The sequence below is a fragment of the Conger conger genome, chromosome 1, assembly GCF_963514075.1.
Source record: "Conger conger chromosome 1, fConCon1.1, whole genome shotgun sequence".
In the NCBI taxonomy this organism is placed as follows: domain Eukaryota; kingdom Metazoa; phylum Chordata; class Actinopteri; order Anguilliformes; family Congridae; genus Conger; species Conger conger.
Genome location: NC_083760.1, coordinates 56356329 through 56428417, shown reverse-complemented (window position 1 = coordinate 56428417; position 72089 = coordinate 56356329). Strand labels below are relative to the sequence as shown.

The following is a 72089-nucleotide window of genomic DNA, read 5'->3' as shown; positions in this document are numbered from 1 at the left end:
TTTTACCAGTGTACCCTTCTGCAAATGGACAAATCCAGCTGGATGATGCACCATCATCCCAAGCTGGTCTCCAGATCTCACTTCAGTAGAGAACCTCAGAATGGGATATTTGCAGCAATGTATCAATTTATGACCAAAAAAAGAACCTTGTTGAATCCATGCCACAAAGAATTCTGACTCTTCTGGAGGCCAAAGTGCCGTGCAGTGCAGTTACACTCCCACGCACAGTGAGGAAAATGGTGAGGGAGACGAAGAAGAGCCAAAGTATTACTGATTTAAGAACTGCACAGCTTAGTGGAATGTTGGGGTTATGAAGTTTCAAAATCAACTTGGAATCTTGGAATCATATGGTTCCATCTGTATTGAGTAGTCTGGAGATATCAAAGCCTTCAAATCCAAACACAGAAAAACTGAAATGCAGGGCAGTTCTTCATTGATCAAAATGACAGACTCTGAATGTACAATATCAAAATCCAAAAATTGCCCTATAAACAACATATGTATGACACCATCTTGTGTTTGTCAAAAATGTCAGAACTTTATCAATCTTAGGTCTCAAATTGTTAGATGCCATCTCCATGTCAACAAGCTCGTTGGAAGGATTGCAAGAAAGAATGTTACTGAGAACGATTGTATTTGGAATCGTGTGGCTCTTGTTAAGATTGATGGCATAATGAATTCCACAAAGTAGGCTGCCTGGCTATTGTAGCCCACTGGATGCCTTTACCAGGAGGCTGAAACTTTGCCATAGATGGACCTTTCAGCAAGACAATGACCTCAAACATATCAAATCATCACAGAAATGGCCGTGGGAACACAAAATCAATGTTTTATAATAGATGTCTCAATCTCTGGTCTTGAACCTAATAGAAAACCAGTGGTCTGGATTGAAGAGGGCAGTCCATAAACACAAAAAAGAATCCTGTGCTGTTTTCCTTTCCACAAAATATAGTATGGGTGCCAATAATTCTCAAACCTACGTTTAGCAAAAAATAATTGTCCTACTCAATAAAACCTTTTGTGTTTGAAAAATAATGATGTTAAAATAAAAGTATACGGCTACAAAATATTACTCATTGTATGTGTAATTTTTGCTCATTTCAATGAAGGTCCCAATTCTGGAGTTGACTGTATTAAAAAAAAACATTTAAATACTGCCAGTAATTATGCGCATGTGAATGAGTATATTTCTCATCTAACATTATTGGAAAACCAACAGAGTCAAATGTCAAGCTGTCATGTAATATTTAATTCCTCCCATCCATGGCTATGCTGACCTCTCCTCTTCAGACCTCCCTCTGTGTTAGGGGTCATTAGTTCAGGCCTGCTGGGCAACAGATGAATCACTGTGCTGTAAAAATGTCAGCCATAAGCAAGGAGGAGTCAATTCCCATCATCTCTTTACCTCTTCTAAACTATGATTGACACAGGCTCAGGTGATAGACAATTCATGTTTTACTGTGGAATTTACGTTTCGGCTGTCAGTGATACAAAAAGGGTTTTAGACTGGTCACATATTGGTATGTTGCCTGAATTCCAAACTTGATTGTGTTCTTGTCAGGAGCCGGATGTCTTGCTGCTTGCTAATTACCGCTACCTCTGGCCCCCGTTGGGAAATGAATGTATAAAAGTCAATACAACAGAGACAATTAAATTGCATCAGGCATTGGGAAGTGTTTAATTAAACACCTGTCTGGGTAAATTGTCATGAATAACTGTCATGTATACTTTGAAATCAAACATGAGAGAGCAAAAGAAAAGATCCTGCTTTGGCAATTATAGTTGTTGCAAGTTTCAAAAGAACCCCATAAGGCCTCATTATGCAGCATGATTTAAACATTCAGAAATGGCAAGCTGTGCTGTAAAAGACAGTACAAGTAGCTTAGCAGCACCAGCACTCCTAAAGAGTGACACATTAAAGAGCTACAGTGATCTGTTTTTCCTTCACCTCTCTGTTTCTAGTTGAGATATGATATGAGATATATCTTCCAATGAAAAACCACACTGAAGTCACAAAGTTCCAGCACCAAGCACAAACTACAGACATTTCGCCCATTAATGTAGTGCACATTTGTTCTTGATATACTGATGGTGTCTGTCTGTCTTCTCTTACCTGACATGCACAGCGTGCCTTATGTGAACATAAAGTATAGGAACATATACTCTTAAAGTGCCAAATCCATTTTAAACACAGAACAGTCATATTAGGGTACTTTTAACCTTGGTGATATGGGTATGAAGCAATATATTTTAAAATGTGTTTTGTGTTTACTCAGATTGAGGTAGCATTGTATATCAATGATGTGGATGTGCTCACAAATATGGTATTAAATGGGGTGAATTTTCTATCTTAATGAATGTCAGCTTTGCCTGAAGAATCAGCTTAATGACACGGCACCTGTGTCGCAGGGTAAGGAACAAAAACAGAGGCAAAGCAACGCCCTTCATACCATGGAGAGCAGTGTGCTCATATTTCTGCTTCCATATTTCTGCATCCAAGTGTTATGAAGTTCCAGGATTTACCTGCAACCAGGTCCCATTGTGTTATAGTTCTCCATATGACACTTCTTACCATATTCATTTGTATTCAAAAGATAGGCATCATCGAAATCAATCCACAGACATCACACAGTCATTCCCTCTTTTGCAGACACGTCAAATTGTAATGCAAGCTCTGAGCCCCATGTATTAGATGGAATGTGGGGGGATAATGTGCTGTTATGGGGTTACAAAAACTCATTAAAGCACTGTGTGGGATCATCTCTAAGCTTAAAATTTATTTGGCGAAAGGCAGAGACAGCTTTGGCAGGAATTAACAAATACTCTGACCTGGAATAGACTGGTCAGAGCCGTGGGACACAGAAGTCATTATAGGTCGCATTTCCTTGTAAGATGGTAGTTACATTCTGGAAATAGAATTTTAAAACTTGCAAACTAGATACCTGAGAGGTGTAGGGATTCCTCTGAAAGGTGAGGTATCAAACCGATGCCAGAATAATGAATCCAGCATAGGTTCGTAGGTTTTTTGCCAATTTGACTGATCCAAGAAAAACAATCAGTAGATTGTCTGCAAAAATGATGAAAAGTCAATAGTATTTGGAAAGGAACCTCAGGAGAGGGTTGGTTCATAGGCCACAAAATTCAGTTTTATGAATTTCCAAACACTTTCATGGGAATTTAGTTTTCTTTGAGGACATCTCTTAGTTCCTAATAGCACTACATTTTCCGTGTACAATATGTACTGTCTGATTCATCAAGAATACCCCATATTCTCTGCTTTATTGTAAAATGAAATGGGCTATAATACAAAGGAAAACAATGGCACACTTATGATAAATGCAGAGACTACATATTCAGACTGCAAAGTACAAGAGTCACAACATTGAAATACACTTTATAACACATCAAAATTGTTCATCACGAATAGCAATTTCAGAATATTGATGTCCGATTGTTTGTACGTGCAAGATGTGGCAGAAGTCTCTTCGTGAATTACAATTGTACACTTAGATATACCCTATTATACAGCTGGGCTTCACAGGAATAATTTGGGAGATAGAAACAATTATAAAGCATCAATATAGACCAAGAATTGTTGATTATTCTTATTTCCGCTTTCTGCAATGTTCCTAGCTGTGTATGTAAGTTACGTGGCATGTGGTATTCATGTCGGCACTGAAATAACCATTGGCTGCACACTGCTGTCATCTAGTGGCAAACAAAAATTCAAGGTTACAATACTCACAATGCATATAATATTGCAGGCGTTACCAAAATCTGTAACCATCCACATTTGTGGCTCTAGGGGACAATAGTTAAGCAAAACTCTGTTGATAATTTGCATTATTGTACATGCTTGTGCACTTTCCACAAAACAGACATTACCCAGCGAAGTTACTAAATACCGAAAGAAAACAGGCTATGATATTAGCTGTCACCTTCATTATTATAATCCCTCTGAAGGAACCATTTGACTTCTATATTATATATATCCTATTTTGTGAATGATGTAAGATTACAACACTAAGCAGTTTTCTCAAATATGCACTAACAAATGCTGCAGAATGACATTTTATTTGGATTACTACAGCAGCAGGCAATGTGATCTCTGTGTGTTTAACAGTGTGTAGAAAGGCATTCATAAGAACATAACTGGAGAACAAAACTGTAAGTATTAGTCAATATATTCCATATTGATGGCATTATATGTACAGTGGGATCCAGAATTATTGGCACCCTTCACAAATATGCACAAAAACCGCTGTAAAAAAATACAGCTATTGACATAAGTTGTATTTTCCAACATGTGTAAAGCAGTGTGCTTTATTAATGATTCAATAGAAGTCGTACATTTGAAGGTAGACATTATTTTATTGTTTGCAGTAGGCCTACATTTCAAGGAAATATCAGGAAAAACCAGAGGAGTACTTCACTTATGTTAAATGTAAGTCTATTTTTTTATATATTCATATATTGTAATAATCTATTTTAATTGGACAAAAGGCTGAAATATGAATCGTAATATAAATGACGAGTGAAAATAACACAATTAGCGTTTTACTGAAGTTCATTGTACCCAGTTAACCCCACCCATTGAAAACCTGAGTTTCGCCAAGGCAAAGAGCAAGCAAACGCAAGCAAAAGCAAACTAACCATTTGTTCCATCCACCCATCCATTATCTGAACCCGCTTATCCTGATCAGGGTCGCAGGGGGGCTGGAGCCTATCCCAGCATACATTGGGCGAAAGGCAGGAATACACCCTGGACAGGTCGCCAGTCTACCTAACCATTTGTTTATTTATGTATTTATTTATTTATCATTTTTTAATATTTCTGGGGAATTTGTGAATGCAAAATAAATTATATTATAGCAGATTTCAGTTTCCTGATTCTTTAACAGTTAATTAATTAAAGTAAATAGTCTAAATGTCCAATATCCTAGCTAAATTTAGCCAAGTAACTAATATTTACATTGAATGTGACTATATTATTTAAAAATAGGTTACATGACTGAAATCTACATGAGAATGTTAGTATTTACAGCATCTTGCAGCTTGTGTATGAAAATATATTTGCCGTATCTGCCATCTGTATGTATCTCATACATAGCCGACTCCATTATTATATTTCGTCGTCCGACTAGAACTGGCACGTGTCACTGAATTAGGTAATAATTAATATTTTATGAGATATCGTGTAACCTAATACTGGTATAATTCAATCCTGATCATGTAAACCGTCACAGTGATTGTCTCATATTAACTATTACGGTTCAACATCACGCAAAGAAGGAACGGATTTTCTTCTCGACCGCATGTTTAAGGACGGTACGTTTACGTCGTGGGAACGGCATGTTGTGCAGTTGTTTCCAAGGGAGCGGACAAGAGACAAGCGCAAAAACTCGTACCTGTACAACATTATGCAAATTTATGCAACAGTAATTCGTGAGTGTGGTGTTTCATAAATATTTTCAGATAATAGTGAGCCTTGTATGGTTTCATGGAATGCACAAATCAGAACCAGAACGTAGCTGGCTAACGTTAGCGGTTGAATCTGGTGATTAGTCTAGCAAACTACTGTAAGCTAGCGTTTACTTAGCAAGCTTTAGTGATTTGTGTAGATGCAAGACAATATTAATATTGTTTTGTAACGTTAGAGTTATTCGGTAATATAGAACTGACAGGACTCAATAACTGATTACTTTCATTAGTTATTTAGATAACCAACTACTGCTGAGTAACTACATGAACAATTTTCTTCATGGCTGGCTAGCTAGGTCCATACCAGTTTAGCTAGCTAACTATAGCAGTTATAGATAGATAGCTAGCTAGCTAGTTAGAACCACTGTGCTAACGTTACTTTCATAACTTCTTCAGGGCCACGATGACGGTAGCAGCGTTATAAAACTAAGCTAATAATATCTGTAATTGATGCTTGTCCAACAAGCGAACATAAAATAACGTTATTTTGTGAGTTTACCGGAGATTGTTCTTAGCTGGAAGTGTGATTTATATAGCTAGGTAGGCCAGCCGGGTAGCTAATCTGGGCAAGTAAACTATATGTAGAACCTAATAACAGACGGGTAACGTTAGCTACTTTTGTGTCTAAGATTGCCTTCGTTAGTGTTTCTGACGATAAACTTATACGTTAGCTAGACGTCTATTCGCTAGAATCCATTTGTATGTCGTGCTTATGATAGTGGGATTGATCTTCCTGCGTTGTAATCTTCCTACACAGTTGCAACGAGGTGGCTATCCTGGTTAGCATATGGCAACAACACTGGTTCTCCAGTCTATCGTGAATAACAAGGAACAAACGATCTAGCTAACGTTTAGTTTAAGAAACGTTTGCTTAGGTCACTGTTTTCCATTCAATGTCTTGTGCCTTTTCATTGAATGCAAGCTGAGCGAAATAACGTTATACATACTCAGCCTCACATGAAGTAATCTCCATTGCAGATTCAGAGAGAAGAACATGAGTAAAGACTCGCAAATGAGAGCTGCAATAAACCAGAAGCTGATTGAAATGGGCGAACGGGAACGGTAAGACGGGCATTCCTCTCTTACAGCGGTTCTCAGGCTAACTAGTTGCTTTCCTGTGTGTACTGGTCTTTGCAAGTAACATTTGCAATCCCCCGTATTGTAAAACGATGTTAATTTAATGTCTTCATTTTTGGCCTGTGCATTGAATACATAGTCCCATATTCACGTTACATTCGAATCACTTCGCAGATGCTCTTATTCAGAGCGATTTACTGAAATGGCGAACCCCATTTTTAATCTCATGAAAACAAAAGCCAAATTTATAATACATAAATGTAAAGTCAAACAAACAAACCAAAAGTTAGTATTAAAACAAATGGCACTATATATTACCGGCATATTACCCTAAAGGGAACTGCAAAATGAAAGCAAAGAGGACAGCAAAAGAGGGTTCGAGGATCCATGGTGCAGTCTGAATTGGTGGGTCTTCGATCATCGAAGACCCAATTCAGACTGCACCATAATTAATTGGACAATGACATTTTTTGTTACTTAGATTTTCTACTCTAGCACTTTGAGTTTGAAAGGATACAATTACAGTGAGGTTGAGGTGCCAGCTTTAATTTGAGGGTATTTCCATCCATATTAGATGAAGCGTTTAGAAATGATAGGGCCTTTTGTGCATGGCGCCCCCCATTTCCGGGCATCAAAAAATATTGGACAGTTTAACATACCTTTCCATGGAATGACTGCTTGAAGTTAGTGCTGCATAGACATCACCAGATGCTGGGTATCTTCCCTGGTGATGCTCTGCCAGGCCTGTACGGCAGCCATCTTCAGTTCCTGCTTGTTTCAGAGACTTTTTACTTTCAGTCTCCTCTTCAGCATGCAAAATGCATGTTCAATTGGATTTAGATTTTTTTTTTATTGACTCAGCAAGTCGAGGCTTTTCTACTTTTTGGCCGTCAGAAACCCCTTTGTTGCTTTAGTTTCGGGTCATTGTCTTGTTGCATGAAATGCCATCCAATAAGTTTGGAGGCGTTTGGTTTTATCTGAGCTGATAAAATATTTCAGATAAAATATATTTATATGTAGAATTCATTGTTCTACTTCTGTCTGAAGTCAGCCCGTTCCACTAGCAGCCATACAGGCCCAAGCCGTAACATCCCCTCCACCATGTTTCACGGTTTATCAGTGGTTTGTATCTTGCGGCACCAAAAAAGTTTGCAAGTGGAAATTGGGGTTTGTGTCAATTTGGGGCATCATATCTTTACTATGGCGGCACTAGGGAGGGGGGAAAATGGCAGCAATCAAATGTTGTGCTGCCTCCATGGAATTCTGATAGCTTTTACATTACATTATTGGCATTTGGCAGACGCATTTGGCAGCTCTTATCCAGAGCTGTACAAAAACATTGTTTTACAAGTGTTTTATAATAATAAATACATTTCTTCCCCATTCTGATGTTTGGTCTGAAAAACAGCTGAACCACTTGACCACATCTGCATGCCTTATGCATTTAGTTTCTGCCACATGATTGGCTGATTAAATATTTGCATTGACAAGCTGGTGTTCAGGTCTATCTAATAAAGTGACCACTGAGTGTGTTATCAATACAATTTTGAAATCAATGCAAAATGTAATGGAGCCAGTGTAACCGCTAAAAAAGGATAATTTCCTCTCAAATTTTGGTTCTACTTAAAACTCTTTCTGCTGCATTTAGTGCTAATTGGAGGCATGCAAGGGCCTTTTGGCTTAGTGAGGAATATAGCAAATTAAAATGGTCTAATCTAGAGGTGTTAAAGGTAGGAATCACCTTTTCTGAATCTAGGAATGTGAGAAAATATCTAATCTTACAAATGACCCAGAGCTGAAAGAAACGTGCACTTGTTCCTAATGTGTTGGTTTCTGGAAAATGGTTTAATCATGGCAGCCAAGTAACTGAGGTGCTCATGAAATTCATCACCAATGTCATTTAGGGATATGACACATCATCAGTTCTTGTAACCGTTTACCATCCTATTTTGTAAACGGTTAACCGTTTAACCAACTGCTTATAGGGTAGTATCTTATTCATGAAAAATAAATGATAAAATTGGAGTACCCTGCTGACAAAAATGTAATTGCATTTTCAAACTTTATTTTTTTAAATATTGCCATTAAATGTCTACATTGTAAGTCAGATAATAGCCTAATTGTCAAATTAAAGATTTACATTGACATTGTGCTCACAGATGTCCAGCAGTCTATAGTTCAGGCATGCTGGTCGATCGTGTGTCCTTTTTAAAAATTCATTGGTTAAAATTGAGAAATTTGTTGTTGAGAAATTTGTTACAGACAGGGTTGTGAACTCACAATTCCATGGTCACATTAATGTTCGCGTTTTTGCACGTAACAACATTGTGTCATGGTGGCGACACGTTAAATGCTCTATTTTAGGCAGGAAATCCGACAGAAAATGGTACACAAATCCAATTCTTTTTCACTTTCTCATTGGCACAGGTTGAAGGAGTTGCTCAGAACCAAACTAATTGAATGTGGTTGGAAGGATCAGTTGAAAGCACATTGTAAAGGTAAGTGTTGTATAAATGCATGTATCAGGTCAGGATGAATTCACATGCATACCTTTTTTTAAAAAATATAAGAGTTAGGCCAATACTTTGAGTTAGGTTTGGGTGGTGTGTACAACTTGTTTGATTTGGGGTAGAGGCTGAAAACGATGGTATCTCTTTTCCTCTGACGGTGCACGGTGTTCAGTCCTGCCAGCAACCATGCATGGTACATACTGAACTGTTTTCTTCAGAATTTGCATAAATAAAGCTTTTGTGTTGCAGTCATACAAATCACGAATTAATGGCAGATCTTGGAGAATCACCATGACTTGAATTGCATCTTTGTAGCTTGACTAGCTTGCCACTGGCCTCACTATTCAAGAAAAAGAAAATTTTTACCTGTGGCACCAGTGTTTGCTAGAAGTTTTTCAATGGCTGCGGTATTGGCTTTGCCTAACGTGAGACCTAACACTGATACCTGCTGCAGGTATGATTACTTTTTATAGTGGGGAGGATTTTACTGAAATGGGGCAAATTAGTAATTTCAGTGCCAATTTTATTAACTGCGTGTGAAACAAACTAAAGTCAAATAGTTTCCCAACCCAATAATTTCCAGCTATGCAGCATTAAGCAGACTAGCTAGATTGACTTCAGTAGCATTTAGCAAGTTGTCTTGGGTGAGCTCAGTCATGTTTGTCAATGTTCAGACCTTTAACATAGAGAAATAGCAAACTTTACAGCAAGACATTTTCAGCTCTCTTCTACTTCTACTTTCACCTCATTGTCTTTATTTTTTGACTATCGTTAACTCAAGAGATTGACAGACTGTCAATCACCTCACAAACCGAATGCTCCCGCCTCAGGAAAGGATGCGTTTGTGTTTGACACGCAGAATGGGGCGCGATGTTAGTCCTGTCCAAGTGCAAAGACGATGGGCAATAAGAAGGGATACCCAAAAAGTTTGTGTTTGGTAGGTGGTGCAGTAGAGCGAAGATAAATGTGCTGCTCGATATGCTACAAGATGAATGTAGTGGATACACTGCATTTTACTGCATGATTTAGTGCATTGCACTAATTAACATGAAAAGAAACTTGCATCGCCCACCACACACACCCACGTATAGTCACGCTGCATAAATTTAAAACTCAAAATAAGTCCATAAGACTCATGCAGAGACACGCCTACATCAAGTGATGTATAGTTAAAATAAAATTTCCCATTAAGTAGTTTTTATTTGCAGCAACACAACTGTCGATTAGTCTAATTCCAGATGAGCATCTGTCCCAGGTAGTTTCATTTAGACCTCTGGGCATCCTATTTGCTTCTGATAATACTGCCTTTGCAGATGTCATCAAGGAAAAGGGTTTGGAGCATGTGACCGTGGAAGACCTGGTTGCAGAAATCACACCAAAAGGAAGAGGTATGACTTATTTTGGTATTACAAGTCATTCATGTGGTTTTAGGGAAGCTGAATGTTTATACTGTGCCTTGAAAAAGTATTCAGACCCTAAACATATTTTCATTCTATTGTCTCAGATTCTACATTTAAAGGATATTCAATGGTTTGGAGATCATGGAGGAAAAAATAAATACATAAGTAAATAAATAAAAATGTCTTTCAGCCATTTACTAAAAATGAAAATCCAAAATTAATTTAAAAAATATATAATTAATTCCCTTTGTAATCTTGAGACTAACCTTGCTCGGTTGCATTGTATTGCCTTACCAACTCACCCAATTTGTTGATGGTTTCCCCCTGTTTAGGAAATGGGTGGAACGCCTGTTTTTAATTAAGTCATTTGGACCCATACTCACTCTCTCTGTGAGGTCCAACAGAATGGTAGAGATTTTCACCAAACAAAACTAAAGGTGAAACAAAAGTCAGGGACGTGATTATAGAGAAGCACAGGTCTCGGGAAGGGTACAAAACACTCAAAGGCACTGAAAATACCATGGAGTGCAGTCCATTATACAGAAGTGGAAAAAAAAATGAAACTACAGCCACTCTGCCTAGGTCGTGAACTCAGTCACCGAACAAGAATGGCACTTGTCAGTGAGGTTTCTGCGAGTGGCTGCAAATTCTGGGGATATTCACAGCTCAACAATCTCTGCGGCATTGCACAAAAAGAGCCTTTATGGAAGAGTGGAAAAGACGAAGCCCTGGCTGGGGGAAAAAAACATTCTTCACGTACAATGAGTCTGCAAAACATGGAGGGGATACTGCAAAGATGTTGTAGAAAGTTCCGTGGTCTGAAGAAACTAAAGTTTAACTTTTTTTGCTTGAACACAAAGTATGGTGGTGGTGGCATCATGTCTTGGGGATACAGGGAATGACAAATCTGGTCAGGATTGATAGGGAACATGAATGGTGCACAATACAGAGAGATCCTGGATAAAAACCTTCTCCCCTCTGCCAGAAAACTAGGAAGTTTGTCTTTCAGCAGGACAGCAACCCAAAGCACACAGCCAGAGCAAAATCTTACAATGAAGAAAATGTATGTCTGAGTGGTCCAGACAGTCATTACCTTAACCCTTTTGAATATTTGTGGCATGTCCTCATAATTGCTGTCCATTGCCGCTCCCCAACAAATCTGGCACAGCTTGAGAAATTTTGCAGGGAGGAATGGGCCAATATCACCTTGTGCAAAGTGAATAGAGACTTATCCAAAAAGCCTCCTGGCTGTAATGGCTGCAAGAGGTGGTACAACCAAGTAGTGAAAAGGGGGGATACTTCAGTTTAAAAGATTTTTTTTAAGGGAATTATCATTTTATATTGTGGGATGTACTGTGAAAGCCAGTGCATGATTCACAAATGTAAATCCCCGGTCCAATTTATGTATGTTAAAAAGAGTTGTGGGCTGAATACTTCTTCAAGACACTTTTTTTATTTTGACAATTCAACACAACATCCTGTCAATTTGGGAGTACAGACTAGCGCTTGCATCCCGCAGAGCACATGCTGCCACATGCTGGCTCTCTGAAGTTTAATGATAGTCGAGTCATCCTTTTACGCACTTTGTACTGTCCAATCAAAAAAAGTTTCTCTTTTTGATTGGACAGGAGGCACCCTGCCTGCTGAAAACTTCTGTAGACGACGTTGAGGCTATTTTAGCAGCACAGTACAAGACGTTATACCCTATAGGCAGGATAGGTACCATCTTGACCAGGCAAGATGTATGATGACTTCACACTTGTATTCAGTACTGTTCAACACTGCTAAAAAAGTGCCTTTGTAATATTTGTCATAACCTTTTCTTTTTGAACTTTTAGCTCTTGTACCTGACAGTGTGAAGAAAGAACTTCTACAGAGAATAAGAGCTTTTCTCGCTCAGCATTCCACCCTATGAATGGAGGTGTTCTTCGTTTCTTTATTTTCTGATCCAAATAGTAATCAAGTACATTTGTTTTTGCCTCATTTCTCAAATTAAAGTTGTGACATTTTATCATGATTTAGACCATTTTTTTAATATTGTCTTTCTGAGATAAAATAGTAAGTAGTTGTGAATTGTTTTAATGCATTTTTAACAATAAAGATTTGGTTACAATTGTGGTTGACTGTTGCTGTATTAAAACGATTCAACATTGCTGTTAAGCCAGAAGCTAGAAATGGCAATTTTGATTTGGCAGTCAGAGATCCTAAATGAGTATATAAACCGGTTTTCTTTGTGTGCTGTTTTTATTTTACTTTATTTATTTATTTATTTCCCCCTCCCCTCCCCCCAATCAATATGGTCACACGATATACCATTTTAAAGTGTTAAACTCATGGTTCTGTCTGTATGAACTATTTTGCGATGTCCTGGCTTTCACGGCAACGGTTCCTTATTTTGTAATGTGGAGTGGCAAAACAAGCGTGGAGGGACCTCAACCCCTAAGCATTTTGTAGATGAACGGACGACACAAATCAGGGTTTTCTTTTGACGGCAAGGATCCTGCCAACCAAATAGTTTCTCATTACAAAAACATGCTAACTAGGGGAAACAACAATAGAATGTTTACTTGGGATCTCTCTGGAGGAATGATCATTTTATATCAGTGATCATCTCATTACATTCTCAAAATATGATCGGGGTTGAGTATTTGATTGGGGTTGATCTTCTATCAATGGACCTCAATTAATATATTTGTATACTAGATGTTGTAATTCTTGTAGTTATTTTTTACAGCTTTCTGGACCTGCTGTTACCAAAGAGGAGAGTAAGGTTAGGGAGGGAGACAGGTGGAGGGGGGGTGAGAATGCTTCTTTTTTTTCTCTCTCTCTCTCTCTCCAGGAAACTTCCAGGATAATTTATCATGTTCATCATATCATTTGGTTACCATGCATCCTTTTTTTGGAAACCCACCCAAACATATCTTATTTTTTGGTGATATTGTCATCAAATCTGAAAGGAGATCCAGCTTTGTGGCTGTGTGCTGCCAGCCCACCAGGCTCAGCCACAAGCATCTGTATCCCCTCGGTGAGGAAAAAAAACAATTCTGCCTGTAGTCAAAAGGGTTCACAAATAGTAACCATTTTATTTTGGGTATGTCATTTTCAAGCTTGTGTTAAGAAAAGGAGGCAATACTTGGGTTAAATAATTAATTCTGGTGACTTTTGTAATTTGCTGAATCTAACTACAAGTTTATCTGCATAGGTAAGTGTTAATGAAAAGGATAGCTACTAACTTAAATATTAACATTACAAGCAAGCTAAAAACGCACTTAATTCGATTTTTGGCTTAATTAGATTTAAAAAAGCCTTCTAGTGCAAATGTAATCATTCATCTGAACCCGAGAAACCAAAATGCACCATGGATTCTAACCGCTTATTTTTCTCCAGTTTTCCTTTCCTTGCTCCTGACCCGGAAGTCGATTGAGGTCCCGAACTCACAATCTTTCCTTTGAGTAAGAAAACATCAGTGCATCCTTTGCAGAAGTACAGTTTCCTCAAAGTATTGGCACAGCAAGGTTAATTCCTTTGTTTTTGCTAGATTGAAGACAATTGAGGTCAATTGTCCCCATATTATACTTTGATTTACTTGCATACTCCTTGTTCCAATACTTTTGCTCACCTAAAAATTGGGTGGTCTGATACCAAAGGTGCAAAGTTCTAAGTAGTTTAACACATCTAGGTGTAAATATTCCTACCAGGAAATAAAAGCTGAAATTCTGTCTCGTGTTCATGGTGTTGTTTTAGTCTCAACCCCAAATGTATTGCAAAAACAAAGGAAGTGGCCTTGCTGTTCCAATACTTTTGCAGGTGGCTATTTTTTTCTGAAAGCCTGATGTATAAATGATCCACCAGTGGATCAACCTCTCCCCATTTGCCACGTATATAACTGACATGGCTTCGGACTGACGTTTGAAGGAGAAATGGCGTTTCACATTTTTTTTCGATTTCCCCGTCTTTTACTTTTTATTTTATCTTTTTCTTTTCCTAGCCTCTCCCAATAGCTGAAACTAGGGGGCAAGTAAAGGAGAAAATAAAAATAATGGACTGGAATGAGCCACATGAAGACGGAGGACAGAACTTTCCCCAAAAACATCATCTGTATGTCACAGCATACCTAAGCATTGTCGCAGTCTGACCGTGTGCATCGCTTTTATGGCCACAGCCTACTTATCTTCTGATGGCTACTTCCAGCAGGATACTGCACTGTGTCACAGAGCATGCATCATCCCAAGCTGGTTCCACGAACAGTGGTTTACTCCAGTTTGCTGCACAGTCCCCAGGTATCAACTCAATAGAGTACATTTGCCATTAAGTGGAACGGGAGGTTCACAGCATCAATGTGTTGGCGAAAAATACAAATCCCCAGCGGTGCCTCACACAACCAAGTATCGGGTTCTGCAAATGCGATGCGTAAAATCTGGCAGTGCAGCGGACCACTATAGATGGGTCCTTCTGCAAATGTTCCGCTTCCTTGTCAGTGTAAAGATGGCACTCACAGCCCCGTGCAAAGGGTGATATTCTCTGAAATGAAAATGGACAAGGGAGCAAGGGAGCAGATTTATAAAATACACTGGCTCAGACTGCTGTTGCAGTAGACATGAAATTGACTGAAGACAGTTTATTTACCTCCAAGGACAAGGAGTGCAGATCCGTTTGATTTGTTGCTGGTTGAAGTGTGGGAGCAGTCGGATCTGGTTAGCTAACATAACTGTTAGTGTTAGCAAAATAGATGCGCGCAAATATAGTGATTCTGTATTGATTTATACGGTGAGTATACTCTCAGGACTCATTGATGATGTTTGTTCAACCATTGTGTAATGCAAAGGCGCTTAATTTCGCATGGAGTGCTGTGTTCAAACAATATGCCAGTGGCTAGTTGGTTGCTAACCTAACTGGCAAACTAGCTACAATGTTGGAGGAACTGTACACACATTAGCTAGCTAGCTAATGTTAGCTGACGGAGCAGAATAACAAAATAGCCGATAGCGTTATAAACCGTAACATGCCCATGCTTTTCTGTTTTGGTTCATGTTGCTTTGTTGTCATTCGTTATAGTTCAGCTCAACTGGTTCGATCATAAGAATTATACAACTCAATATTGCTTTGCAGCTAACGTTAGCTAGCTTGCTTGACATCAATAAGCTTTAAACAATATTATTATATTGGCTAGCTAGCGAACAATAGCTAATTGTTTTACATTAGCTAAGTTAAATGTAAACAAGAAACTCCGTATTTGCTTCGGTAAACCTTGGAATTAAATGTATAACGTTACGTCAACAATGTCCTCTTGGTTCATTCAGCAGTGCATATTCGACCATGGCCATCTCCCAGTTTCGCCTTTTTAAGATCTGCACTTGCCTAGCAACCTTGTTCTCCTTCTTCAAAAGATTGATATGCAGGTAAGATTCATGCTTATTAGGCATTGAACCCTGTATAGTTGAACGTTTCTTTCAAAACTTGCATCAGGTTTGTTGGTATTAGAAATACTGCTCTTTGATTATTATTATTATTATTATTATTATTATTATTATTATTATTATGCTCATCTGCAATTCATGTTTCTTTCTGAATTAAGGTTTTGCTTGGTAAACAAAACTGCTATTTAAATGTTAAGAATACCCTTATGTTTACTGCAGTATCATTTATTGTTAAATAATGTTGAACAAGAATAGGTCTCTTGTGGAATCTTGTTTGAGGAAATATTTTATCATTCCACAGATCGGGAAGGTTGCGGAAGCTAAGTGGTGACCAGATAACTTTGCCAACTACAGTGGATTTTTCATCAGTTTCCAAACAGGTCAGTGATGTCCAGTAATCTCACACTAATTATTTTATCAGCAATACTTTACCGGTTTCATGGAGTTGGTGTTTTAAAGTTGGTGGATGGCAGGTCCCTCACTCTGATCACCTGTTCACTGTGGTTGTATGAGTTTACAGTAATGGTGAATGCAGTTTTTTTTATTGCAGACAGTTTGTATCCCTTGGTCAATACAAAGAGTTTGCATCTGCTGTAAATAAGATTGTATTTTCTTTTGTTTAGAAATTCACATTTTGTCTCATAGATGAAGTACAATGCAGCGCAAATATCCATTATACCTAAAGTAGCCTGTATTAGGAGAGCTCCGCGGCCATGTTTTCTTGTATTTCAGTTTTTATTTTTTTCCAGTCATACTTAAGTTATACACTGAAGTTATCTGTCTTTATGCTTTTTTGCCCCAGCCTGAGATTGAGGAGTGGAGCTCCTGGGATGAGGAAGCCCCCACAAGTATCAAAATCGAGGGGGGCAATGGCAACCTTCCTGCCCCTCAGGATGATCAAGAGGAGGAGGAGCCAGATTACTTCAAGGACATGGCTCCCACCATCAGGAAAACCCAAAAAGTATTTTTTTGTTAAGTTCATAATTAAATTCAAAAAATGTGTTAAGAACGTATTACTAACATTTAAAAGCTATAATAACAGAAATTATTCAAAAATAATTGAGTCATGCATTCTGTGTAGTACAAGCCCACCATTTTGGATTATTGAGTATGCCTGAACTAATTTCATTTTCAATTAATTTTTTTATTTTTTTATTTTTGTTATGTAATGTTTACCTACCGTCGTGAGTTAATTCTTAATACATGTGTTCCTGTTATCATCCTCTCTCCTGCCGTGCTACATTTCCCACTATGTCTTTTGAGAAATTTTCTTGACCATCCTTCCTACCTCCCTTAGATTGTTCTGAAGAAGAGGGAACCTCTGAATTTCTCCGTTCCTGACGGGAATTCTGGGTTCTCCAGCCGGCTGGCAGCCACTCAGGGCGTGTCCTTTATCCAGCCATCGGTGAGTATGGGTGACCGCTCCTAATGGTCCACTCACACAACAAATAGGAGTCAATCTCTCCTTCAGCGCAAGACCAGTGCACAGAGGCCTTCATATTTCTCCTACAGCTGTGAATTTGTGTGTGTGGGGTTGAGGCAGGGGGGCTTATTTATTTTCATATTGCAACATTGCAGGTTTATGCACAGATTAAACAAAATCAAATGTTTTCAGAGGGTAAGTAGAAATAAGACAGTTTAATAGATTGAGTGTAAATAGTAGATCGGTCTAATAACTGTTGGGAACATAAATGGACATCTTACATATAAGTTTAAACAAATGTTCTTGCTACAGTGCCATGAAAGTCAGAATTATTGGCACCCTTCACCTAGTAAATGGTAAATGGCAGGCATTTATATAGCGCCTTTATCCAAAGCGCTGTACAATTGATGCTTCTCCATTCACCCATTCATACACACACTCACACACCGACGGCGATTGGCTGCCATGCAAGGCCCCGACCAGCTCGTCAGGAGCATTTTAGGGGTTAGGTGTCTTGCTCAGGGACACCTCGACACAGCCCGGGTGGGGGATCGAACCGACAACCCTCCAACTGCCAGACGACTGCTCTTACTGCCTGAGCCATGTCGCCCCCATAGTACTTAGTGCAACCACCTCTGGCAAGGATAACAGCATGGAGTCTCTTCCTGTAATTTTTGACAAGATTTGGAACACATTTGGAGGGATTTTGGACCATTCCTCTTTGCATATCCTTTCAAGATCCTTCACGTTCTTGGGTTTGTGCTTATCAACTGACCTCTTCAACTCAGCCCACAGGTTTTCGATTGGATTGAGGTCTGGTGACTGAGATGGCCATTGCAGAACGTTGATTTTGTTGTCACGGAACCATTTCTGTGTGGATATTGAGGTGTGTTTTGGGTCATTGTCTTGTTGGAAAGTCCACCTACGACCAAGTCCCAGACTTCTGGCAGAGGGAACCAGATTTTCAGCCAAAATTGCCTGATACTTGCTGGAATTCATTATGCCATCAATCCTAACCAGTGCCTCAGGCCCTCTGGAATTAAGACAGCCCCAAAACATGACTGACTCACCACCATATTTCACTGTGGGTATGAGGTGCTTCTCCTTGTATGCATCTCTGTTCCTACGCCAAACATACCGATGCTGTATCTGACCAAAACGTTCAATTTTGGTCTCATCTGACCAGAGAACCTTGTTCCAGTCATAATGTAAATGACGTTTGGCAAACTCCAAGTGCTCTCTTCTGTGTCTTGTGGTCAGAAAAGGCTTTCTTCTGGCAACCCTTCCAATGAGGCTGTGGTTATGGAGGTGGCGTCTGATGGTGCTTTTTGAAACCTGGTGACCCCAAGATGCCACCAAGGCCTGCAATTCTTTCACTGTGATCCTTGGGGATTTTGTTGCTTCTCTCACCATTCTCCTCAGTATCCTGGGGGGCAAGATGCAGTTGCATCCTCTACCCATGAGATTTTCAACAGTTCCATATCTTTTTAACTTTTTTATAATTGCTCTGACAGTGCTCAGTGGTATATTCAATCGTTTGTGAATTTTCTTGTAGCCATTACCACGTTTATGAAGGTCTATGACCATCTGCCTCTTTTGAACTGCCAATTCTTTTGTTTTCTTCATGGTGTTGGATGACAAAGGGATATTGCATGTGTGTTACCTCATTTTTATACCCTTGTGAAACAGGAAGTGATGTAATCACTCAATACAGTTCCTTAACACATAAATGAACTTAAATAAGTTAATTTAATACCTGGTTTAATTTTTTGAGTTTGTCTATAAATATATTGTTTAGAATTTTTTTGAGTATTGTTTGTTCATTTTCTGTCAGGGGTGCCAATAATTTTGAGCCCCCTGTATAAGGCTCTAGGACTCCACCGAACCCCAGTGAATGCCATTATCTCCGAATGGAGAACACTTGGAACAGTGGAAAATGTTCCCAGGACAGGCTGGACTGCCAAAATTTCGACAGCGGCACAGCAGCAACTAATCCAGGATGTCACAAAAGATCTCTGAAGAACATCCAAATCATCCAAAACAGAAAAACATGTCCTCATCTGAAAGGCAAAAAAAAAAACATAGTTTTGGAGTGGCCTAATCAACGTCCTAGTTTTAAACCCAACAGAGATGCCTTGGCAGGACCTGAATCGAGCATTTCATGGCCGAAAAGCCAACCAATTTGTCTGAATTAAAGCAGTTCTGCAAAGAAGAGTGGGCTAAAATTCCTCTGCAGTGATGTGAAAAACAAATTATAGGAAGTGTTTAATTGCAGCTACTGCTGGTAAAGGTGGTGAAGCCAGTTTGGTTTAAGGGGGCAATTGCTCTTTCACGTGGGTATTACAGGTGAATGATAACTTTTTTAATGAGATGAATGAAATAATTGTATTCATGTGTTTGGTGTACTCAGGTTCCCTTTGTCTAATATTAGTAGTTAAAGCTAAATCTGATTTCAGCAGCAGAGCTGCTAGGACTTTGGGACTCTTAAGATCAAGCTATATTGGGGCGACATGGCTCAGGCAGTGAGAGCAGTCATCTTGCAGTCGGAGGGTTGCCGGTTCGATCCCCCGCCTGGGCTGTGTCGAAGTGTCCCTGAGCAAGACACCTAACCCCCAAATGCTCCTGCCTTGCATGGCAGCCAATCGCCGTTGGTGTGTGTGTGAGTGTGTGTGTATGAATGGGTGAATGAGAAGCATCAATTGTACAGCGCTTTGGATAAAGGCGCTATATAAATGCCAACCATATTATTACCCCCCCCCCCCCATCTCAATCCCCTTTCCCCAACCTTTCCCTTTGTGCTGCAGGGGGAGCTCGGAGAATTGGACACCTGGCAGGAGGACCCGAATGCCTGGGAGGATGAGTCTGACGCTGCATGGGAGGCAGAGGAGGTGCTGAGGTACTGTACTCCTCCATGCTACACTACCACTGTGTCCTCTGATGGCCAGTAAACTCACGTAACATCTTGTTTTCCTGGATGGAAAACTTTAAGGCTTGTTCGTATTGTCTAATTTCGAATCGAATTTACTAAATTGAGGAAAAAGTTCATTTTAATTTCAGTTTATCTATAGTATATTAGTGGATTAGGTATTTACATTTCCCTTTGCCATGTTTATACTTGCATACGCAGATGAAAAATATCCAGTTGTTTTTCTGCGTCTTGCCAGTAGATGGCAGTACATAACCTTGGCTATTTTGTGTCGGTTCTGCCCTGTCATTGACCAATCTTTTTGTCAAAATGTCAAAGCATGTTGTAATTTAATAGAAAGTTGGGCTTGGGGGAATCTGCCATCACCACACGCTTTTCATTCTGCATTTCATTAATTATCCCTTCCAATGAAAATTGCATTCTTTGTTTGAATAACATAATGGCACAAACATTTATAAAGAATGGGGTTTAATGATATGTTTAAAAGAAAGGTTTGGGCTTTCCCAGTTTTCAGCTCACCCGCTGTCACTGCTCAAAGCACTCTTACACCGAGTCCGTTAGTTTAATTAGCTTGGCTTTGTTTGCCAAAAAACATTGATTTAATGGGGGCAAAAATAACACCTGAAGCCTGTCAGCTATTTAAGAAAAGACACCGTCAGTAAACCAAATTCAAACATGTTGTCATCTGTTTATTTCCTTGCTTAAATATCTATCCATATCAAAAAGGTTCCAATACAGCCAAAATGTATTTGTAGTTTCCATTGGACTTACCAACGGAACACTCCACATTAGTTGAATGTTATCACTGCTGGTACAAATTATTTAACCAACGTTTACAGCCAGAGAGTAAGGGTAGAGAGAGGTCCAACCTAGAGGCTAAATCGCTCCGCCCTTAAATCTGCTTAGCTGACCTTAAAAACCTTATAAATGACACTTTGATTTTGTTATGTAATGTGTATATTTTCTTATTTCTTATTACTTACAAACATAACATTTTGATTTAATTTTAACAATAAAAATGAACAAATAAGTGACTGAGCGAGGGCGTTCCATTGGCCTGATATGTTGCCTCGATTCCTCCGTTTATGTATGCCATGGTTGTGTCTCTTCCTCTTGTCCTCAGTAGGATGGAGCTAAGCAATGCAAGGCATGAAAATAAGCGATTGGAATGAACAGTTCAGTGTGGCTAACCTCCATATTGTCACCAACTGATTCATTTGCATTGTAATGTACCAGTAATGCCTCAACATCAACAGATGCTTCTGTTTTTAAGTCAAAGCATCAAAGTTCCACTTGATGGTGGTCTTTAAACTAAACTTCAGGAAGATTACATAACATCTATATGTAAGCAAGAACTTACATGTTGGTACTGCAACACAAATGTGGTGCATATTCGCTTAATTCTGCAGCTACATCATAAAACACTGACTTTTGTTGAATAGCATGAGAATCTCCATACAATTTACTTTCCTTTTTGGACGTTACCACTTGTGTTAGAACAAGGGTGATCATTCTGAAAATTGTCTTAAAAGCAAAAGTCTGTGAGAGATGCAGTTACATAAATGTACTTCCTGCATGCCTATATTATATGCATGCTAGAAGAATCATGGGAAGAGCAGTATCCACCTTATATGACGTAACACTTACTTAAATATTCTGTGTCACCATTGGAGTTGCGTAAGTGCAGTATGCAGTGTATAGTAAGCATGTAGTCAAGCGTAATGACTAGCTCAGTATGTTATGTAACGATGGGGAAAAAAATGATATGGTCATATGTGGTTTCATTAGCATTAAAATTGTAGTAGCCGTCTTCATTTGTCAAGTGTTGTTAAATTACCATATTTCATCTGTAGCTAATTTAATTTGTGACGATTTTCATGCATATTGGGCAATCCATGCAGGAATTGAATCCCCTTTTATACAAAGTCCCTCCATTTTAGGGGACCAAATGTAATTGCGTAAATTAGTTTGCTTCTCAGCTCTTTGAGTAGTTGGGTGTATTCAATTGCTTCCTTTCTTGATTCTAAGCTTTTGGAGTCAGTTTTTTTTTTGTCAACATGAGGCCAAGAGCTGTACCAGTGACAGACCTATCTGTTGCCATCTGCAAGCTCTCAGGCAGCAATGGCTTCTGGGATGTACCGGGTGCAGACCTTAAGTGCATTGCCTGGCACAGAATGATTCTGAAGGAGTCAGGTTCAGTGTGATGCAGTTAGGCGCATGGCATTAGATTTGAGTAATCCAGTGAAAGGCTTTTTGTGTTCATAATGATCTCTAATAGAACTGTGGGCTGCCTTTAATATTAAAAAATAAGGTTGGAGAAATACAGGTTCAGTCAGTCTTCCTGATGGTTGCTTTTGCTCTGCCTAACCCTGTCCCTAGCTATCTTCCATCCTGTAGGTTTTCATTTAAACCATAATTTGGCACACCGGATTCTGTTTAGCAGCTCATCTCTATCTGTTGAATGTGGTTTGGATTGTTTGGGTTGGAGTGAAGACTTCCAGGAGGGTAGATCCCCATGGACAATGTTGGGCAGCCCTGCTTTTGGGCATTCTTTAAAAATGGTAACTGACACTAAGATTTGTGCCTTCAATTCTTCCCAGGGAGGGTGCCTTGAATCTCTGTTTACAAATAGCATTGATTGATACTACTTACATTATAGATTATGTGCTAATGCTGTATGTTGCGGTTCTGGAATTATAAATGCCGATGAGAATATTGGGACAAACTGCATACTGTTTCTGGATAAATGCAAACCTCTGTAAATTATTCTTGTCTCAGCCCCCTGTGGCAAGCATTTCTTGTAGCAGCTTGGTACAAACAACCTCACATTGATATGCACCACAGGTCCACAGAATTCCAGCTTGTGTTGTAGAGCTGAAGTGTTTGCTGTCAGCCGCAGACACTCATAATCCTTTGCCGAAAGGGCGGGGCGGGTGGTGGCGGGGGGGGGATAATAATTACTCCGAAGCTCACTGAAAAAAAAAGGGCTGTTTTTGATAGCTGTTTTCTGCTATTTCTGAAACAGGCAGCAGAAGATGGCGGAGAGGGAGAAACGTTCCATGGAGCAGCAGAGGAAGAAACTGGAGAAGGAGGCACAGAGACTGATGAAAAAAGAACAGAAGATTGCTGTTAAGCTTTCGTAACGTCGAAGGAGCCCTGGGCGACGACACATGCCCAGAAAAGCCTGGACATCCTTCCATTCAATCACCGTTTCCATACCTATAGTTTTCTCCCTCCCTTTCCAAAGCTGAACCGTTCATTATCAGTTTCTTGGTATACATCTACCAGCAGCCATTCAAAATATTCTATCTGGTGTCTGTGAATCATTCTGTAGGTCTGTTTTAAAAAAAGAAAAATAACAAGAAAATATAATTTATAAATTAATTATGAATTATATATTTTTTGCCTTTGTTGAATCAGGTTGCAGGAACTATTGTAAATGGAATTACAATTGAACATTTTGAGAATTGGAAAGTTTTGTCTTATTTATGTGGTTATAATGGTCAGTGGAGGGGTGATGTGAACATCTTATTTTTTTTCCTCAATAGCTTAATTTGGTTTTTTAGGTTTTATTTGAATTATCCTTTTTTTGGGTGGGGGTCTTCATTCAAGATTTTTGTCGCAAGACTTTCACCAGTCGATGTGCAACTCCAAACACTGAATTCACGTAGTGCAAACAAGAATCACTGATGTAAATGAAAGTGTGAATGAAAACGGCATCTTTATAGGACAAGACGTTTTTTTTGGGAGGGCTCCCAAAGAAATTTCTAGATTTGCTAGTCTGTCAAATTGGATGTTCTTTGAAGGGCATGTCTTAACGTCATGGAGATGGTACTCTGTAAGGTTCTTGCTCTTACTCATGTTCCTAATGCTCTAAATAGTAGCTGTTATTTTCACTAAAAAATTTTTTTTTTTCATTGATGAATCAATTAAAACTAAAGTCATTAACACTGACTCTGCATTGCATATTCCACATATGATAAATTAATCTTATATCAATGATTGCACATCTTGCAGCAGGGATTTAATGGCCGGATGTTAAAGTGTCTGCTGTTACGGGAAGAACGGGCCTTTCGTGGTCCAGTAGCATTGACATGTTTCAGTGTGCATCTGTCCTGGTGCAAATCATGTTGTGCAGCACATGGGAAATGGAGGCTAGTACAGAAGATGTACATAACTGTTTTGCATAGAAACACACAGAGGAGGGCTTCTGTGCATCTGTGTAATAGAACCACGGTGCTTTTCGCTTGTTGTTTAAGCATTATAGCATTATCTCTAAGCATTATTTAAGAGGAACGGGAGGATGGTCAGCACACTCTGGTCGTAATGGGTATAATGGTAATGAGTTGTCATGGAAACATGGGGAAATCACAGCTTCAGATAAATGATCCCGGGAGAGCTGTCATTTTTGAACAATTTTCAGTGAGCAGTCTGACGTGGAACGATTAGGCATCTATCATCGGTTTCCCAAAAAATTTAAGACACTCACCAAATGTCATTCACCTTAATTTTGGCAGGGATGTTTGCATTTTTTTAAATTATTTTTTTTAAGAAAATTGACTTACCAAGAGAGCACATAACAAATTAGAAAATGTTTAGTATGGCTTGGCTTAGTCTAATCAGACCCACTCATTTTATTAAATATGTTGCAATATTGAAATGTGAACATTTTATTGACATATTACATTATTACAATTACATTCTCCAGTGTATGCAGTATGTAAACTGGAACTTTGAGCAGGGATATGGTAGTTGCAAGGAATTGACATTTTGCTCATTTTCATGCCTTTTTTTCCTTCTCATATATTTGCATTGATTTATTTTCTTTGCAATGCAGAATGGCTGGTTTCTGTCATATTGAATTAGGTGGTGACAGTTGCATGGTTAAGTGTGTGCTCATCAAGAGTATTTTATTCTTTTGCACATCCCCTATCTGTATGACAAAGGCAATAAATGTCCAGTCTCATTCTGGTGTGTGTGTGGGTGTGTGTGGTGCAGGTCATCCGGTTGAACACCCAATGGGCAGATCAGAACTTTCAATATTTCTACCGATTTGTGACCTTTTCAGGACATTTTTAAACATCAAAACACTGCTCACAAGCTTCAGGGTTTATTTTGACAAAACCTATATCGTGGCAGTACCAATAATATGATATTTTCTAATGTAATTCCTTGCTTCTCAACACGCATGCTATTAGTGTGAAACTTTTCTCCCTTCAGTCCTCCATAAACAGAAAAATAAAATGACTTCTGATACTGGAGCAAAGAAATGTCTGAATTTGTAGAATGCTTGCCCCTGTTGCAGTTTTTCTTTTTTTGTCTGGCATTGTTTAACCAGTTGGTCTGATTTATTTGCTGCAGTGGGTTGGTATATGGTGTCTGCCTCTAAACACCAGTTTGAAAATCATGTGTGTTACAACTGCTGCACCCATGTGCAAGCCACTTTACCTCAGATAGTAGTCTAGACTTTGCATTTGTATGCAGCATCGCATTATGTGTGCATCCGAAAATAAATTATATGCTGTAATAATGTTTTTAGACAGCTGCCTTCAGACTGGCCGCCGCGATAATCGGCAGATTTTGATCCTGAAAGATTGACGTCATAATCGCCGTCTGCAGCCAGAACATCCCTCTTTGAAAGATACAATGGCTGACCCAGTTAAATGGAAGGCTTTTTCCTGCTTGGAGAATGGTGAAGGGAGAACAGCAGACGGGAGTGATATACTGCTCTCAAACGAGCCCTGCTTATCGTTCCTCTGAATGAATGTGCATGGAATGCTTGGCATGCATACATTTTACAAGTTTTATATAATTATTTTTTAAAGGGAAGAGATATTTCATGTTAAAGTCACTTTGTCGTCTGGCAATATCTCATTTTAGTCAGAACTTTGGCCAAGAAACAAAATATTTGTTCTCAGCGTTTTATTGGAATGGACATGAAATCTATTTTGAAGGTGAAAGTGTGAAGCTGGTGCCAAGCATTCACATCATCCCATCCGTGCAAGGGCATTAATCCTCTTTTTGCCAATATGGACTAGACAATGGTAAAAGAGTACACAATGGCAACAAGAAACACGGGTGTTTGAAATGATGGAATTTGTGTTCTGTTATGAGATTTGTCAAAACATGAAAGTAGTGAGAATTACTTTCTCATGCGGCTCTTTTATAAGGATTTAAATGCATTCCTAAAGCTCACTTTAAACTGTAAAATAATAATTTACAGGTTTTAACCATATTTTAGGTGTAATATGTTAGCAGGCAGAAAATGGCTAGGGATAGAGCCTGCCCAGTTGTGTAGCAAGCAACACATAAATGGAAAATGCACCTGCAGATTTCCACCATGGCACTGAGAAAATGCAACATGAAAATAGAAAATAGAAGGAACATGTTGCCCAGGGGAATGTTGGGACAGTATTTGGCTGTACATGGTTGTAGGTGTAAGTTGTTCTTCAGCCAGTATCCACTCTTCTAAGGTGACTTGAAATTCTCATTACAATTTGTTGAACTGGAGCAGCTGGGGTGTAAAGTCCTCATTACATCTTGGAATTCTGTAGCCTGTATCCCAGCTTGTTTTGTGCAGTTGAGGTAAAATACCTGTTTGTTGGCCTGTCTTGTTGCATACACTTCGGTTTGAGAGTACAGACGTGCACATGACTAAAGTATGTGTTAGCAAGCCTGTTGATGTCTTGTCAAGCCAGGAGTCATTTCACAATGTCATATCATGTTGTCTGAGGCCCTTTTCCTATGCAAGGGGTCAGGCAAGGGCTGGCTTATTTAAAAGCTGAGAAATGTACTTATTAAAGTTGCCTTATGTTGTTGGAAGCAGGGCTAAGCACCATATTATCAAGGGTCTTAATCAAGCCTCTTTTTAACAAGACCAAACATGAATGTTAGGAGATAATATTCTTTTGGCCCTGTACCCAAATAAATTGGATTTGACATTAAGAGAATGAGGTTATAATGCAGACCGTCACCTTTAATTTGAGGGCATTTATATCCATATCAGGTGATCGGTGTAGTTCTGGTCCATTTTATGGGCCTAATATTGTACAGTTGGCTTCTCAGCAGTTTAGTCAGGTGATGACAGGCAGATGGGCAGGAAACGGCAGGGAGGTTAAAACTGTCCAATTATAAGGGATGCAATTCCTACATAGATCACTCAATATGATGTAAATACCCTCAAATTAAAGGTGACAGTCTGCACCTGATATTCATAGTTTCATTTCTAATCCAATGAGCTACAGAGCCAACAGAAATACAGATACCACTGTCCAAATACTTATGGACTGCACTGTATATTAACTGCTACCATCAGTTGTAACCCTAATGGATTGGCCTCAGCTCATTGTTGCCTAAACATTTTCTTAAGAAATTATGCAAGTCACTCAGGATAAGGCGTTTCTAGTAAGGTAGGCAATTCTGAACCCAGATGGATAAAGATAACAAATAGGTTTCTGAACATTTGATACCGCTTCAGTGGCAGTTAAAAAAAGAAAAAGAAAGAAAACAGGAGCCAGATTGCAACTATCATGCTTTAATAAATATATTATGACATCTCATGTAAATAGTAAAATGGTATTGCACATAATTCAGGCACATAACAAGTGTCAACTGTACTGTAGCAATAGCTTTTAGCTTTTTTCCATGAACAAGTTAACACAGAACTGTAACAAATAAAAGCTCTAACAGCACAGAGAAAATACATCCACTAAACAAACAGTGAAGGTCATTAAAGCTTTGGCTGAAGGTTTAGGATTTTTTTCCAAAACAAACAAGACAACTCCACATAAATGTTAAATTCTACGGCAACAAACTCATTTTACTCTTGATCATCTGTTCTCCCCTCCCCCACCCCTCAAATATACCATTTTAAAAAGTAGGGGAATAAATAAATTAAAGCAGCAAACTTTTAGTAACATAACAACCAACCCAGATTTTAAACAACTGAATCCTGGGGAGAGAAACTACAACACAAAATAAATCCCTTTCATTCAACATTTTGCCTCAACCGATGGCAACTGTACACAGTGCAAATTAAAAACTTACAGGGTGGCAACAAAAATATATATCTATATACAAGTGTAGAAAACACACTAACCATTCCTAACTTTTGAAGTTCTTGTTATTCTTTGCATGCAGTGGGAACAGGTTACACAACTGAGCCCAAGGAGACCTGGCGGAGGGAGTGTAGGCCGACAATGCAGCAGCCTCTGATCAGCGCTCCGATGTTGTACACGGGCGCCCCCTGACCCCTGTGAGTGGAATACAGCCAGGCCACGGTGGGCAGCATGGGTGCAGCCAGGGCCACCAGATCCACCAGGAAGCTGTTGCTCCAGTACCGCTTCTCCACAAGTGCGGTACACTCCGGTCTACCAGCATCCTCCACAGACGTTTTCATACCAAAATCCTGCTCCTCTATGAAGCCATCGCCCTCTATGGGCGAGGAACACTGGCCTGAATCGCTAAGCCCTTCAGGAGTGAGCAGGGTAGCGGCTAGAGGGTCTGTGGAAGTCAGGTTTGCTGCTTCAGGTATTTCTGGGCTCTTTAACACAAGACTCTCAGGGAAACTGGCAATGGGGGCACTGTTGCCCTTGGTCTGAAGTTTCAGCAGCTGAAGCAGGAGGTCTTGCAGGTCAGGGGTCTCGGAGATGAAGTCAGTCTGGATGGCCTTATCTTGCGTGGTGATCTGTTGTTCGCCGCTGGAGCGGGTGGGGAATGTTTCCGCGGAAGCCTGCAGCAGGCTGGACTGCATGGCACACAGCTTCGGCTTCACCTCCTGGCTGGAGTCCACGGCCGTCGACATCAGAATGTGTTCCAGGATGTCCGTCCGGTTGGCCATCTCGTCATCGGCCAGCAGACTGCTGTCAGCCATCTTCTCGGCTGCCTGGTCCTCCAGCGCCGGCCCGTCCCCGAGCTCGGCCATGGGCTTCCCGGGGGCAGAGTCGCAGAGGAAGTCCAGGGTGGGCTCCTCGTGCAAGGAGCCACTCTGGGCCATCTCCATACTGTGCAGCAGCGACTCCAGCTTCTTGTTCTGAATGTTGATGTCGATGAAGTACTTCTGGATGCCCTTGTCCTTCTCCATCAGGCTGTTCTTCATCGTTTCCACCACCTGCCGCAGCTGCTTGATCTCTTTGCGGGCCTCCTTCAAGGCCAACTGCGCCTCCACGCGGTGGCACTCCTCCTCGATCCAGTCCTCCCGCATTCGTCCCAGTTGTGCCTTCAGCTCGTCCACCTCAGACTCCCTGCAGGAGAAAAGTGTGGACCTTTACAATGCGGCTCAGCCATTTCATACTACAATTCATATTAGATTACATTAAAGCTTGTGCCCAGTCCAACAGTAATCCATCAGGAAGATTAAGCTTACAGCTAGTATTAGAAGACTTTCTTTATTGAAGGGTTGCTACAAGTAGCTTCCAGTCTCTCGGTAGAAACAATGAAACATAGCAAACCTTTGGCAGACTCTGCTCTCAGACTCCTTCAACTTGCTTTTCAGGTGTCTGATGGTCACTTCCTTCTGCTGCAGGGGGGTCAGGTACTGTTCAGGGTTTGGGGCCTTGATGCCATGGTTGTCCCCACAGGAGTGATATCGACTTGTGCTGGATCTCCTGAAAGACCATGTTCAAAGATTTTTCAGCTGAAACTGAACAGATGCTTTAAATTCAACATCTAAAAAATTAAGGCAAGGTAAATTAAACTTTTACCAGTTTTACATTAGTCTGCTTAGTAATTTTTCGAATTAGCAATTTGTCTGCTGCCAATTTCAAGTGGACTACTCTCACATTGAGACTCATAGCACCTTCCAGACACACTTCAAGTTCAAATTTTTGACTTATTACAATGGAATGAATTTTCCCATATCTAGTCATATTTGTTTGTCACTGATTTGTTTATACATTCATTGAAGAGTCAAATGGGGAGATCCTTGGTGGAATCCATCCAGTAATTGCTTTATCGAGAAAACCTGAGATTGCCCAGCCTTTGTACTTCCAGGATATATGGCTATTGGAGGCAAGAATTACTGACTGGCAGACACTTAAAAACCATCAGATGGTGAAAGTCAGGAGTGCAGAGGAAATAGATGGGTGTGTGGAATCTCTGACCTCTGCCAAAAAGGAAGGCAACAGTAATGCACAGCGGACAAAAGCCAGTTTGACTGTGTGCTTAAAGCAAGCAGCAAACACGAGCACATTCTTTCCAGACAAACCGCTGATCCAAGTAGCCCAGATTTCAGGCCCTCTAATCAGAGGAGAAACTGATCTGTTGCGAAAGAGGATACAGGTTTTATTCCCACTAGAGGGGAAGTAATGAATTTGGCTTGAGTCAGACTAGGCTCTTGCAGGCGAGTGACAGAGCTCACACAATATCCCAGCAAACTGGGTTTTTGCTTTGATGTCACTGCGACATCTCTGCCAGAAATAGAACAAGCCAGCAGGCAGCGGGTGCGTGTTGGATCACGAGAGAGGACATTGGGATCCAATCACAGCAAGCAGCTCAGGCAGGCACAGATGCTGCTTCACAACCATTACTGTCCACTTACTTCAAATGGATTTTGAAATAAAGGGCTTTTTCTTGAAAATACATGGTGCATTCAAAATCAAATAAGCAACTCAAGCGGTGGCAAAGCAGAGAAAATTCATTTTCATGGAAGGGATCCGGTAAATGGAGTGGGTGTTTGGTTTCTCATGCATCCCTCATGGAGATTGACATTACTGATATTGCAGGTTCAGTTGATATGAAAACCAAGCAACTATACAGAAACGGGAGAGTGTAACAGAAGAAACAGAGCACATCAGAGGGAAGCAGAGCGACTGAGCGTGTATGAAATATTCATGAGCATTTCCAACCCCACAAAACAAAGCAGAGAAGTGTCTGCCCCCTCTCCGTGAATCCATTTATTAGCATGCAGCAGAAACTCAAATATTATTTAGGTCAAATACAAGAGACAATACCCCTCCATTCTTGGCATAACCCTACCATGACTATTATCCCTCTCTCATTTAGGGGGGGGGGGGGGGGGGGAGAGACAAAAACATGCCAGCTTGGCACACTGCCTAATCCCCCATGAAAGTGTACCCCTCGGCAATGATGTCACTATGGTACCTGGTGATAGGACTTGAACCAGAATTGCTGCTGCTGCTGTTGGAGGAAGGGGAGGTGCGGGGAGGTGGGTGATACAGGCCATATAGCTCCTTGTCCTGGCGGGCAGTTGGGCTCACTGCTGCCTTTTGTGCTGGGATACTGCTCCTGATGTAGGCGCCATGGCTGTACGATAAAAAAAGAATACATTTATAGTAACACAATTTCAAAGAATAATTACACAAATATGTTCTGTTGAATAATGCTACCAGTAGTTAACCAAATATTACAATTAACAGTACAATTCTTCCTGTGGGTTATAGATATACCTTTGTAATACATGCATTTCACCTTCAAAGAAACTAAAATTATTCACCAGCTTGCCAGGCTGTTTGAGGTTGGGTGGACATTATCAGTAACATAAACAAAAATCTGAGAGAAGATTGCTTTGCCCTGGATCAGATGACGTGCTATACCTGCGCGAGAAAGAGGACTTCTTCCCTGAAGAGCTGGTCGACAGGGCCTCCCGGTTCTTGACGCTGCCTGTGCTGCTCGAGGAGCTGAAGTCTGCCTCACTGCCTACAAAACGAGCACAGAGAGGGCTGCTCTTTACCCAGGATCCAGAACCCCTCTTCACCCCCTGCCTCCGCCCTGTAACCAGGCAATGTCCACACAGTCCCACTGTACACACCACTTACATTCTGCATCTGCACCCCTCTGTGCTGCACCCTCCTGAGCAATGTCTCTTCTCCACATTTCCACCCGTGCCTTCACATCATGGAGGCCACATCTCAGTACAAAACCATCCCCTGTGAGGCTAGGTGCAGTGTAAGCACTCCAGCTTCCAGTTTCGTGTGCGTTTGAAGAGCGCGGTGTCAGTGGCTGGGTCATTGCGCTTCGCCCTACCGATATCGGGTTACAGACTTTCCATGACTTAACACACTCTCTTCCTGCATACTGGAAGATGGCCTGAGGAACGGGACAGCTCATTGTCTGTGCAACTGTGGAAACCTTTTCACTCAACACACACCTGATTCGACCAGGGCAAAGGATTATGTAGTCCCCACCCCTCCTTATAGCCCTCCAATCACTCCACAAAATGTTCTCCACCAACACTGAACAAACATGTAATTTTGAAAGAACAGCATTATCAGACCCTTCCAGTAGTAACAGTTCCACAATGAGCGTTTAAAAAGTTGATTATGGCAATCAAGTGAAAATCTTTTTGGCATGGAGATACGAACAGCTAAAGTTGTAGTTCAACAGAAATACAAATCTGCTCACTGAATGATTGAATTGGATATGAGAGTTGTTATCAGACCTGCTCTGGCCAGAAATGTGTCAAAGAGCCAGTTATACTGGCATGCTCTGATTACATTCCATTAGTTCCCAGGGTTGACTCCTTCATTTACAAACTTTGTAATCTGTGGACTGGAAAACAGCCACTAGCTCTCTTCTGCCATGGAGTTCCTAAACATGACTAATGAGTTGGCCAGCTACAGGTCTAAAGATTAAGCATATTACCATGGCTATGTATTGGATTGATAACCTCCAAAGCATGTAGGTTTGTACATAAATTCACAATATTCTCAGTCTAAAAATGTTTTTCATTTATCAAGTAAAATCTAGTTTGCAAATCTGATATTCATGAACTTTCTGCAAGCTACTTAAGATTTGTTAGCAGTAAATCAATGAATTTTCCTAGGCAGCAAGTCATAATTTTAAAAACTACTTACATGAGTGGTACTTGTTTCTGCTAGAAATAACCATATTATAGTATAGTGACTACTTGTGCAATTTGTGTTAAACAACTGCAAAAACACTGCTGAACATACAAATTTCTCCACACTGGTGAGTTTGACTGCTTAATGACACTAACCACCAATGGGGGGGGGGAAGGTAAACCATGCTAGACAATTGCATTGATTGGCAGGCATCTGTATACCCAAGCATCATTATCACACCAATTAAGGTCAATGTTAAATATCTAATGTTTTTTGGACAAATGCAGTCACAATTATTATTTTTTTACATCAAACATCTCGTTTTGTACAAGCTGTTTTCATTGAATGGAAAGCTTTGAAGCAAAATAAGAGTTCTGAAAGTTGAGTGTTGATTAGTATATTGATAAAACACAGGTGCTGCATTCCTTCATCAGGCCAAGGGCATTACGTCCATGCTGAAGCACTTGCTCAATAAGCCAGGTCTGCCCCACGTGTGATATGTTGTCAATTGCTCACATGCACAATCTACGCCTACTTTGGACTTTGATCGATAAGTGAGAGAGATGCGTGCAAACGGCAACATTTTTAATTTTTCAAATGTCGGTGTTTCTAAAGAAACTGCACCGGGAAACATGTTTAAAAACCTTGGTTAATTAATTCAGTTGCAACGGGAGATAAAACAAGCATTACACAGTGTGTATTTCTGTTTCTCCTTCCTCTGTGGAGATGCATTTTTCCTCACCTTTGCGCTGTTTGGAGGACCTTTGCTCCCTCTTGTGCCTGGATGGGGGTGCAGTCCACTCCGCCATGATGACTCGTACCCTCTTTACCTTGCTCTTCCGCTCGCCAGGTGAGGGGGACACTAGCGGGCTGTTCTCTGAGCATGAGGGGGATATGGACTGGCTGCTGGGACACCCAGTGTCATCTGAGCAGATGTGTGCCAGAGAGCAGGAACAGCAGGCATATCAGTCCAAAGTCAAAGTTCATCACTACACTGCTTATCTGTCAGATAACGCATCCAATAGCAAACATGTCCTTGTCTCAAATCAGTTCATGGCAGTACATCATGTTTTGTTTAAAAGATGACATGACATAGATGACATAAATAACATGCCATTAAAACATTTCTCAGAAAACATTTGTTTCTGCAACTAAATTGTAGCAATATTATATTGCACTAAATCATGTTTAAAACAGTGTGAGGTGTTAAAATATACATAGGACATTTGCTTCCCTCAGGGGAAGAAGGAGCAAAAGTGCTTACATAACTGGATGTAGTTTACTGCAGCGATCACCCAAGGCATGCAGAGCCCAGAATCAAATTATGTAATCGGCCTGGTAGTGACGTATGCTATTATTCCGCTCTGGTCACTGACATACTTTTCATTTGTAGGCTACAGACTGAAAAAATGCACGTCTAACATGCAGCTAGTCCTTTAGGTACATTTGAATATGTTCTCTAAAGCACCGTACCTGAGCAAAAACTGTTCGTGCTAATGGTTGTTTTTGAATGGTCAGAGCTGAGGTCGCAGTCTCTACTTTCCTCTTCTGAAAATGGTGAATCTGACAGCGGCAATCCCTTAGATTTTGGTCTGTAAGGGCGGAGGACTGGACGAGGGATGCGACTGCGAGTGCCCTCCTTCTCTGATGCCTTGTGCTCCTGGAAACCACCAAATCGGACACTGTCACATGTAAATAAGAAACTATCCCAAGACGAATGCAAAAATGTTAGCCTACTGTACAAAATGTGGCGTCTTCTCCATGATCATTGCATATCCAGTAGTGCACTTTAGAAACGGATACTTAAAGGCGGTAGCCACTTTGCTACCCAAATAGCTAAGCAGCTGGTTAACAACTGTCATAACTTCGTAGTTAAGAAACTGTGCTACAAAGATAAATTGCCATAATTGTAGCCTAACGATAGTTCGACGAACCCGTTTATGCTAACATACCCAAATATTTAACTTTAAACACACGGAACATAAAGTACATAGGCTACATTTGTATACGGGGACTAGTTTAGCCCACTAAATGTGACACGTAGGCTAGCTATATGTAACCTAAATACTGCACTGTAGGCTGCAAGAAAACGAGGGAGTAGCCTACCGAGAGCATTAGCTGACAACCTACAGAATGCTTTTGCAACAATGTAACATTTGCTCGGTAGCCACAGAGGGTAGTCAAAGCGTAGAAGCCGACCTGATAATCCTGGAAAGGACCCATTCTGCTTGAAACAGGATTTATTTGTTGCAGACCTGTGAAGAGAATAAAAGCAAGTTTAGAAAATTGGCATCTGTGGAGATAAGTGGAGCAAAACACGGATTAGGCTATGAAATTTATGCAATGCGGTTCGTAAGTATTTGGACAGTGGTACAATTTCTGTTTTTTTATTTTATTTAGTATATTAATCCAGCACATGGGATTTGAAATGAAACAATTCATATGAGGTTAAAGGTGGCAGACTGCCACCTTTAATTTTGGGTATTTACATCCATATTGGGTGACCTGTTTAGGAATTACAAACCTTTTTTTTTTACATTGTTCCCCATTTCAGGGAATCATAATATTTGGATTAATGGCATCACAGGTGTTTCTAAATTGTCAGGAGTGTTGAATCCCTTCCTTCTTGCAGGTAGCCTATAAGGTTGCCTACCAGAGAGCTTTCAGTGGGCTTATCTAGTCTTGATTTTGATTGCTTTGTAGTCTATTATTGATGATTGTCAACATGGGGACCAGAGTTGTGCCAATAAAATCAAGGAAGCCTTTATGAGATGGACATAGGCCAAGCAATAAGCTTACCAGAATGAACTGTTTTTAAGAAGAACATCATTAAGAAGAAGGCAAGCACTGGTATATGTTTGGGACCATTGCCTTGCTGTGGGATGAAGCACTGTCCAATGGGTTTGGAGGCATTGAACTTGAGCACATTAGATCTTTCTGTACACTTGAGAATTCATTCTGCTGCTGCTATCAGTAGTTACATTATCAATGAAGGCAGGTGAGCCAGCACCTGTGGCAGCCATACATGCGTAAACTATAACTTTGGGTGCTTTGGAGGGTTTGTCTTCATTATGGCAAGAATTATTCGGCCTACCAGTCCCTTTGCAATTAATGAGCTCACCAGTTCTCTCTTTCTTCTTCGCGATGATCCAAACTTTATTTTGCTAAGTCTATTGTTTGGCACGTCTCTGACTGTTTTTTTCTTATTTCTCAGCCTTATAATGGCTTCATTGATTTTCATTGGTACAACTTTGGTCTTTTTTGTGTGTCAAGGAGTAGAAAGTAATCAAGCATGATGAATATATACAGCCCACTGGATATATTCACATTAAAATGCCCAATAAATACACAATATAATTATTGAGATAAACTCAAAATGGCAACACGTGATAAATACTGTACCTTATTAATGTTTCAATCGGACCAATCAAAATCATACGTTCATTTAATAAAAATAAAAAGAACTGAAATCCAGTTTATGTTCATAATTATTGGCACCCCTAGTCTAGTTCTTGGTGCATCCACCTCTGGTAAGGATAACAGTATGAGGTCTTTTCCTGTAATGCTTGACAAGGTTAAGGAACACATTTGGAGTTATTTTGGACCATTCCTCTATCATGCAGATCCTTGCAAGTTGCTTCACATTCTTGGGTTTGTGCTTATGAAATGCCCTCTTCAGTTCAGCCCACAGGTTTTCGATTGGATTTAGGTCTGGTTGCAGAACATTAATTTTGTTGTTGCTTTGGTCATTGTCTTGCTGGAAAGTCTACCTACAGCCAAGTCTCAGCCTTATGGTAAAGGCAACCAGATTGGCAAAATTGCCAAAATCGGCAAAATTGCCTAATACTTTGTGGAATCCATTATGCCATTGATCTTAACCAGCACCCCTGGTCCTCTGGAATTAAAACTGCCCCACCACCATATGTCACTGTGGGTATGAGGTTCCTCTCCTTTTATGCATCTCCGTTTCAATGCCAAACATGCCAATTCTGTATCTGACCAAAAAATTCAATTTTGGGCTCATTTGGTCTCATTTCAATAATGATTGAATGAATTTAACCAAATTGAACGTTTTGGTCAGATATAGCATCATTTGGCACCGAGACACCTCATCCCCACGATCTGAAATGAAACATTAATACATTTTCAGTTTATCTCAATAATTATATTGTTTATTGTTTATTATATTGAGTATTTTTGTGAATTGCCAGTCCAAGGTGCCAATAATTCTGTAGCCCACTGTATATCTTAATCATGCTTGTTTACTTTCTACTCCTTTACATCAGTTGGGAGGGGGCTGATTATGTAAACTGACATGCTATCTTTACTTGATGCATGTAGTTCTACTACATATATTTAGTCTTACCAAATGACCAAATACAATTTGAGATGATCATCAGGTGTTTTTGCTCAACTTGAAAAATGATTGCACAGTCTTTTCTTTGGATTATGCAGGTGACGTACATGATAACATAAGTCATCAGAAAAATAGGTCATTGAAAGTCCCATTATTTTAGTGCAGTAACTTTGATTTTGTTTTTGCCTGTCTGCCTCAGAGTGGAATCAGTTTTTTAGGCTCTGCAGAGCAGCAGAATCGTGCCTAGCAACAGACTTAGCAACAGAGGAGAGAGCCGTATGAACCACACTGACTGGACGAGCCCATTACACATGCAGGGTTTCTGCAGATTTCATCTGCATTATGGAAATGTATTTAATGATATTCCTCAATTTTAGCATGGACATAGCATTCGTTGGAGCAATGTTAGCATTTGCTCCATGCTAATGGAAACTTGTACTGTGAAGTAGCCTACTGTATGAACAGTGCTTGGTGCTGAAAACTGAACTCCATTAATTAGCTTAGTAGTCATACTCTAGCACATATGTTTGTTCATATTATCTCTTTATACAGCAAGATATTCACTGTAGCTTAAATAAAAATTAATATCGATTAATATGTTTTCTTGAGGCTACAACAACAGAGCCGCTCCTAGGATCTGGGTCTGAATCTTTGTGTTTACAATCTCAAGTTTTACTGTCTAAGCAGTTAGGACCCATTGTTATCATTCTCTGTGAACTATGAAATGATGCAATCCAGTGTTTAATCACCAGTATCATCACTGATATTTAACATTCGATAATATAAACAATACTATATTATATATAAGCAATATTATACAATCCTATTGACAATATAGGGGAAGGGCCTGGTTGTGCGGTACATACATACTGTATGACTGAGCAGCGCATTTTTTAAACAAATATAATACAGTGGTGTTTTCCTTGTCCTTCTCTGGTGACTGAACCCTTTAATGACAGGTACCTATCACATCTATATTGGGTTTGTATGTGGGTATGAGGTGTATGAGCTGCATCACATGAGGTTCCCCAGTGGCTGATTCTATGACAGTAGTGCCTGCCCCTGAATCTTTTGTGATCTGTCTTTCTCTGGTACCTGCAGTATTGCCTTGATTAGGTTCTTGGCCATACTGCATGTTCTTTCTGCATCTGTCTATTGTTGATTTGGCATGACTTGAGGTAGTACACTTGTCAGAAGCACCTTGTGGCTGTATTAGGTCACCAAGCAGGTTTGCCACAGGAGAGGCAATTAGTCTGACTGTCCAGTGAACAAAGTGCTGCGACCCCACACTGAAAATAATTTTCAGTTTGTGACACCTATATGTTTAGGTTTTCATCATTTGTACCATATGCAATGATTCTTTGGCTTTGTTTCATGATGCCACCCACAGAAATGTGTGATTGTTAAAGTTTTTCATGAGGACCGCAAGTACCTCAATCTCAAATTCAGTGAAGTTTATCAGTTATATAACTACAGTTATATAACTCCACTCGAACAGTCTCATAAGCTAGTCTACTCAACACAGGCATTATTTATTGAAGACTGAGGACCCCCATATGGAATGCGGTAATCAGAAAGTGGAGTGTTGTACCTGTGTACCTGCATTGGTACACACAGGTACAAAGTGGAGTGTCGCACCTGTATGTACCAATGCAGTTGAGAAGCAGCATTGAAATGTGAAAATGTGCCCCTGTCTGTACAGTAAAAACAAAACTTATGGAAGCATTTTTCAGTTCTTAAAAAAGGTAGAGTGCTGATTAAGGCCTAATTATTTATTTATGACTAATCTATAATTCATCTCAGCTCTGAGTGCTCAAGGGCCATGCATGCCGGTCCCATTCATTATTAAAAACTTCTGATTTTGTTTCAGTATATTTGTGCACTTTGTTGGGTTTAAAACCTGTTATTGCTGAATCATGACATATCATGACTTATAATTGAACAATAATAATAATAATAATAATAATAATAATAATAATAATAATAATAGAACAAGTTAGGACCTGGCTAAAATGAATTTAAAACAGTGTATACTAAAACTGAATTCTTAATACATAACAACTCTATTGTAATTATCTTTACTGTAAAAGCTTGTGGCCTAAAAATAATAATAATAATAAACCACATTACGAGGTTTTCAATATCCGTACAGTCTTTTTCAATAAATTGTAGCAGTAAATATGCATAGTGTATTACATAAATATACAATATATTATGTTATACAGAATGTTGTTGCTGCTGTTGTACTTTGTGTTGTTTTGTTTACTTGTGTAGTGTTTATTTAACAATCCGTGTTTACAGGGGCTTAAATGAAGAAATTCACATCCACATAATGTCAACCTGAGCATAATAACATATTCCATAGAAATAGCTTCTAATTCTACCCTGCATGTTTTCACGCAAAAACAAAACGGCTCATACGTAATATTACCATGCACATAACATTACCATGGACATTTCATTTACTATAGACGAACCATAAACCGATATTCTGTAAATTAGCCTACGTTAAAAACATATTTAGAAGACTTGTCACAATTCCATCAGGCGTAAACAGGAGAGCCCATGATTGGTTAGCAAGTAGAACATGATACAGGTCAAAATTGCCAATGTAAAAATGTCCCATTTTAGAAACTGTCATGACCTCAAATCCGAGCATTTATGCCATACCAGGATGGTTATTGACATCGATAATGTGCTGCTACTAAGAATAAGACTGATAGGCGCGTCAATTTACCCAGCGTGTCAGCCAGCCCCACCTTAACTTCACAATTTGTAAACAACATACAGTGCACGCCACAACAACAACAACAATGTCATTCGATTTTTAGCCTACTCTTCTGCGCGAATCAGGGTTAACATACGCAGTCTGTTGCCCATGTAGTGATACATTGCTAGGCAGCATTTACAGCCAATTTCGTGCGTAGTGTTCAAGCATGCACACAAAAAATGTACTAAAAGGGTTATTATTCGAATGGCTTGTCTGCATGTTTCCATTACTTGTTATTTTTATCTTATTAAATTTATTTGAGCCATGTCTGAATATTGTTTAAATATACGTACCTGCCGGATTATTGAATGGATGGATAGCTTTGCTTTTCCCCTAGGCAATCGAAAGGCGGCACAGCTGTCGGTCCTATCCACTTTTAAAACAACAATTAATAACCCGAGCAGTGCAGGCGTGATGATTGTCTAAGCCTGGGCAGTCTATACTAGCGTTTCCAGAGATTCTCAAAGGCTCCCCTTCGGATTTCGATGCACTGTAATGAAAATGTCGATGTGCGATTGGACGAGGTGGCAGCTGCTAAAAGCGCTCGAATGACGAGCTATAGGACGTAGATAAATGTGACTATGGTATGTTATGTAACGTCTTTAACTATTTCCCTTTCCTCCATCAACACTGTCGATTCATCAGGTAGCATATGTGCTGCTTTCGTTGACGTATGACGTTACTGATTGCAGTCGTCGTCGTTGTTGTTGTTGTTGTTGTTGTTGCCATAAACCAAGTTTTCCTATTGATCTTTTATATTTCGCAAAATGTAAATTCTCCTGGAGTCGAGACTGTCACTCGCATGCTGTCGACTACATAAGGAGGCGTTGGCTATCCTTGGTCCTGAAGTCAGCGACCTGACGTTAGTCAGGGACTAGGTTAACATGCAACGAGATCCAAATACCATCTTAAACAGCAATTGTTGTTTCTAAAAACATGTTAGATGTGAAATACATACTGTGACCACTTTATTATTTACACCAGCTGGTTAATGCAAATATTTATGAATCCATGGATCCATCCTGCCTTGAGTCAACGGTTGAGGCTGGTGGTGGTGGTGTAATGGTGTGTGTAATGTTATCCTGGCACGCATTAGGCCCTTTAATACACAATTGGCATTGTTTAAGTGCCACCGCCTATCTGAGAATTGTTGTTGACCATGTGCATGCTTTATGGCCACAGTCTACCCATCTTATGATGGGTACTTCCAGCAGGATGTGCCCTCTCACAAAGCACACGCCATCTCAAGCTGGTTCCACAAACATGACAATGAGTTCAGTGTACTCCAGTGGCCAGATCTCAATCTAAAATTCTGTCCTTTAGGCAATATGCTCCATCCATCCATCCATCCATCCATCCATTATCTTAACCCACTTATTCTGAACAGGGTCGCATACATTGAAAGGTAGGAATACCACCTGGACAGGTCACCAGTCCATCGCAGGGCACACACACCATTGACTCACACACTCATACCCACGGGCAATGTTACACTCAGCCTATTTGCTAATTCATTCAGTTATTTATCACAAATACAGATATGCTCTGGTTGACTGTTGTTTATATTCCGCATGTGGAAGAAAATGATGTAAGTTAATGAAGTAATGGCATGCGTTTCTGTTGCCTTGCTGACCGAGAGTTAAGGACAAGGTGATCCATCCGCCCTCTAGTGGTATAAATATAATCAAATGTTCTGTGCATGGCCTTGTTTTAAATTTTAAAAGTGATCGCCTAGGTTTTTGGCCATGTTTAGCAAATAGGAGGTCCAGTGGTAAATAATAGAAAAATTAACCAACCTTTGAGCCCCCTATCTGAATATACACCCAGTGAGAACTTTATTAGGCATTTACTAGACTTATTTTTTAGAATTATGAAGTCTTCTGCTGCTATCCACTTAGAGGTTTGATGTGTGATCTTCTGCATACCATTCTGCATACCATTGTCAAATTCAAAACATTGGTGCTAGCCTTCCAAGCAGTTAAAGGGTCTTCCCCAGCTTATCTGCAAAAAATCATCAGACCCTACACCCCTGCCAGACCTCTTCGTTCAGCCTCCACAGGCCGCTTGGCACCTCCCCCTCTCAGAACCTCCACCTCACGCTCACGACTACTGTCTGTTCTGGCTCCACGGTGGTGGAACGAACTCCCCGTTGAGGTCAGAACTATAGAATCCCTCCCCACCTTCAAGCGCAAGCTGAAGACACACCTCTTCAAACAGCACCTCTCCCCATCCCTCCCTACCTCCCTGTGAACCTTAATTGTTGTCTCTGTGACTTGTGTATCAGTATTTTAGTTGGCTAGGTAAGCAGTGTTCGGATAGTTAACTTTGGTGACTTTTGCTCTTTGTTTGTTTGTTCAAAAAAAAAAAAAAAAAAAAAAAAAAATTGCCCTTGTCCTTATCTTTGTTGTACAGGTAGCAGTTGAAATTGTACTTACCTCTAGGGTCTTTCAGCGAACTTATCCCTGGTTATGGGTATGCACTTTGTTGTACGTCGCTCTGGATAAGAGCGTCTGCCAAATGCCAATAATGTAATGTAATGTAATGTTGTAATGCATGGTTATTTGCATTACTATGACCTTCCTGTCAGCTTCAACCAGTCTGGCCATTCTCCTCTGCCCTCATTAACGATGCATTTCTGCATGCAGAACTGCTACTCACTGGATATTTTTAGTTTTTTTGCATCATTCTCTGCAAACTAGGGACTGTTGTGCGTTAAAATCCCAGGAGATCAGCCGTTTCTGAGACACTCAAACTCAAACCACCCTGTCTGGCACCAACAATCATTCCACAGTCAAAGTCACTTAGATCTAATTTCTTCCCCATTCTGATATTTGGTCTGAAAAACGGCTGAACCTCTTAGCCGTGTGTGCATTCCTTAATGTATTTTGTTGCTACCACATGATTGGCTGAATAAATATTTGAATTAACAAGTAATTTTCCCATTTAAAATATGTATCATTGGTTTATTTATGCACCGTATGCCTTTGAGTAGCCTATGGCACACTATGGCAGCAGCCAGATCAGTAGGCCAACAGTCAGGATATCCAACAATGTATTCTCAATCATTTCTGCTTCTTTTGTCTGTGAATGTGAAAAATAGACATTACACATCAACAGACCATGCGCTAATATTGGAAGAAATGCATTCCTAAGTTTTGCGCATTTGTTATGAAAGTTAAAACATTTGTGTAGCCTACATGTAATTGTCAGGAGATGAATACTCCAAAATATAACGTCAAATAGGACGTAACCTGAACTTGACGATGTTCTATATACTATCCACATTATATGTATTTCTGTGATTATCTCTGGTGGGTGCTTTCCATCTTCCATCAAGAGTGATCTGGTTTTTGCAGTAGTCAGGGAATCATTTATTATTTTCCTTATTTGACTTTGTTTATTTGATTCCCTCTGGATTAGGTTACGTCACTGTTTGTCACTTGGTAGGGTATTTTGATTTATTTGTTTATTGACGAAAGGGATGTTTCACTCTGCAGCAAAAAGTCACCTGGCTAACCTCACCTCACTCCTGTACTTTTAAACCTCAGTTAGTTTGTTTAGTGCCACAACCTTAATTGATTTTAAAAAAATCTATATCATGGAATGACTTAGCCAACAAATATTACATTATAACTCCCTAAGAATAGTGGCTTTCTGTGCATCTCTTGCAAAGTGTTGGTATGTTATGTTACTAAAGCAAACAAAACTTCATCATTATTAGGGGGGAGTGGGGCGTATTGTCATACTTTTCATTTTCTTACATTTCTTGGGTGCAATAAATCACAACGTCATATAAAATGAAATAATCTTTCACATTGGTGCTAATCTCGCAAGTATGCGCTCAAAACTTTAAACACCAGACTTAAAACGGTAAGCACTTGTAACACAGTCATATGTTCAAAACCTTGTATTGTGCATGCATATTTTTGAATAAATCTTGCACTTCAGAATCATTGGTTTCAAATAGCTCATTAATCATGAAATGCTATAGGAACATTAGTTTAGATCACTCACACATAAGATACCAATAGCTTCACCATCAAGTCCTTTTTACAATACTTTACAGTTTTTTACAATCACTTTGACACAAATTTAACAACCTTGAGGTGATTTTTCAAAACTGTAGACACAGAACTAAAAACATAATCAAAATCAATAATTTTTCAAAACTCTAAACACTTTTTTCAATTGCTCGGATACAATATACATAAACCAAAAATCATTTGTTCGCTGAAACAAATCACTTGAAATGAAATACACACATTACTTTTGAAAAGTTACAGTTATTTTGTTCATTACAATGCATCTAACTACCAATGTATCCAACTACTCAAAATTAAAAACTACCGAACCACTGCAAACATGTCTCAAAGGAAAAGCACCAGTACTAGAATTTTTTGTGTCAATCATAGAACAATGATCTGAAAAACACTAACAACCATTCCAAATTACAGTAGATGCATTATTTTCTGTCAGTGATTTTCAGATTGGACTGTAAAAATGTATAGTTTTTGGTGGTTCAGCCTGATTTTTTGGAAAAGCAATGACATTTCCTTTCAGTTTGGTCCACATAAAGTGCTCTTGTGCTAACTGTGAAAAGTTCTAAAAAAGTAAACTGTATCAAAAAATGCTTGTTTGCAATTGTAAAAAAAAACTGTGAAACAAACCCACGGTATGTTGTAATTATATTTTGTATTCAGATTTTGTTCAATGACACCACTCTCTTCTTTTACTGTTTCCACTATTTGCTTTATTTAGAACCACAAAAAGGACCATATTGAAACATGTATCAAGTACTTTTTCCTGCTATAGTAAAGTATTGTAACAACAACTAAACAGTGAAGCTATAGGTATCTTTTGTGCAGGTGATCTAAACAAATGTTCCTATAGTATTTCATGAAAAATTAGGTATCTCCAAAACAGCAACAGCAATCACACTTCTGGCACATATAAATTGCCTGGCCTTGGGTATAATCATCAATTTGATAGTCAGACTTAACTAAAAGCCTGTGGTACATATAGTCCTGAACTATATGTACAGTATATACTGTAATAATAATTTAACATACATAACATAACACAATATAACACTAGTACTGTGGCAAGAAACCTAGTTTCTGATTATACAATATCCCAATGTTTTTTGAAGTTCTGTGTGTCAATTTATAGTGGGGAAAAGCTGTCACAAGTGACAACTTGCCCCAAACTAACATGTGTGCTAATTAGGGCTATATCTCAAGGTCAGCCTGTCATAAGACTGCAGCTAAATTATCAAAAGACACTTTATACTCTCCTCTACTCAGTTCAAAAATATCATTTTTAACATTCGTACCTAAAAAAGTTTTATTCCATGAAATGAGGTGCCATTTTTTTACTTTTTGCGGTGAAAATTATCCTCACCTCAGATTAGTGTGATTGTGACCACATGTTTGAGGTAGTGCCTCTTGTTTTGGAGAAATGATCAGTGTGACAACTTATCCATGTGATGTGAACTTACCCTGCTCTCCCCTACTATTTAGATACTAGCTGTGATGATTGAGACTGAACAGTACCAAGATAGATCACAACATCATAGCACCTGTGAGAGACTGCTGAATGTTTCCCAGTCATTTCCTGTTACAGACAATGTTTGACCTTATCGCCCAGGAAGGCTTAGTCTTTGTTTTATCCTGTAAACACAACAATTGGTTAATAAGTGATCCGTATAGGCCTATCCTGTTTTAACAACGTATCTGTGCCTGAAGGTGTTTAGTCTAGACTTCTGTAGGGCACAAGGGCTATAATTAAACTCAATGTTTTTTCCAATAACCTTCGGAGGAGAATAAACCCTAAACTAAATCAATGCGCGATTATGACCGCAAGCAAATGTCGACGTGTTTTGCATGATATTTATTGTTTATTATCACTTACATTTTTTTCTCAACGGTGATTTCGTTACACACTGCCATACTTAATAATTAATGACATCTTTCATTTGTATGTTATTGTTGTAAAAGAAAGGGGGAAATGTGAAATCCGTTACCTTTTGTGGTGAATCCGCTGGAGGGCAGTAGACGCCATTAAAATAAAATTATTTTTTGCAGCGCAGTAGGCCTTCCACCGCAAACTTAACATAATAGGTTTTTATTTTTTATGTTTATGACAGATCGTTTTTTTTTTGTTTTGTTTTTTTTTTGCCTACAATCTGTTTATTATAAGAATTAGCTTCAGTATATTTTCATAGGTTTTATAAACAATAACAATGTCATTACTGTGGATGTCTTAACGAGATACAGTATATCTGAGGTCTCTTATTAATTGAGGTCTTATATATAGGGAAATAAATATGCTAAATGCAGCTTATTTTATTATTATTTTTGTCATAAAAATGTATATGGCAGGTTTGAGTTTTAATTCATGCAGTAGCCTAAATAGACTAGAAAGAACTGAACAGAACGCAAATTTACAAAGATCAACACTATGGGACATAAAAACGTAGATACATACATACATACATACATACATACATACATACATACATACATACATACATACATACATGCATACATACAGGTGTGGCTGTTTACGCACTGCAGAGGGTAAATATTATGTGGACACTACACAGTAAAGTGTTCAGAGTTAAATCAGCTCTCACATTTGACTCTGGTGATCAAAAAATGTCTGTAAGAGTTGATTTAACTGAACATTTTACTGTGTATTAAACGGAAAGGAAAGGTCACAAAAATAGGACGAGGGACTCCGCAGAATAAAGTTATTTTATCAAGTAAACAAATAATTTGCAGCTCATGTTACATCCAGATACTTGAAGTAAAAGGCATCGAGGCCTCTGGGATGCCATGGGCCTTTGAGCTGACATACCTATACTGTATGGGTTGTTGAGCACACCAGAGACATGATGCATGTGAAGATTTTTAGGGAGCTTTACTCTACGTCATTTTTATTTTTTAGTTGTCTCAAGAAATGAAACTATGTCGCATACAATTACCGGGTTTACTGGCAGCAATTACAATTAGTCACGTCAATACAATAACTGGTCATGCAATTTATCCGTACACTCATTCCTTAATTTAGAATTCGTAGCAGTACCAAACCGGCAGTTATTAACTAGTCTTGGTGAATATTCCTATAGTTTTTTATAATTAGTCATCGCTATTATTCACTTTCTGCGGAAAAATAATCAGTTTATTGCATGCAAGGCATCCTTTGGTGGTCCTTTCGTCGCGGCCAGAGAGACACTGCCCGATGTCCGTTTTCGGAAGTGGACAGAAAGAGTGGAGAAAACTTCTCCAATAAATAGGTCCTACATGAGCGTATGTTGGTGGGCGTGTCTCTCTGTTGATGCAGCAGCCGCTGCTCTCCGCATTAGTGGAGAGCGCACTTTTCTAGTGGACGGAAAGTCTAGCTCTGGCCACTGTCTTTCTTCGAGCGATTATACCGGCTTCACCGTGGAACTTAAAATTATTTTGGGACACTACTACTATGGATGTCTTTCGGGCAGTAGCCTTCTACCTGCTATTTCTCTTTCTGTTGGATTTACCGTGTTTCCAGACAGCTGCTATTTTCCCCCCCTCTGTCTCCAGGAGGAATAAGGGAACCAGGATTCTACATGATGGACAGAAGCCCCCAAAATTCCTTAAAGAAATCTTCGCATCCTCCTCGAGCCAAAGCTATCATCAGGATGAGTTTAAAGACGCCATTGTACCACACGATTATATGCTGTCCATTTACAGGACGTACTCTGCCGCTGAAAAATTGGGACTAAACGCAAGTTTGTTCCTGTCGTCAAAGTCTGCGAACACCATAACAAGTTTTGTAGACAGAGGAGAAGGTTGGTAAAAAACAATGATAATTTGTTGGCTATGAATATTGTGAGCTATGATTTTAAGTTGCACTGAAATCGACCTTGATATAGCCTAATTGTAAGTTGCACTGAAATACCCCAGCAGCAGTGCAGGGGTACCGGAACGTGTATTATTCTTTCATACCGAATGGGGTTTCAAAAGGACGTTGGAAAGTTGGTTGAATCTTGGGCAGTCGGTAGACTTTGTTGAACATTGACACAATTATCATTGTGTTTAATAAGTAGCCTATTCTGTTGTAGTAATGGGAATAAAGTTAATTTAGAATCTTAGAAATCAACTTAGAAATGTTATTAGGCCTAAATCACATGTTCATTAGCCATTTGCCCCCTAATATATGATCCAGTTTTATCCAGTTTCCAGCCTGACATGCTGCACTGGGGCATTTTCTGTCGTGTGAACGACACATTATTATTATTATTATTATTATTATTATTATTATTATTATTAGTAGTAGTAGTAGTAGTAGTAGTAGTAGTAGTATTATTATTATTAGTATTGATAGGATATATCACATAGGCTACTGATTCTTTTGAACTCTAGGGACACATTTGAAGACAGTACGGATTTGCGACGCATACAGAGTTATATTAGCCTGTACTTGCATTGACCTGGAAGTAGCCTGACAATTAAACACTAATTGAAACGCTTTCCAGATGAAGACAGTAAATCATTTTCTCTCTCCCCTCGCGTGCAAGCAATCGAACCTGCTCCCATCAACCTGACCATCTCAGTTTATCAAGGTGCGACAGGCATTGGTCTTCCCAGCTGTGTTCATTGACAGTCGAAATGCGGAGAACAATTAGGCTAAGCCACTTAGGTATATTTCAACTGTTGAAATCCATATGCATGTCTATTTTAGGCGCTACTCTGGTCTTTAAACAGTTTATGAAAAGTGTAGGCAAAATGAATGATGAAAAGCTTACATATAACACGGGGCAGTGACGTAGCCAATTATATACCGTGTGTTATTAAATTTAACGATTGTATTTCTATAAAATAGGAAATATGCCAACTTCATTAAGTCGCTAAAGCATTCCAATGTAGAAAGAGAGAGAAATAATCCGATACAAATATGTCACATTCTACATTCCGAACACTAGATTTCATTAGGCTGCAATATATATATTTTTGGTTGGCGGGGGTGTCATTCTGGATAGTATGGTGGTTGTGGTTACCTAGCAGTTTTACTCAATGGTTTGATGGAATAAAGCAGACTGACAAAGAAAGACAAATACAAGAAGACACAAAGACAAGAAGGAGGACATGTAGGCTGAGTTTATCTTGGGTAGGGGAGTAAACGCTATCAGTTAACTTCACTGGCATTCTTTCATGTCAGTAAATACAGCTTAGACTTTAAGGAATGAATTCTGAACGGGTATGATTAAAAAAGCCTCACTTTCTCTTCTGATTTTGATTTGATGTGTCACTGGCTATGACCTCTTGCTGGACCTTCTGAGGGTTACTTAGCATCGAACCGCTGATTGGAGTATTTGAACTCAGTGATCTAATTGAGTGTTCATGTCATAACATATCAAACACTGTCTATTCTCCCATAATGAACTAGCTCAGCCAATGGCACATCACCAAAATAAAAATTAAAAAGAACTTCCGTTCCTATGAAGTGGTTACTATCCACCTCCCTGCATGACCGCCACATTAATTGTGGAAAATACTTTTTTTCCGTTCCGTTTGCTCAATACCTTTTCTGTCAATTTTCGTCCTGTGTTAAAAGTCCATTTCTGTAGGCGTTTTGAACTCCTGATAACTCCTCATTAAAGTGAAATAAATAAATGGGCGACAGTTTTTCAATAAGCAGCTTTCCAAAAACAGTTGTCGTTGGTGGAGATAGCTTTTATTTATACTTACGCGCTTTTAAAACAGACCCATTCACTATATAGATGTTATCAAGCTGTTTCCATCCAATACATCTTTCGGAAAAATAAACACTTTTCCCCGTAGTGAAAGAGGAAATTCTCGATGCAAAATAGATCAGAAAACTTCATAGATTTAGGTTCGTTACGGTCGCAAGATCAGACAAGAACTGGCTGAATGTATGAAAATTACTTTTGGCACTTGAAGTAACTCATTAAAACGCAGATGGTGCTTGCTGGCCTCGGGAGCCTCAGTACAACTCCCTTTCTCACCCCCCTCCTCCCTCTCTCTCTCTCTCTCTCTCTCTCTCTCTCTCTCTCTCTCTCTCTCTCACCTCTCTCACTCACACCGCCCCCCCCTATCTAACGCACAGGCATACATTTTAGGGACAGACATTTAGTTTTTGACTAAATGCAACTGTGATGATGATAATAGGATAAATGTTTAAACTCTTGATTTATTTAAAAACTGCAGATATATTATTTTAAACACTGCAGCTAAACAAAGGTTTCCTTTATAATAGGCTATACATAACCCAAGATATTATACAATATATGGTATTCATTCGGCATAATGTGTAAGAGCATATTTCATCAGGGAATCTCTGGCCAACGAGAGATGAAATATGAGCAAGAAAGTATTCTAATGGGTAAGGAGGGAATTCCTAACTGTTAATTATTTGGTGACCTTGTATTCGATTTGTTTGAGCTCTTATAAACCTCTAACGCAGACCAGACGCGCAAAGCAACTGAAACAAACACACGGATTCAATTTACTTTTATTATTAAACTCCGTCCGGTTCATGTGTAGAAGAAAAAAAAAAACATGCAAACATTTTTTTACATAATTGGCTAAATTAATTTACTCGCAGTGTAGTCTGAACCATATTAATACACCATGCCATTCGTGTTAAAACGTATTTAATGGCATTCGCATTTAAAATCTATATTCATACAGAAAAAATGCAGCGAAATACGATGCAGTAAACTAATTTAATTGAGAATTATTAACCGAACCAATTTGTTATTTTAGCCTATTTGTCTTAAACTTAATTTCAATCATTTGTTTGAAACACGTGGGAAAACGAAATTAGGCCTACTCGAAACTCCTGAGATGCTGTGTGGATGCTTAAACAGTTTAAATATATGTTTAAAACTATTATGGATGGATTTAGTATGGATATTGTAGCTACCTATGCATACGCAGAATTCTAAATTAATGTTTGTGCATAGCCTATTAGCTGTATTTTGCCGTAGTGTTGCCAGGTCCGTTATACAGTTTATTTGTCTTTTTGGATAATTTCCTTTTTCAAAAACCAGGCTTAACGGGAAGAGTTGTCGGAGTGGTATAATGTCGGACAGTAAAGCGAAACAGTACGTGACTAGTGTTTACTCCAGCACACGGTCACTTAAATGTTTTGCTTAAAATCTAAGTTCAGAGTCATTGAAGGGAAATAACGGCTGTAGGTGAAATGCCGTTCAGAACGATCACTGAGGCCTTGTATTTTGTGGACAGAATGGAAGGAAGAAACATTTTTGTAGTTAAATTATGCATGTGTGAAGGTATTATTATAATTATTACACGAGAAGTGACTGGATTAACAGGCATATCGATAAGCAGAACTTTAATACATTTTTTGGGATTTGCAGTGGATGGGAATTTGGTGAATTGATCATACTGTATGCTGTCGAGAAATTTATCACATGTCATTGAAGTGTATCAGAAAGCTATTTGCCACGTTCATTGCCCTGTGTACCGTTAGCTCTATCAATGGACTGAAAACGCGCAGTAGCTATCTGCTATAACTATAGTTTGCATTCGATTCAGTTGCTTGGCAGGACTTTATGTTGCCAAGTTTTGTGCCTTTCAGAATCTCACCTCAACTCCCTCAATTAAAAAACCAAAGGGAACTGGATATAATTTAATCTCTAAGGTATGGTTTTCACGAGATAAAATTGTAGGCTATGTCTCGAGGTATATTGTTGTAAATAATATGGGAAGTCCCAGCTTACACATTACAGTATACTTTCTATTGGGATGGATAGCAAAACTATTAATTGTCTAAACTTTGTTATATTGGCCTATGTATTATATTTATTTAAGTGTTTTATAACAATCTAAACTTAATTCACAATTATGAGTGTACGTTGTAATTCTTATAGTTTGGAAGCTATTAAGGCCTAATTTCCTCTACGATTATTGGTTTATCCAATATAGCCCAGGGCTACATTGATAACCAACATATCTCACCTGTAGTTCTTAAATAATCTACTAAATTATCAAATTTTCTCATTATGTTGAACGGTTATTTAGAATATTTTATGTCGTTTTTATTTGGCACAGTGACCCTGTGACTTGTTTGCACCTGACATCGGCCTTGGTCCAATTATACAGGAACCATTTAGAAAGATGTGGTCAAATGTACAACACAGAACTAAGTGCCCATTCAGCCAATTACCTAAATATCCAGAATTCAGTGCTATAGCTCTACAAATAATAATAATAATAATAATAATAATAATAATAATAATAATAATAATAATAATTGTAGTAGTAGTAGTAGTAGTAGTAGTAGTAGTAGGAGGAGGAGGAAGAGGAAAAGGAGGAGGAGGAGGCTTAGGATGCCTCTGTGGTTATTGTTATATTTTAGATGACAGCAAAATTACAACGAACGAATCCCATCTATACAAAATCGAGGGATCTGCAGCTGCATATTTCAGGGAGATGTGACCTTTTTCCTATGATGCCGTTTATTTCGTTTAATAGCTTAATTTGCTATTGAACACGTGAGAACAGATATGACTGTTGCAATGTAATATTATTAGTATTATTATACAATCATTATACATAGTAAAATGTTGTGTTAAATCAACTGTTACAGAGCACATTGTGCCAATTGGACTCACGTGTACTCTGTTGGAGTTGAATTAACACTGGACATTTGTACTTAAAATTATAACAATAAAACAATTAAAATCATAATAATTATTATTATTATCATTATCATTATCATTATTATTATTATTATTATTATTATTATTATTATTATTATTATCTGATATGAATACTTGCAAATCTGAGTTTTCCTCATTGTTATCTCTGAGTGGTCACTGAAAACAAGAGTAAGACAAACAAAACGAACTGTGCTGTCAGAGCGTGACCCCCACTCCCACCCCCTTCTGAACACTGTACACCCTAAGTGAATCTGACTGCAATTATTTCTTTTATCTTGCAGACGATCTCTTGCACTCTCCTTTGCGAAGACAAAAGTATCTGTTTGATGTCTCAACCCTTTCAGACAAAGAGGAGCTGGTGGGAGCTGAATTAAGGATATTTAGAAAAGTGCCCGGGGATTTCCAAGCGTCTCAGACAGGTCTCTATGGCATTCAATTACTCTCCTGTCGATCAGAGCGGCTACTGGATTCTAAATCTCTTGATCTCCAGGATTCTAGAAAACCAGGATGGGAGGTTTTGAATGTGTGGGAAATGTTTAAAAATCGCCATCATTCTGCATTGGGGAGCCAGCTTTGTGTTCAGCTCAGGGCTACCCATGGTAAATCAGAAACGGAAATGGACTTAAAACATCTTGGATTTGACAGAAACGACCGTCACCAGCAAGACAAGGCTATTTTGGTGGTGTTTACAAGGTCCAGGAAGAGGGAGAACTTATTTAATGAGATGAAAGAAAAGATAAAGTCTCGTGGCTTGCGAAAAACCGAGGATGAAGGCGGCCTTCTATTCAAAGCCAGACGCAGGCGGAGGACTGCATTAAACAACCGGCACGGGAAGAGACATGGTAAAAAATCTAAATCAAGATGCAGCAAAAAAGCCCTTCACGTTAATTTTAAAGAACTTGGTTGGGACAACTGGATCATTGCACCTTTGGATTATGAGGCCTATCACTGTGAGGGCGTGTGCGACTTTCCTCTGAGATCGCACTTAGAACCAACAAACCACGCTATCATTCAAACGCTCATGAATTCAATGGATCCCAATAGCACGCCTCCAAGCTGTTGCGTTCCTACGAAACTTAGTCCTGTTAGCATTCTTTATATTGACTCGGGCAATAACGTTGTGTATAAACAGTACGAGGACATGGTTGTGGAACAGTGCGGATGCAGGTAGCGTTTTTCTCTGAAATTATTAGGATCTATGTATGATTCCATCATGCAAAACAAAAGCTATGGGCCGGTCCAGTGTGAAGAAGCCGTGTCAGTTCGTGTTTGAAGGCAGGGCTATTGCGTTTTGCCACACCACGTGTGCCTCATTAATATTCAAAAGGGATCTCTACATAGAATGCATTATTTGCAATATATGCAAACATATTTATTCTGTCAATTTAAGCTCGTTTAACTCTCGCATAGCCGCAACATTATCGAATTATGTAGGCCTATGTATAATCACTTGTTTAAAGTAATTCAAGTTCAATCAGTCATCTCATGCCAGCAAGCAATTAATTTATTTTCAACAGAGATGGTCTCAGAAGAATATACGGTCTTGATAGGCTACGGTACGGTCCCATATATCACTAAACTTCTACTGGCAGGACACCACTTCCACTTACAATACCAGAATACAGGATCTGATGCGAAGAACACCATTAGTGCTTTTAATGTCTGGACAGTGGGGGATTTTGCCACTGTGAACAACAAAATCCGCCGTCAGGCACCTGTTGAAACGGAGGCCTTCTGAGTAAAGGAAGAAACAGACGTTCCAGTTCCTTCCGCGGCCATGCTCTAGGAGACCCGAATGAACAGGCGGACTGAAAGTTGCTAGTGTCCAATAAAGCTGATGTTGCCGCATCACTTGGTATTATCGACATACCTTTACTGTCCTTTTAAAAGGTGAATGTAACCGACCAAACATAAGACGAGACATGATTAGAAAGGAAGTTTTACAGCTTCCTATAATCGCCTTTCTGCACGCGCACACTGCTTTCCCCGCCCTATAAGTGCGAAAACCAAACCATAGCTGCGAAAGACTTTAAGTAGCTACAGGACTACTACAAGGAACTTAGATGAGCAGCATGGTTTTGGATGGTTTAAATTTTGTGTTGTGTTTGGACTTCTAAAACTATGCGAAGACACAGCGAAAAGGTCAGTGGGATCTCATTGTTGCATCATGAAAGCACACGGAAAAACCTGAAGCCTCAATGTTTTGTTGACCTTGGTACAACGTCTGCATCTTTACGTACGCACTTCTGTCCATATCCACATTGTAAGGTTGAAAGGTTTTCCGAGAGAACTCCACTGCTAGAGACACTACTGCGAGATATTTTAAATGCACATTAGCTTTGAATGCACTGCTGTTCATAATTTGAGCTGTAAATATGTGTATATTTAAACTTTGCAAGTGCAAAATGGAGAAATGACCAGCCACATTTCTTATTAATGTATATACCTTTATATGCACTCAAATCGTTATAATTTCTATTCTATTATTATTATTATTATTATTATTATTATTATTATTATTATTATTATTATTATTTTATTTGTGCTGTACAGTTAAATGATAATCATGTATTTCCTACGTTGAAAAGATTAATTTAAATGTATTCAATCTTCTGTACTGAGGGTGGAAACAAAATTATTAATGTCTACCTCATAGTTATATAGGCTCTAAGTTCTGAGGTGCATTCAAGTAGAGTGTAAAGTTCTTTTCAATTATATATTTTAACGGATAATATTCCGCACTATTACTGTACTAATAAAACGGAAAATGCGCCAGCATTCGTGTACTCTGATGGCTTGATCTCCACTCTTTCCATGAAGTAAGCTGCCTATCTGACAAGAGGACATGATTTTCCAAAAAATGGAAAAAAGACGTGTCTCAGTCAAACATTGATGCAAATCCACTCAAAGACCAATAAGAAAAACAAGACTCAATCATAATTCATAAAGGTTAATAAACAATAATATTTTGTATATCTGTTCATATTGTATAATTTTGTAGTGTCTTGCTCTGGTGATAAATCATAAAAGACGAGAGTGATTTGTCTTTTATCATTTAAATGTCTCAGTCTCTGCATCACACAAAACGAATCTTATTAATTCAAACGAAATCTGATTCGAATTAACCATACTGCCTTGACCGTTATCTATTCCAAATTATTTGGAAAGATAGCGTTGTTTTTTATTTATTATCTGGCTTTCGTTAGAAAGTGCGTGATAGGACATTGGCTAGTGTTTTATCATAAATGAACGACCGTGGTCTTCACTAAGACCTATACGAAAACGGCTCTTGTTAATGGCATATTGACAGTGTTAATAAAGATGCACTGCATGCATTCAGTTGTCGGACTTTACAATAATATTGTGCGTGCAATATTGATCTTTGCAGCAAATTTCTCACGTGTTTGTCGTGAAAAGCTATTGTTGTTTATGATGATTGTCTGGGAACAGATACAGGCATTTCATTGCAATATTTGAACATACTATGCCTATAAATATTTGTTTTTATCTGTTTGCATGATCATAACATACACAATATCCTCTCAAGACTTTTTTTCCAGACATTGCTTGGTGCTGCATCGTTCATTCTGAAGTCCTGTAAACTGCTCATGTGTGAACAAGCCATAATTTGGCTGTATGTAGAATAGCAGAATGTACACATATGGGGAACAGGCTAATGCAAGGGCAGAAAGGGTCCATTCAGCATGTGCATATAGACACGATCCACAGTACATTCTCAGTGACTTTTCTGGTGGCTGGTGACATTTACATAACACTAATGTTTCTCAATTTGAGATGAAAAGGCTTTAAAATGATTGTTTCCATGTAGGCTATCAGCCCTGGCCTGGTCATCATTATAGTTCTGCTTTGAAAGGTTATAGAATGTCTAGATTTTATTACAGTATCATGCTAATCCCCACATGTTACTTGAACAGTGGACAATATTTTTGTACAGTCCAGCAGCAGTACACATGATTGATACTATTCATTTTAACATGGTTGCATTGTCTCTTCAGTAATAGGGATGTTTTGCTACGGGGACCATCCAATCAAGCCATAGGGGCACTTTGTCTTTTACTGGAAAGAACAAATTTAAGAAACCGTCTTTCAGTATTCCTCTTCAAAAAATTCTCACAAAATATGCTTCATACATTTCAGTAACTGTAACATTTGAGATGATAAAATGTGTTTTTTTAAATCTGTCACTTATGTCAAGCAGTAAGATTCAATTCAATATTTGTTATCATTTTAGGTGGAATATAATTGTAGGCCTCTGTTTAATCTAAATGCAATGCACTGTGATTAAGTGTGAGTGATACATTTACAAAATTTTAATTTGCGCTCTTTTTTTGTTACTTTTCGTGTTTGCTGTATACACATGTAAACCATTTTTGAAATCCTGAATGGCGGCCTGTAGCTGTTTCCTCATTTTAATTTTAAAGTAACCTAAACATGTTATGTGTTCAATGCAACTTTTTGCTACCTGCAAAGCATTGTCAGTCAATCAGTCCAAATCCACTCAAAGAATTGTGTAAACAGCAAATTAATTCCAAATTTTCTTTGCAAGGAAATTTTGCTGTTAGATTACATCTGGCCTTATGAATCTGAAGTGACAAGGGGGGAGAATGGGACTCTTTAATATAAGGGGGATACGCCACAAATGGCAGTGCCTGTATATAATGGCCGTGATACTAATACGATGTGATGTGGATTCAGGAAGGTCTCACATTTATCTGATGAGAGTAATATGTTCATGGAAAGCTATGCACTTATGGTTGGATATCATGCCCGTGTAGGTACCTTGTTTATGCAAGGCCTGTATTGATTCTTCAACCAATAATCCACATTGCATGTCATTCTGGGGTCACCAGTACAGTGTATTCTGAACATGTTCACCAGGTCCTTGTTTTGCTTATGGTCATTCCTTTAAATTGCATTTGTGATAAAAAATTAAAGTTGGTCAGTTTTCCTAAGATTTCTGGCCCTGGCCTCTAACAACAGGTCTTGGGTTTTGTTGCATTATTATTGAGACACATTCATTCCTCTGCCATTTAATCCATCAACCCTGATCAGGTCCTCACCCCCCATATACACACACATGCACACACACACACACCATGTGCTGAGCTTTCATTATGGCACTCAAGCCAAACCAGGTCTTCCTCTTTATAGACCCGCTCTCACATTCTCGAGTGGGACAAACACAAAGGCAGAGAGGATCCTGCTCTTTGACCCCCACCACCCCTAACCCCCCCTCTATATCTATTGGTAAATTTATCAGCACTGATCTTTAACTGCTTTGTCTAGTTTTCACCCTGGTGAGTCTAGTGGTCACCTGGATGATAACCCCCAACATATTCCCTCTGTGTCTTTGTTATAATTTAGATTCTTTTTCCTTTTCACCTCGTGTGGTCATTTTCACCATAATGTTATCTTAGAACTGAGGGACCTCGTGTTGAACTTCACAAGAACATTTTATTTTTTAAATTTTATTCACTTACATTTAGCCACCATTTTGGCTGTGGTGAGAGACAGAGGCCTTCTAAGGAAATTTTGAGAATGTTTTATACAAATACTTCTGACACTTCACATCTGTAGGCCACATTTCCTGCTCAAAATGCCGTTTAGTCTTAAATGCTGATGCATGGAGTTTGTTGTACAGAGGATTTCAAATGTATTTCCAAGTACAGTGTGGGCAAGTATCTGATATCTAATGACAACACAACATGACTCTGGGAGGACTGAAATGGTCCTTTTCTTTTTTATGATTGTCGCCCTTATCAATTGTATGTGAACTTAAATAATTTGTTAGCAACTATCAAAAAGATGTGGGTTTAGCTGTAACAATAAAATAATATTTACCAGCATCAGAGAGCTTCTTTATAATTGTACATTTGACCCTGTACAACTTACATGATCAGTGATTTGTCTGAAGATGTTGAAAACAATTGCCTTGCCAGTTGACACTGACAGGATCTCCAACTTGAGGCTGGAGTGAAGAGCAGCACCAGTGAATAATTCATTCAAAATAATTTTTTTTACACATCACAGCTACACAGCGGGCTAACTGTTGCGTAGTGGTTACGGTACATGACTGGGTCCGCAAGGTCGGTGGTTCGATCCCCGGTGTAGCCGCAATATGATCTGCACAGCCGTTGGGCCCTTAACCCTGCATTGCTCCAGGGGAGGATTGTCTCCTGCTTAGTCTAATCAACTGTACGTCTGCCAAATGCCATTAATGTAATGTAGTATTGTGCATTGCAGTTTTTTCTCCTAATTTTCAGTGATGTTGGGTGCCACGTCTTGGACCCAGGTAGGCTCCTTACCCTTTCCTTGCAACTGACTGCAGCCTGACCCCCATGCAGGCCCATGCAAGGTGTTTTCCATCTTAAGAGTGGAAAGGCCTGCAGCCCCAGAGAGAATTCAGCAGCCTCAAGCACTCTATGTGGGCAAGAAGAAACAGACAACACAACTTCTCCTATTTTATGTAAACATATAGCACATATCCTTAGGTTTCTATTACAAACCAACACTCCAGGGCTGAAATATTTGACATTTTCCCCTTCTCGGGTGTGCACTTCCAGGAACGTGCACACAGCTAGACATTCGCCCTGTTTACTCTGATCATTTCTTTCAATCATGGTGAAGAAAACGAAGTGGGGGGGAAAGTTAGTTGGATGGGGGGTGGGGTCAGTGCGCACTTTATTAGGGACGGGTGGAGGTGGGCGTTTGGAGGGGCCGGGGGTGGCGTGTGGATGGGGGGGCAGCAGAAGGCAGGGGTGGGGACGGGGCAGGACAGAAGGGCAGTGGCACACACAGATGGGTGGACGGGGAGAGGAGAGGAGCAGCAGATGCCTGGACTGACCCTCATTGCCGGGCTGCTGCGAGCCACACACCGGTAGACAAAGGCAGGGGAGGATCCCCACGTTAAGTACACTTGCTGGTGCCATAAAGCCAGGGGTCAGACTGTCAGACTACTCTAACCCATCTTGTTTTTTTGCTGTTGTTTTCGATGACCGGGCGCCATGTCCAATACAGAAGAGAAGCTGTTGGACACTATAGGGTTGAAAGCGGAGATGAACAAGACCAGAGCTTGAACTTTTCTGTGTTGTTGCTGCGTTCCCCCTGGCTCTGCATACACTGTCACCAGGCAACATGAGAGGGTAAGCTATAAAAAGAGGTGGTTGCCCTTGGCAGCTGCTCAGTAAAACAGACAGGATGGAGAGGCAATAGCATAACAAAAGGTAGGGATGTTCTCTCTAATGGGGCATCTGCTGGCCTCTCTTTCTCTGGCCTTGCGGAAGCTTTCAGGCCACCACTGGTTGCTTCCCGGCTGTTCCCGCCCTCCCATTGGCCAGGCCAAGACACCACATTCTCTCTTTTCCTAGATAATTGCATTATAGGGCCCCTTGGGTTGTTCTCAGAAAAAAAGGGCAATACTTCACCTGACAGTTACAGCTTGAAATCTAATGGGAGTTTAAGGTTAATTTTTTAATTCTGAGGATTGGGAAAAAGGATTGAAAAGGCTGAAATTCAGGCATAGTGTTTGGTTCAATGTGCATATTTGGTGAGGCTCGGTTTGGTATCAAACACATTGTTTGTAAATAGCATTTTTTGAAAGAGAAAGATTGTGTCATCGAATTTCTCTTGGATTTTAAGTTATCTGGGCAATGTTCTTGTTCCCTCAAAGCTATAATAATGGTTTTGTGTGTTTATATGCATGTACATCTGTGTATATTTTTGCCTGTCCTTGTATGTGTATGTGTGTTCCTGTATGTGTCTGTACATGTTCAAGTGTGTGCGTGTGTGTGCATTTGTGCATATGTGTGCACATTCTTAATTGCCAAATTTCTTGGTAGCTTTGACAATGCAGATGTTGGAGGGCAAGGCCAGGACCTGACCCCTTTACTAATTTACATCTGTGATGACAAGCGAGGGGGGAAAGCTTTGTGCTGCTTTGTACAACCCCCAAGGAATTAATTAAGCATTTTACATCTCTTTTTGATTAAAAAATAATTGCACAGCATTTCAAAGGTGCAGGCATGTTGTCAACATAACAATAAACAATGCACTGCCACCAAAATGATGCATCGCATCAAAAACTGATTTCCATTGTAAATATGTGAAAGTATACACTCAGTGTCCACTTTATTAGGTAGAGCTGTACACCAGCTTGTTCATGCAAATATTTAATCTGCCAATCATGTGGCAGCATCTAAATGCATAAAGGCATGCAGACATGTTCAGGAGGTTTTCAGACCAAATTTCAGAATGGGGAAGAAATGTAATCTAAGTACCTTTGACTGTGGAATGATTGTTGGTGCCAGACAGGGTGGTTTGAGTATCTCACAATCTGCCGATCTCCTTGGATTTTCATGAACAACAGTCTCTAGAGTTTGCAGAGAATAGTGTAAAAAACTAAAAATATCCAGTTAGCAGCAGTCCAGCAGACAGAAATGCGTTGTTAATGGAAGAGGTCAGAGGAGAAGGGCCCGACTGGTCAAAGCTGATAGGAAAGTGACAGTAACACAAATAACCACACATTACAACTGTGGTGTGCAGAAGAGCAGAAGTAGATACTGCAGCAGAAGACCTAATAAGTCTAATACATACCTAATAAAGTGCTCAATGAGTGTATATAGGGTTGACCAAAAAAAATGGTATAGTATATTATTATATAAGTATATTGTATGCAAATATTTCCCCTCTATAGCACTGGGCTTCAGAAGGACACAATGTAATTGTTCCCCATGGTACATTAATCATAAGATGCTACGGATTATTTGTCTTTTATTTCAGCCATACTATGGGTAACCTCAATTACGCTTATTACAAGGTGTGGGAGATGTAACCAGGGACTTCAGGGCAGTCAGATATTAATAATGTAATATCAGATCGGGTGAGCCATCTATTATCCAAGGCAAACTTGCGTTAGAAAAAAGGAAAAGAACAGCAGATCATATTTCACATTTGAAAAGCCACTGAATGCCACATGGGAAAACTGTGATTCTGGTGAGGAATCCAGGTGTACCAACATCGATTACCTCAGCCGGTCATGTTCTGGAGTTGGCAAACAATGGGAACAGAGTGCCAAGCTTGTCCAGCAACCTCACAGTAAAGACCCCATTGAGGCAGACCACCAGGTGTTTTGTGATGGGAGCTATTCTTGTCCTCTTGATGTGAGAGTTAATATTGAGTGTGATTTAGGCATTCTTTTCATGCCCCCCAAAAATTCAGCAAGAAGGGCTTTGGCAGGTGCAAACCCCAGATATGACACCTCAGTCTCTGCCTGAGTGTCGGCCGGTAAGGTGTCTGTGAGAGGTTATGCCATGTACAGGCAATTTGGGGTGGGGGGTGTTTAAGAGTGCTCTAATTGCTTGTCTAAATTGACAAACCTGACCGACATAAATCAGTGGAAATGGACCTGCTCACAGCTTTACAGAGTAGTCTTTTTATTTGAGGATTTCATGCTTGGCGATGGCAGATTTGGCTATAGTTCATGGCATCAAAAATTTTCATGACTTTATGTCATACAGACTGAAGGTATGGCATACCAGAAATGCTTACTCCCACTAGTCAAGGTTTAATATATTACCAGTAAGAATTAACGCAAATAACTTGTGCAGTATTTATTTATCCCATACGTGCACAGCCTTAAGCGTGGTGCTGTGGCAAATATACCTAATATTATAGATTATGCTGTGTCCATACACATTCTCACGGTAACACATTTAATACACAATAAAAGGCCCAGCTGCGTTTGTGCATATTTGCTTCCATTGTCATTTGGCTCCTGTCAGTAACAGGATGAACTAATGTTTGACTACCTCTGTAAACATGGCTAGCTTGGCACACGCAGCACTCCTCAGGGACGCACTCCTTCTGGGGAAGCCCTTCAGTCCAAGGCCCTGGTCTGTGCAGAAGAGCAGGCCTGTCAGGATCATGCTCTACTGGCAGATCCAACAAGCTTCCAGCATACAGGGCAAGGTTAGACTGAAAAGCTCTAAAAACCTGAAATGGTACCTCTTTGGCCTAAATCTTTGATGGGTTGGAGCCTTTGTGCCAATTCCTGTGGTTTCTCGGGTGACTTTTTTGTGTGGTACACATGAGATGGATATCATTCAATACTGAGGGGGCTCAGTGGTGGCTTGTATTCCTGACAAAATATTGGTCCTAAATTTTAAATGAACCAAGGAATAGTTGGGTTGGGGTTGGGCCTTTTAAATGCCCTTTCAATGGCATTCCTTGATTCTTTCCTGCCACTCTCCCAACCCCCTGGAGCTCATGGTCCACTCAAATTGCCCCCAGCCCGGACCTAACCGCTGTAAGGTTGTGGACTGCGGCAGCCCTGCTCCACCCTGGCCCATCCTGGAGCTACAAATTCATCCCCCTACCCTCTGAACTCCAGACTCCACATCCCTCCATATGGACTTTCTAGTTTACATACTAGTTTCGTACATTAAGCTTATAGGCCGTGCCCCTATAGCCCGATTGCTCCCGAGATTTCTTCCCACCGGGAAGTTTTTTCTCACCACTATTTGAGGGTTTTTCTCCCCTAAGGGAGTCGGTTACCTCATAAGCTATTGGGGGCTTAGGGCTGATATTTTTTATTATCTTCTGTGTTACTCTGTAAAGTGTCCTTGTGAAAGTCTTCTGTGAAAAGCACTATACAAAAATGAATTGAATTGAATTGAAATTTAATTTAAAAGAGGCAACTGGTAAGACGTGTGACACAGTCCTTGTGGCCGACTGTTGAGCCATATGTGATCCCCTGCCATGGCACCTTCTGAGCTGTGGTCCCTTCTGTATCTGTTACCCTCTATTAAGTTCTAAAAATAGCAGCATAAAATTACAAAATCACAATCACGGGTCCATTACAATACAATACTATACATAAGTATGAAGGTATATACAATACAAAGTGCATTACAGTTCATACAATATGACAGAACATACACATTGAAAAGAGGGCAAATAGTTTGTTGCTTCTTTTAATACAAAGTGCAACATCTGTATTAGTTTGTTTTCGATATGAATGCCATTTTAAAAAATGCTAATAGATACAATATGCTGTTTAAATATTTCAAATAGTATCTGAATCTGTCAGGTACAAGTCTTTTAATAACTGAGGTCAATTAAGGAGCAATCATCATTAATCATTTAACCTCAGCGACACAAAAAGCATTGGTGAGAATGGATAGCCTGGAGGATTGAGGTCTGTTTGACCTAAACATGTCCTCATCATGTTACTACCAACCACAGAGACATTTGTGACACTGGGCAAATTAATCAAAACCTTCCAGATAATTGAGTGCTGTAATCGCTGCCATTCAAGACAATAAGGGTCTGCCTTGAGAATGTGGCCAGCTATTATGGATGGCTGACAGCAATTTTATGACTTTTGACCACATGCATGTACAGTACTCTCAGGTTGTCAAATCACAATAATGGATTTTTTCTCATTTACTCACATAGCGAATGCAATCCAGGTGTATGTGTGTATTTCTGAGGTATCATCCCCAATACTTGAAATTCTTAAATGACACCTTTTTTAAAAGCATCTATTAACTTTCAGTGAGATGGAATTTTTTTTCACCAGGTGTAACTTTATCACTTACTCAAACTGTTTTCCTAGTGTCCTTCACATTGGCCGGGGCACGAAAGTGAGCTCTCCTCACACAATATCTCTGTTTGCTCTTGTCTGACCTCATGGTGAACTGCTGTTAAGTGAAAGGCACTTTCAGCCAAGGAGTCAAATGGCAGTATCCATATGCCTTTCAACCAATACAAAGGTAGACAAAAAAGGGGTGTGCATGGTAGGGTGAAAAGGAAAGTGTTGCATCTCTTTGTGCAGGACAGGGGATGGAGGACGGGGGTTGGCGGGTTGGGGGGGGGGCTGTGTTGGCTGGACGTGCTGCAGGACAGGGGGTTGGTTGCTATACCAAGGAGATGGCAGTCTTTCATGGCTGAGCGCAGTGAGCAAATAGCCTTCTTCTCAAGTGGAGGTTCTCAGGTTCCATCTTAATCAGGCTTTTCAGGCCTCTTTTTGGCAAGAGTGATTTTGACCATTTCCCATTTGACCCATTTATACAGGAACATTGACTGAGAACATGCACATGTAATGCCAGCCTGGGGAATATGGGTAGTTAAGGCCTTAACTTAAGGGATTCTGTAGCCAAACTGATGCAGGGGGGAGAAATAGGTGGTCAGATGTTGAGAAATTAAAATGCATAAATTGACAAGCATACTGAAGTCAACATCCCAACTCGTTTGAAATGTTTATAATTGTTTATGTTTAGCCTACTAAAGCAAAGCCTACTACAAAAATCCCCAAATACACTCCCAGGTGTTAGTGTGGGTCGCCTCTCCACTTCTTCCATCGGTAGAGACTGTGCCTTGTATTCACAAATCAGCCAAGTAACATTAGTCTAAAATGAATAAGTCAACATAACTATAAAGTATGCCTGTAATTAATGTTTTTTGTGTGATTTATATCTTTTTTATCTTTTGAAAAAAGGTGTGGGTCATACACTTTCTTTTGTTTGACCTAAAGAATATACGTATGAGAAAAGCACAAGTATGTCTTTTTAAATTTTATGCATTACCAGTGTTTGTCATTTATAACAATGAAAATTGACCGCACTATAAAACACAGATAAAACAGTATATTTGAAGCCGTAACAAAGAAACAAAAATGTATTTAAAAAAAACCCACAACACAGTATGTTCCATTAAATTCCGACCCAAGCAGAAAAATGTAGCATTGTTCTCATATGCACTTTTTATTTTATATACGTTTGGGGATAAACAAATTGGAAAGTTTGCAAAAACTAAGATGTTGTCATTTGGAAGTTGTACAAAAGTGATACAAAAAATAATCCACTGTGTTTCAAGATAATTTTATTACAACAGAAGCATCTATTCATTCATCTTACAACTTTGAAGAACCAGTCAGCTATAACTGGATAAATGTTTCCAGAAATTCAACATTTCCTTGGAATATAAGAAGGGTATTACGACCACTCATCCTTTCATGTTTGATTCTGATTTTCAAGATTATATGATAAACAGACTAGGGGAAGCAATGTATACCACAGTTTCAGCACTACAGGATCCAGATGCTGTAAGAAATTAGCTTCTTGTCTAGTTCAGAGGGACAAAACAGGCTGTAAGATCTGGAAATTCTCTTCAAACTTCTAGGATTGCCAGGATAGTACACTGATTCAAATTAATTTAGTTGTAACCCCCCGAAATGTACACCCCCTTTCATGTCAGACACTTAACAGATGCCGCAGAATTCCTATGCATGAAAACTATTTGCGTCATGTGAAAATATAATTATTTCCCCAAAAGAATGTTGGTAAAACTTGGTATAACTTGGTATAACTGAGAATGGTGCATAGAAACACTTAATATTTTTTTATTGACCTATTTTAACAAACTGTTAAACTGGCTAAACTGTTTGAAACTAAAAAAGCTTTTGAATATGATATTATATGAATGTCACTAGAGACATTGCTCTACCATATAGAGTATTGTTTTGCACGGTTATTTCTGTATTTGTGTCTGTTTAATATTTTCCTTTTAGCAACACTTCCAAATATCCTGACTTGTTTATTTTGATAGATTTTTGTATGGTGCACGCCTCTTCTTTAATTGAAGTCTTCATTCATTTGTCTTTTTGAGATATTGACACTTTTATAGGACTAGTACAAAATTGGTGGAAATTGCCATCAGGGGGGGAATTGAAAGGGTTAACTGTGAGTAACTCTGTATTAAAATATGATATGAAGACTTAATACAAAATATGTGCCTGTGACTTCATTCTTACATTTGGTATGACATTTAGTCCATATTGGTGTATTGTGCCCAAGAAATGTAAGAAAGATATCATGAAGAATAGATTTTCTTCTCAGCCCAGTCCTCTTGCCCTAAAGGAGGAAGCAGGGTGGCTGCCAAACTGCATAAGATAAATCCCTCCTAGCACAGGGGGGTTCCTCTGTTAATATGGGGTCCGATGCCTTTTGCCTAAGGTGAAGAGAAGCTTCTGGCGGACAGGCCCACCTCATGCACCAACTCAGCTAAAACATGGCACCTACTATATATACACTCACTGAGCACTTTATTAGGACACCTATGTACATCTACTTATTCATGTCATTATCTTATCAGTCAATCATGTGGCAGCAATGCAATGCATAAAATCATGCAGATACAGGTCAGGAGCTTCGGTCAATGTTCACCTCAACCATCAGAATTGGGAAAAAATGTGATCTCAGTAATTTCGACCATGGCATGTTTGTTAGTACGAGGCGGGCTGGTTTGAGTATCTCAGAAACTGCTGATCTCCTGGGATTTTCATGCGCAACAGTCTCTAGAGTATAATCAGAATGGTGCAAAAAACAAACAACATCCAGTGAGTGGCAGTTCTGCAGAAGGAAACGCTTTGTTAAAGGAGCAACATGGTGGTTGAATGTGACACTTGCCAGTTGTCTTTAGGCAACAACAAAATAAATCTGCATAATTTCCTCCATGATATGCGCTCATCTTGGGAGACTGAGTTTTCACAAGCCAGTTAACTTTGTGTATCAACTATCGATAGCTAAGGTAAGGATGCTGACTTATCCAATAGTAATGTTTGCTAGCTAGCTAGCCAAGTTAAAATAGAAGCACAAGTATAACGTTCTTATGAAAGCAAACTAGCTAGCTAACATTATCGATATGAAAGAAATGCTTATGAAAGCAAACTAAATTAATGTATCCAGAAATAGTCAAATAGTCTATAAAAGGCACTCTAATTTAATTGAACCTAACATTAGTCAAATATTTGTATTGTCTTCTCTCTAGGCCAGCATCTATGCGTCACGATCAGGGGAGGGATAAGGGGAGCGGTTATACTGGTGTGTGACATACTATGAGGAGAACATTCTCAACCAGTTGAAAATAGGATGATAAATTTTACTTCTCCAAAACTAAAGAATGGACATATTTAATACTTTCATTTTGTTTCTTCAATGCCCTCTTGTGCAAATTGCATATAAAAACCTAGAAAGTGTGACCAACCACCATGTTATACCTTTAATGAGAGACGCCAGAGGATTATTAGGTAGCCCTATACACCAGCTTGTTAATGCAGATATTTAATCAGCGAATCATATGGCAGCAACTAAATGCATAAAAGCATGCAGATGTGGTCAAGAGGTTCAGCTGTTTTTCTGACCAAATGTCAGAATGGGGAAGAAATTTGATCTATTTGCATAAACAAGCTGGTGCATTAACAAGCTGGTGTACAGGTCTACCTAATAAAGTGGTCACTGAGTGTATTATGTTTACTGTGTGACATGATGTAGTATGTAAGACTTAAATACCTTAATGAATTCTACATAATGAGAACCCACTGACTTTTTTTTAGAGGAAAACAAGGTAACAAACAAACAGGCTTACACGCTCCCTAAGGCTACTGTTCCCAGAACCCAGCTGCTTCTCAGTGATGTGGTGGGCATGGAGTTCCTGGTGAGTTTGGTATGAGGGGGACATTCCAGCGTTCCAGCCTGGCTGCTGGGTGATTGCTGGTTCTCCTTTCCCTCCGAGGCAATGTACTCCTCTTGCCAGCGGGGAGTCCAGTGACTGGCAAATCTCATTAATCCACAGGAGAGAGAAATGGAGGGAGGGAGAGGGATGCAGAGGGAGCAGAGGCAGCAGAGATAGGGAAAAGAGAGGGGGAGGGATGAAGAAGAAGAATGGGAAAGAGAGAGCTGGAGAGGGCAAGGAGGGGATGGGTTGTAAAGCCTGCTCTGTTGAGGACAGAGCACTAGTCTTTAGCTGTCATATAGGCACATAGCTATGTAGAACAACACAGATGTTTTACTCCACAGAGCAGAGAAAACATGCTGTGTAGGAAATCTGTGCTAAACATTTTAAGGAATTTCCAACAAACATACTGATGGAAGGAAGAACTTTAAAGTCCCACACTTAAATGAGAACTGAAAAATGTAGATGTTAACCAATTTCACAGTAACAGTAAAGAGGCAACTACACTCCTACTAATATTTGTAAGTGTTTCACTTTTTGGGTAGGCTTTTCCTGTCTTAGCTACCTTGAGAAAACCCCTTTCCCAATACTCCTTGCCATTCTAAAGAAAATGAAGCAAGCTTGGTTAAAATGTCAAAATATGTTAGAAATAGGATACAACACAAATGTTCCACAGCTGGTGTCAATAAAATAGCTGATTTACAGACATGTAAATTTAATGATTCACCAGCCCGAAGACCAATGCCGTCCATTTACAGCGGCCCAGCCACATAAAATGGCCTAAGTGTTTATGCTTTACAGCCAGTGGCGTGTGTCTGTTCTAAGTCACTGTGGGTCCTGCATGACATGTTTGCCTGTAGGATTCTGCATGAGGTAAAGAAACCGCCATTATCAACTTTAGGGGGTTGGGGGGGGTGCATAGGGAAGTGTATATAGGAGGTGGAGCACAGAGGTGGGGAGGGTAAATTAGGCTCAGTTTCAATGACAGCGATGGATCAGTGGTGTTTTATGTTTGGCCCGCATTGGAAATGTGGAACAGATGAGCCTGCAATGAGTAACTACCCTGTAATTAAATGTGCCTGCTGCCTTTTTAGAACTAAATGAGATCACAGATCATTTTTGTTCATATGCACATCAGAGCAAAATTACACAGGAGCAGAAGACAAACTATTAGAGGGGATAATTTCTCAAATATGGCAGTGGGTTCTTGAGAGGTTGATTGCTTGCAGGTCTCATTTTCTTTCTTCCCTTAAAGATCAGTGTCCCAGAGTTGCAGAACGGAGCCACGGAAGACTGTGGCTGTTTTTGGGGGGATTTTCTTGGTCGTGCCCCGGTCCTGTGGTAAACCATCGTGTGGTGTCATGCTGGGGCGACCTGGGTCAGATGGCAGGTTATTTTGTGGGAACCACTGTCCTAACTGCCTGCTCCCAGAGCCAGCCATGTGGACTCTTTGAGAAGAGAGAGAAAAACCAGAAGTAATGCAACTCCTCGCCAAGCGTGTGACTGGATAAATAAACAGTGTTACATTAAAAGCTCAGAATTTTCCGTCTCGGCTTTGAACTGGTGCATTAGGCTGTACAAACAAACATTTGTAAATAGGTGTTAGTGATGCTGCACACGCCAGCTCGCTGGTGGTCATCCTTTGTCTTCTGAACAACTTTTTATGTGTGAGAAACTACGCACTGAAACTCCAAACACAGTAATGCTAATCACTTTCCCTGCTATAACCAGGTCATTCTGAACTTTTGCTATGTGGCAGTAAAATTTTATTTTCAGTTTCCCATCAATGTCCCAACAAGCCTATGATTTTTTCCAGAACTTATCTCAAGTTCAATATAATGAGTTCTGGAAAAAATTATATGCTTGACGGGACATCCAAGCATTATGCATTTATGACTTATATATTTATTTGTCAGGGATTGTCGGGGATTTTCAGGGATTGTGATTTACAGATTTAACTGCTTTAATTGATTTATACAACTGTGTATTTAATCTCATGTTGAATACCTTTCTTGAGGAAAAGAGAGAACTTCCCACCCAATAACTGAACCTGCAATCTTCCAGCCAGAAATTCTCAGTACCTTTCCGAGCTCATTATATCAGCCTATTTTTCTTAGCGAAGCAAGAACATGACAAATATTCATAAACACTGGGCAGTATCTACCTGTTTCAGAACATACTACATGCAGCCATTTCGAAAAATCGGAATGCTCGCCCAGTGCAAGCTATGAAGCTACAATAAAGTAATCCATCCATCCATCCATTATCTGAACCCGCTTATCCTGAACAGGGTCGCAGGGGGCTGGAGCCCATCCCAGCATACATTGGGCGAAAGGCAGGAATACACCCCGGACAGGTCGCCAGTCCATCACAGGGCACACACACCATTCACTCACACACTCACACACTCATACCTATGGGCAATTTAGACTCTCCAATCAGCCTAACCTGCATGTCTTTGGACTGTGGGAGGAAACCGGAGTACCCGGAGGAAACCCACGCAGACACGGGGAGAACATGCAAACTCCGCACAGAGAGGCCCCGGCCGACGGGGATTCGAACCCAGGACCTCCTTGCTGTGAGGCGACAATAAAGTAATGTTTCACTATAATTTACTGGAATATATCAGCTATATATCTCAGGGAAGGCATGAGTTGCTGCCCACATCATTAGCCCTGAATGTTGACAAACAGACACTTGTACTGTGTACATATTCGTATGCTCTGTGTAATCATGTTTACCCCAGTTACAGCTTCTCCTCATTTGACTCATATTATTTTTGCCTGAAGCAGACAACAGGGGTTCCTATACTTAGTTTCCTGTAAAAGTTACCTCCACAGTCTACAACCTAATTAATCTGAAGGCATACCCAAGATCCCAATAAAATCATACAAGACCATACCAATTTCCTGATGTGCTTTTTATTAGTTTCCTTCCAACTGGAACGATTTAGGATTGTAATTTGTTTTTCCCCTTGGAAAGATTTAGACTTGATAGTGCAGGTTATATTTGTGTCCATTGCGCCAAACTTAAACACAAGGACTCCCCAGAAGGGGTGTTTCTGGTGGTTTTGTAGTTCAGCAAACTTGCCAGTCAAATAAAAACATCTTTCTCAAATACAAAGCAAGCTACTTTGTGCAGCAATATGACACTGAAAAATGACTGCATAATAATGCTCATCAGAGGCAATTATAATTTGCCCTCAGTCATCTTTCTCAATGCAGATTTTAACCAGCTGGGGATTTAAAGATTCTCTTGCAGAAAAACAGAAGCTGGTAAGCTGAAAGGAATCATTCAATGTAAGGTACCACCAGTGGTGCAATAAGGGGCGCATCAGGCACTGCCCTACCCCATCTGTCAGTGAGGGAAAAAATAATACAAATATTTTAGTAAAAATGTTTAATAAAAATATTTATAATAAGATTTTTAAATAGTGTACATAAATACATAATATTTAAAGTCAGTTTTATTCCTTTTTTCTCTCATATCTGTCAGTTTTGAGAGAGTCCACATGGGGATTCAATTACCGAGGCGCGTTTTCTCTTTCGGGTGACGTATTTCAGCCACTGCCAGAAACCCGGCGGGTGCAGATTTTTGGGCCACCGTGGGCCATAGATATGCTAAGTCCAGAGGCCCAGAGAGCCTTTACTAAAGGGGCTGCAGTCGTTGGTTTACAGTGGGTATTCCACGGTGATTCTAACACTAGCAG

The 72089-nt window shown here is 39.6% G+C and overlaps 4 protein-coding genes across 10 annotated transcripts; 3 read left to right on the top strand and 1 right to left on the bottom strand.

The window, feature by feature from the left end:
* The first annotated feature begins 5187 nt into the window (after positions 1-5187).
* Positions 5188-12586, top strand: eny2 (ENY2 transcription and export complex 2 subunit). Of its 3 annotated transcripts, none has more exons than XM_061251733.1 (5): positions 5188-5328; positions 6460-6543; positions 8986-9056; positions 10382-10456; positions 12307-12586. In XM_061251733.1, exons 2-5 carry the CDS (start codon positions 6476-6478, stop codon positions 12381-12383), a joined length of 291 nt encoding a protein of 96 aa, XP_061107717.1. In that variant the 5' UTR covers positions 5188-5328; positions 6460-6475; the 3' UTR covers positions 12384-12586. The 3 variants fall into 3 exon arrangements, with proteins under 3 accessions (XP_061107717.1, XP_061107708.1, XP_061107725.1); XM_061251724.1 differs by having other exon boundaries at positions 5313-5445; XM_061251741.1 differs by lacking the exon at positions 5188-5328 and adding an exon at positions 5830-5970.
* A 2325-nt stretch (positions 12587-14911) lies between these two features.
* ebag9 (estrogen receptor binding site associated antigen 9) lies at positions 14912-25200 on the top strand. Of its 2 annotated transcripts, none has more exons than XM_061246779.1 (7): positions 14912-15235; positions 15772-15867; positions 16187-16265; positions 16688-16846; positions 17183-17290; positions 20113-20204; positions 23260-25200. In XM_061246779.1, the coding sequence occupies exons 2-7, from the start codon at positions 15785-15787 to the stop codon at positions 23375-23377; spliced, it is 639 nt and encodes a 212-aa protein (XP_061102763.1). In that variant the 5' UTR covers positions 14912-15235; positions 15772-15784; the 3' UTR covers positions 23378-25200. The 2 variants fall into 2 exon arrangements, with proteins under 2 accessions (XP_061102763.1, XP_061102755.1); XM_061246771.1 differs by having other exon boundaries at positions 14915-15235; positions 15769-15867.
* Positions 25201-27752: 2552 nt separating this feature from the next.
* On the bottom strand, positions 27753-40621 carry sybu (syntabulin (syntaxin-interacting)). 4 transcript variants are annotated; one of them, XM_061219682.1, is made up of 8 exons: positions 40455-40621; positions 35234-35289; positions 34508-34694; positions 33777-33959; positions 31787-31889; positions 31335-31496; positions 29684-29839; positions 27753-29476 (listed from the first exon to the last, which is right to left on the bottom strand). In XM_061219682.1, the coding sequence occupies exons 2-8, from the start codon at positions 35255-35257 to the stop codon at positions 28384-28386; spliced, it is 1908 nt and encodes a 635-aa protein (XP_061075666.1). In that variant the 5' UTR covers positions 35258-35289; positions 40455-40621; the 3' UTR covers positions 27753-28383. The 4 variants fall into 4 exon arrangements, with proteins under 4 accessions (XP_061075666.1, XP_061075674.1, XP_061075681.1 ...); XM_061219690.1 differs by lacking the exons at positions 33777-33959; positions 34508-34694; positions 35234-35289; positions 40455-40621 and adding exons at positions 32009-32212; positions 33047-33200; XM_061219697.1 differs by lacking the exons at positions 33777-33959; positions 34508-34694; positions 35234-35289; positions 40455-40621 and adding exons at positions 32009-32279; positions 33047-33185.
* Positions 40622-47640: 7019 nt separating this feature from the next.
* Positions 47641-54020, top strand: gdf6a (growth differentiation factor 6a). Its single transcript, XM_061219721.1, has 2 exons — positions 47641-47989; positions 53131-54020. Exons 1-2 carry the CDS (start codon positions 47641-47643, stop codon positions 54018-54020), a joined length of 1239 nt encoding a protein of 412 aa, XP_061075705.1.
* The last annotated feature ends 18069 nt before the right edge of the window (positions 54021-72089 follow it).

Coding starts and splice junctions, on each gene's coding strand:
- gdf6a (XM_061219721.1), top strand. CDS start 47,641: ATGGATGTCTTTCGGGCAGTAGCCTTCTACCTGCTATTTCTCTTTCTG. Junction 47,990..53,130: donor TTTTGTAGACAGAGGAGAAG/GTTGGTAAAAAA, acceptor TTTATCTTGCAG/ACGATCTCTTGCACTCTCCT.
- ebag9 (XM_061246779.1), top strand. CDS start 15,785: ATGGCCATCTCCCAGTTTCGCCTTTTTAAGATCTGCACTTGCCTAGCA. Junction 15,868..16,186: donor TTCAAAAGATTGATATGCAG/GTAAGATTCATG, acceptor ATCATTCCACAG/ATCGGGAAGGTTGCGGAAGC. Junction 16,847..17,182: donor CCATCAGGAAAACCCAAAAA/GTATTTTTTTGT, acceptor TACCTCCCTTAG/ATTGTTCTGAAGAAGAGGGA.
- sybu (XM_061219682.1), bottom strand. CDS start 35,257: ATGGGTCCTTTCCAGGATTATCAG. Junction 34,695..35,233: donor GTCCTTTCCAGGATTATCAG/GTCGGCTTCTAC, acceptor GGTGGTTTCCAG/GAGCACAAGGCATCAGAGAA. Junction 29,840..31,334: donor GGTTCAAGTCCTATCACCAG/GTACCATAGTGA, acceptor ATGGTCTTTCAG/GAGATCCAGCACAAGTCGAT.
- eny2 (XM_061251733.1), top strand. CDS start 6,476: ATGAGTAAAGACTCGCAAATGAGAGCTGCAATAAACCAGAAGCTGATT. Junction 6,544..8,985: donor GAAATGGGCGAACGGGAACG/GTAAGACGGGCA, acceptor TCATTGGCACAG/GTTGAAGGAGTTGCTCAGAA. Junction 9,057..10,381: donor GTTGAAAGCACATTGTAAAG/GTAAGTGTTGTA, acceptor CTGCCTTTGCAG/ATGTCATCAAGGAAAAGGGT.